This window comes from Ranitomeya variabilis, chromosome 4 (assembly GCF_051348905.1).
Source record: "Ranitomeya variabilis isolate aRanVar5 chromosome 4, aRanVar5.hap1, whole genome shotgun sequence".
In the NCBI taxonomy this organism is placed as follows: domain Eukaryota; kingdom Metazoa; phylum Chordata; class Amphibia; order Anura; family Dendrobatidae; genus Ranitomeya; species Ranitomeya variabilis.
In genome coordinates, this window is record NC_135235.1 from 446,234,765 (window position 1) to 446,306,853 (window position 72,089).

General features: G+C 45.5%; 1 long non-coding RNA gene across 1 annotated transcript; it reads right to left on the reverse strand.

The window, feature by feature from the left end:
* Window positions 1–45,021: 45,021 nt before the first annotated feature.
* LOC143769004 (uncharacterized) lies at window positions 45,022–52,972 on the reverse strand. The gene is made up of 3 exons (XR_013214159.1): window positions 52,897–52,972; window positions 52,726–52,799; window positions 45,022–45,293 (listed from the first exon to the last, which is right to left on the reverse strand). It is a non-coding gene; the product is annotated as an uncharacterized LOC143769004 (long non-coding RNA).
* Window positions 52,973–72,089: the final 19,117 nt, after the last annotated feature.

Consider the following 72,089-nt stretch of genomic DNA (forward strand, 5'->3'; position numbering starts at 1 on the left):
TTGGTAACGCTGCCCGTCTTCTGGCATCATTGTTTGGCTGGCTGCGCCTCTGCGGCCGCCCTGACCCACACAACAGCCCTCGTTGTCTTATTTAATGGGACTGCGAGGGTGTGATTGATGGGCAGGATCAGTGCATCAGTTCGCCTGTCCCTCCTCTCCTTCCGCCTTCTTCGGACTGTGCGGCTTCATGGCCGTGGCATGCGATAAGGGATCAGATGACGCCGCACAGTCTGAAGCGGGTGTAAGGACCCGAGTGTGAGAGGCGAACATATGTGCTGCGCCAGGCCCTGAATCCCAGCCCCGCAGTGTTTTAACAATGTTAAGACACTGCGGGGCTGGGATTCATGGGCATCGCGAACCGCACCGGCCGACATTACATGATGCCAGAAGATGGGCAGCGCTAACGGCGCTAGGCCAGGGGATAACACGACAGCGCAGACTCCTGTACAGCAAATAACAACGCTCGGGAGGCTGCACCCAGCACCAAGGTGGGATTCTTGACACCTGTGCTGCGTCTCATTAGAAAGGGAACTCTCGCCTCCATTACACAGTTTGACTGTATAAAGGGCTAAATGTTATACGTGTTCCATTCAGCGTGTGCAAGGAGAAAAATTACAAGAGCAACCTTTGACTTGCGCAGCACTGCTGCTGCATAAGCTGTGGCTCTTCTACTTTGTAACCCCTGAGGGGGGGTTAAAGGTGACTTTTGAAATCGGTTCAATTAGGCTTCGGCCTACACTCTGCTCCACCTGCAGAGCCCGGGCTCCAACAACGCTAGTTGCTGTCCGGAAGTGCTGGCTGCACAGAGCCAAACACCTCGCCAATGTGTCAGTGGGGTCCAGCACCGCCAGCTGTTCCCCTGCTGTGTAGCCGGCAACGTGTCCTGCAAAAGCCACGCAGACACAACACACCCAAAGCTGCCGCCTGTGCAGGCTTCGGCCTACACTCCCCTCCCCCTGCTCCTCCTCCTCCTGCTCCTCCTCCTGCTGTCCCTGGGCTCTAACACACCGCCAGTTGGGGCCCAGATGTGCTAGCTGCACAGAGAAAAACACCAGCCAATGTGTCAGTGGGGTCCAGCACCGCCAGCTGTTCCCCTGCTGTGCAGCCGGCAACGTGTCCTGCAAAAGCCACGCAGACACAAGAACTGAAATTGAAGGGAACCTGTCCCCCCTCCCCCAGGCGTTTTTACGTTATCCAGCCACCTTGTACAGCGGTAATGCTGCATGTGTGCAAGGTGGCTCAGAAACGTATTCTCCTCGCACATGTGGAACTGAAAACACGTCTGAAATGTGTCCTCTGTGTGACCATTTAACCGTCCCGGTGGTGTGACTTTCCTTTGTAATGACACGCTGCAACCCCCTTGGTAGCGCTGCCCGTCTTCTGGCATCATTGTTTGGCTGGCTGCGCCTCTGCGGCCGCCCTGACCCACACAACGCCCCTCGGTGTCTTATTTATTGGGACTGCGAGGGTGTGATTCATGGGCAGGATCAGTGCATCAGTTCGCCTGTCCCTCCTCTCCTTCCGCCTTCTTCGGACTGTGCGGCTTCATGGCCGTGGCATGCGATAAGGGATCAGATGACGCCGCACAGTCTGAAGCGGGTGTAAGGACCCGAGTGTGAGAGGCGAACATATGTGCTGCGCCAGGCCCTGAATCCCAGCCCCGCAGTGTTTTAACAATGTTAAGACACTGCGGGGCTGGGATTCATGGGCATCGCGAACCGCACCGGCCGACATTACATGATGCCAGAAGATGGGCAGCGCTAACGGCGCTAGGCCAGGGGATAACACGACAGCGCAGACTCCTGTACAGCAAATAACAACGCTCGGGAGGCTGCACCCAGCACCAAGGTGGGATTCTTGACACCTGTGCTGCGTCTCATTAGAAAGGGAACTCTCGCCTCCATTACACAGTTTGACTGTATAAAGGGCTAAATGTTATACGTGTTCCATTCAGCGTGTGCAAGGAGAAAAATTACAAGAGCAACCTTTGACTTGCGCAGCACTGCTGCTGCATAAGCTGTGGCTCTTCTACTTTGTAACCCCTGAGGGGGGGTTAAAGGTGACTTTTGAAATCGGTTCAATTAGGCTTCGGCCTACACTCTGCTCCACCTGCAGAGCCCGGGCTCCAACAACGCTAGTTGCTGTCCGGAAGTGCTGGCTGCACAGAGCCAAACACCTCGCCAATGTGTCAGTGGGGTCCAGCACCGCCAGCTGTTCCCCTGCTGTGTAGCCGGCAACGTGTCCTGCAAAAGCCACGCAGACACAACACACCCAAAGCTGCCGCCTGTGCAGGCTTCGGCCTACACTCCCCTCCCCCTGCTCCTCCTCCTCCTGCTCCTCCTCCTGCTGTCCCTGGGCTCTAACACACCGCCAGTTGGGGCCCAGATGTGCTAGCTGCACAGAGAAAAACACCAGCCAATGTGTCAGTGGGGTCCAGCACCGCCAGCTGTTCCCCTGCTGTGCAGCCGGCAACGTGTCCTGCAAAAGCCACGCAGACACAAGAACTGAAATTGAAGGGAACCTGTCCCCCCTCCCCCAGGCGTTTTTACGTTATCCAGCCACCTTGTACAGCGGTAATGCTGCATGTGTGCAAGGTGGCTCAGAAACGTATTCTCCTCGCACATGTGGAACTGAAAACACGTCTGAAATGTGTCCTCTGTGTGACCATTTAACCGTCCCGGTGGTGTGACTTTCCTTTGTAATGACACGCTGCAACCCCCTTGGTAGCGCTGCCCGTCTTCTGGCATCATTGTTTGGCTGGCTGCGCCTCTGCGGCCGCCCTGACCCACACAACGCCCCTCGGTGTCTTATTTATTGGGACTGCGAGGGTGTGATTCATGGGCAGGATCAGTGCATCAGTTCGCCTGTCCCTCCTCTCCTTCCGCCTTCTTCGGACTGTGCGGCTTCATGGCCGTGGCATGCGATAAGGGATCAGATGACGCCGCACAGTCTGAAGCGGGTGTAAGGACCCGAGTGTGAGAGGCGAACATATGTGCTGCGCCAGGCCCTGAATCCCAGCCCCGCAGTGTTTTAACAATGTTAAGACACTGCGGGGCTGGGATTCATGGGCATCGCGAACCGCACCGGCCGACATTACATGATGCCAGAAGATGGGCAGCGCTAACGGCGCTAGGCCAGGGGATAACACGACAGCGCAGACTCCTGTACAGCAAATAACAACGCTCGGGAGGCTGCACCCAGCACCAAGGTGGGATTCTTGACACCTGTGCTGCGTCTCATTAGAAAGGGAACTCTCGCCTCCATTACACAGTTTGACTGTATAAAGGGCTAAATGTTATACGTGTTCCATTCAGCGTGTGCAAGGAGAAAAATTACAAGAGCAACCTTTGACTTGCGCAGCACTGCTGCTGCATAAGCTGTGGCTCTTCTACTTTGTAACCCCTGAGGGGGGGTTAAAGGTGACTTTTGAAATCGGTTCAATTAGGCTTCGGCCTACACTCTGCTCCACCTGCAGAGCCCGGGCTCCAACAACGCTAGTTGCTGTCCGGAAGTGCTGGCTGCACAGAGCCAAACACCTCGCCAATGTGTCAGTGGGGTCCAGCACCGCCAGCTGTTCCCCTGCTGTGTAGCCGGCAACGTGTCCTGCAAAAGCCACGCAGACACAACACACCCAAAGCTGCCGCCTGTGCAGGCTTCGGCCTACACTCCCCTCCCCCTGCTCCTCCTCCTCCTGCTCCTCCTCCTGCTGTCCCTGGGCTCTAACACACCGCCAGTTGGGGCCCAGATGTGCTAGCTGCACAGAGAAAAACACCAGCCAATGTGTCAGTGGGGTCCAGCACCGCCAGCTGTTCCCCTGCTGTGCAGCCGGCAACGTGTCCTGCAAAAGCCACGCAGACACAAGAACTGAAATTGAAGGGAACCTGTCCCCCCTCCCCCAGGCGTTTTTACGTTATCCAGCCACCTTGTACAGCGGTAATGCTGCATGTGTGCAAGGTGGCTCAGAAACGTATTCTCCTCGCACATGTGGAACTGAAAACACGTCTGAAATGTGTCCTCTGTGTGACCATTTAACCGTCCCGGTGGTGTGACTTTCCTTTGTAATGACACGCTGCAACCCCCTTGGTAGCGCTGCCCGTCTTCTGGCATCATTGTTTGGCTGGCTGCGCCTCTGCGGCCGCCCTGACCCACACAACGCCCCTCGGTGTCTTATTTATTGGGACTGCGAGGGTGTGATTCATGGGCAGGATCAGTGCATCAGTTCGCCTGTCCCTCCTCTCCTTCCGCCTTCTTCGGACTGTGCGGCTTCATGGCCGTGGCATGCGATAAGGGATCAGATGACGCCGCACAGTCTGAAGCGGGTGTAAGGACCCGAGTGTGAGAGGCGAACATATGTGCTGCGCCAGGCCCTGAATCCCAGCCCCGCAGTGTTTTAACAATGTTAAGACACTGCGGGGCTGGGATTCATGGGCATCGCGAACCGCACCGGCCGACATTACATGATGCCAGAAGATGGGCAGCGCTAACGGCGCTAGGCCAGGGGATAACACGACAGCGCAGACTCCTGTACAGCAAATAACAACGCTCGGGAGGCTGCACCCAGCACCAAGGTGGGATTCTTGACACCTGTGCTGCGTCTCATTAGAAAGGGAACTCTCGCCTCCATTACACAGTTTGACTGTATAAAGGGCTAAATGTTATACGTGTTCCATTCAGCGTGTGCAAGGAGAAAAATTACAAGAGCAACCTTTGACTTGCGCAGCACTGCTGCTGCATAAGCTGTGGCTCTTCTACTTTGTAACCCCTGAGGGGGGGTTAAAGGTGACTTTTGAAATCGGTTCAATTAGGCTTCGGCCTACACTCTGCTCCACCTGCAGAGCCCGGGCTCCAACAACGCTAGTTGCTGTCCGGAAGTGCTGGCTGCACAGAGCCAAACACCTCGCCAATGTGTCAGTGGGGTCCAGCACCGCCAGCTGTTCCCCTGCTGTGTAGCCGGCAACGTGTCCTGCAAAAGCCACGCAGACACAACACACCCAAAGCTGCCGCCTGTGCAGGCTTCGGCCTACACTCCCCTCCCCCTGCTCCTCCTCCTCCTGCTCCTCCTCCTGCTGTCCCTGGGCTCTAACACACCGCCAGTTGGGGCCCAGATGTGCTAGCTGCACAGAGAAAAACACCAGCCAATGTGTCAGTGGGGTCCAGCACCGCCAGCTGTTCCCCTGCTGTGCAGCCGGCAACGTGTCCTGCAAAAGCCACGCAGACACAAGAACTGAAATTGAAGGGAACCTGTCCCCCCTCCCCCAGGCGTTTTTACGTTATCCAGCCACCTTGTACAGCGGTAATGCTGCATGTGTGCAAGGTGGCTCAGAAACGTATTCTCCTCGCACATGTGGAACTGAAAACACGTCTGAAATGTGTCCTCTGTGTGACCATTTAACCGTCCCGGTGGTGTGACTTTCCTTTGTAATGACACGCTGCAACCCCCTTGGTAGCGCTGCCCGTCTTCTGGCATCATTGTTTGGCTGGCTGCGCCTCTGCGGCCGCCCTGACCCACACAACGCCCCTCGGTGTCTTATTTATTGGGACTGCGAGGGTGTGATTCATGGGCAGGATCAGTGCATCAGTTCGCCTGTCCCTCCTCTCCTTCCGCCTTCTTCGGACTGTGCGGCTTCATGGCCGTGGCATGCGATAAGGGATCAGATGACGCCGCACAGTCTGAAGCGGGTGTAAGGACCCGAGTGTGAGAGGCGAACATATGTGCTGCGCCAGGCCCTGAATCCCAGCCCCGCAGTGTTTTAACAATGTTAAGACACTGCGGGGCTGGGATTCATGGGCATCGCGAACCGCACCGGCCGACATTACATGATGCCAGAAGATGGGCAGCGCTAACGGCGCTAGGCCAGGGGATAACACGACAGCGCAGACTCCTGTACAGCAAATAACAACGCTCGGGAGGCTGCACCCAGCACCAAGGTGGGATTCTTGACACCTGTGCTGCGTCTCATTAGAAAGGGAACTCTCGCCTCCATTACACAGTTTGACTGTATAAAGGGCTAAATGTTATACGTGTTCCATTCAGCGTGTGCAAGGAGAAAAATTACAAGAGCAACCTTTGACTTGCGCAGCACTGCTGCTGCATAAGCTGTGGCTCTTCTACTTTGTAACCCCTGAGGGGGGGTTAAAGGTGACTTTTGAAATCGGTTCAATTAGGCTTCGGCCTACACTCTGCTCCACCTGCAGAGCCCGGGCTCCAACAACGCTAGTTGCTGTCCGGAAGTGCTGGCTGCACAGAGCCAAACACCTCGCCAATGTGTCAGTGGGGTCCAGCACCGCCAGCTGTTCCCCTGCTGTGTAGCCGGCAACGTGTCCTGCAAAAGCCACGCAGACACAACACACCCAAAGCTGCCGCCTGTGCAGGCTTCGGCCTACACTCCCCTCCCCCTGCTCCTCCTCCTGCTGTCCCTGGGCTCTAACACACCGCCAGTTGGGGCCCTAGGAAGACAAGCTTGAATAGGTCCCCATCCGGGTTCCAGTACCGTCAGCTGGTTCTCGGCAGTGTCTTTTGCTCTTGTACCTTTTGCTCCCCATCCTGGTTCCAGTACCGTCAGCTGGTTCCGGGCAGAGCCTTTGGCTTAGGTGCCTCCCTCTGGGTATCCGAGTTCCACCAACGTCAGGTGGTCCTTGGTAGTGCTTTCAGGCACGGGTACCTCCTGCTTAGTAACCGGGTTCCAGTAACGTCAGCTGGTCCTCGGTAGTTCCATTGGCTCTTGGACCTTCGGCTACCCATCCGGGTTCCAGTACCGTCAGCTGGTTCTCGGCAGTGTCTTTTGCTCTTGTACCTTCTGCTCCCCATCCTGGTTCCAGTACCGTCAGCTGGTTCCGGGCAGAGCCTTTGGCTTAGGTGCCTCCCTCTGGGTATCCGAGTTCCACCAACGTCAGGTGGTCCTTGGTAGTGCTTTCAGGCACGGGTATCTCCTGCTTAGTAACCGGGTTCCAGTAACGTCAGCTGGTCCTCGGTAGTTCCATTGGCTCTTGGACCTTCGGGTAGCCATCCGAGTTCCAGTTCCATCAGCTGTTTCTCGGCATTTTCTCAGCCTTCTTGTACCTTCTGCTACATTTCCAAGTTCAAGACCCGAAAGACGATGACCCGGAAGACCACCCCTAAGATGATGACGACACCAGAGACGACAACCACCGAGATGACGACGACCCTGGAGACGATGACCCTGAAGACGACCCCGATGACGACGACCCCGATGACGACGACCCTGGAGATGACGACCCTGGAGATGACGACGACAACCTGGAAGACCGAGAAGCAGAAGAACAAGAGGCTGCAGAACAAAGAGCAGAAGAACATTAAGCATAAGACTAAATATCAGAGCAAAAGATATTATCTAAATTATAAGCAGAAGAAGACTAAGCAGTGTATGGGGGTGAGTCCGTTCCTCCTCGTGGTGCCCCTGGATAAAGCCTGATGCTGCAGGCCAAACTGAACGCGGACAAATGTAACTGTTTTGTGACAGGCAGAACGGAAGGTGTAATCTTCAAACTTTTATAGATAACAACTACGGGAATGCCTGTCACAAATAAGAATATGATGAAGAAGTTGAATATAAAAAAGATAATAGTTAAATAAAAAGAATATGAACAATGTAAAAAAAAAAATATATATATACGTAGAAAAGAAGAAGATGAATAAGGTGAAGAAGTTGATGTCACAGAAGCTGATGATGAGGATAATGAAGAAGAAAGTGTGGGAGAAGTAAAAAATAGGGTGAAGGGCGTGGAAGTAGTGAAACATCAATATCTGACAAAATAAATAAAAAATTAACATAGTCAAATTCTTTCTAACGCCGAACGTCATAAAAAAATTAAAAATACTGCTATTCTATTTGATTGGGATAAACCCCTGTGCCTTTAATGTCTCCGCCACCTCCCCCAATACATCCTACATTATTCTTAGTTGTTTTCCTTCATGTAGAATTAACCTACAAGGAAAGAAAGGGTTTATTTTAATTCCGATATTTTCGTCCCATTGACTTGCATTGGGATCGGGTATCGGTATCGGATTGGATTCCGATACTGTGACGGTATCGGCCGATACTTTCCGATACCGATACTTTCCGATATCGGAAAGTATCGCTCAACACTAGTCCTAAGTTTGTTTGCATTTTTGTTCCAGTTTACAGTTAAGTCTTTCTCTGTAGCTGGAAGCTCTTGTGGGCTGAAATTGCCACTCCGGTATCATGAGTTGACACATGAGTTTTAAAGTAATTTCAGGATGGTATTTTAAAAGGGTTTTCAGCTGACCGTGCAGTTCCCTTTTGTATCTTTCTACTATCTAGTAAGCGGACCTCGCTTTGCTGAACCTACCTTCATACTGCGTATGTCTTTTCCTCTGAATTCACCGTCAATATATGTGGGGGGCTTCTGTCTCCTTTTTGGGGGAATTTCCCTAGAGGTAAGCCAGGTCTGTTTTTTCCTCTACTAGGGTAAGTTAGTTCTCCGGCTGGCGAGAGACGTCTAGGGATAAAACGTAGGCACGCCCCCCGGCCACTGTTAGTTGTGTGGTAGGTTTAGCTCACGGTCAGCTCGAGATTCCATCACCCAAGAGCTCGTTCGTTATTTATGTGTCCTGACGTTCCCCTGCCATTGGGAACCATGACAGCACCCAAGAGCTCGTTCGTTATTTATGTGTCCTGACGTTCCCCTGCCATTGGGAACCATGACAGTATGGCCGGCCACGTGTTAAAACTGTTGGCAGAAGAAAGGAGAGAAAAAGAAGTCTGCAAATTTATTTTTTTTTTCCCTCTGTGTTTGCTCTATAGTTGAATCAGTTGCATTTCAGCTCTAATTGCAGTCTTTGTCTCCCTCTCCTTCTAACCCTTGAATGGCTCTGATCTCACCTGCCTAAAATGGATCCTCAGAGTTTGGCTACAGGTTTGAATAATCTTGCCACAAAAGTTCAAAATTTACAGGATTTTGTTATACATGCTCCTATATCTGAACCTAGAATTCCTATACCAGAGTTTTTCTCCGGAGATAGATCTCGTTTTCTGAATTTCAAATATAATTGTAAATTATTTCTTTCTCTGAGACCTCGCTCCGCTGGAGATCCCGCACAGCAGGTTAAGATTGTAATTTCCTTGCTGCAAGGTGACCCTCAAGATTGGGCATTTGCATTGGCACCAGGGGATCCTGCGTTGCTCAATGTGGATGCATTTTTTCTGGCTTTGGGGTTGCTTTATGAGGAACCTAATTTAGAGATTCAGGCTTAAAAAGCCTTGATGGCCCTATCTCAAGGGCAAGATGAAGCTGAAATATACTGCCAAAAATTTCGTAAATGGTCTGTGCTTACTCAGTGGAATGAGTGCGCTTTGGCGGCGAATTTCAGAGAGGGTCTCTCTGATGCCATTAAGGATGTTATGGTGGGGTTCCCTGCGCCTACAGGTCTGAATGAGTCCATGACAATGGCTATTCAGATTGATCGGCGTTTGCGGGAGCGTAAACCTGTGCACCATTTGGCGGTGTCTTCTGAGAAGGCGCCAGAGAATATGCAATGTGATAGAATTCTGTCCAGAAGCGAACGGCAGAATTTTAGGCGAAAAAATGGGTTGTGCTTCTATTGTGGTGATTCAACTCATGTTATATCAGCATGCTCTAGACGCACAAAGAAGGTTTATAAGTCTGTTTCAATTGGCACTTTACAGTCTAAGTTTATTCTATCTGTGACCTTGATTTGTTCATTATCGTCAATTACCGCGGACGCCTATGTCGACTCTGGCGCCGCTTTGAGTCTTATGGATTGGTCCTTTGCCAGGCGCTGTGGGTTTAATCTAGAGCCTCTGGAAGTCCCTATACCTCTGAAGGGTATTGATTCTACACCATTGGCTAGTAATAAACCACAATACTGGACACAAGTGACTATGCGTATGACTCCAGACCATCAGGAGGTGATTCGCTTCCTTGTGTTGTACAATCTACATGATGTTTTGGTGCTCGGATTGCCATGGTTACAATCTCATAACCCAGTCCTTGACTGGAAAGCAATGTCTGTGTTAAGCTGGGGATGTCAGGGGGCTCATGGGGATGTACCTTTGGTTTCCATTTCATCATCTATTCCCTCTGAGATTCCGGCATTTTTGTCTGATTATCGTGATGTTTTTGAGGAGCCTAAGCTTGGTTCACTCCCTCCTCACAGAGATTGCGATTGTACCATAGATCTGATTCCAGGCAGTAAATTTCCAAAGGGTCGTTTGTTTAATTTATCCGTACCTGAACATGTTGCTATGCGAGAGTATATTAAGGAGTCTCTGGAAAAGGAACATATTCGTCCTTCTTCATCTCCCTTAGGAGCCGGTATTTTCTTTGTATCTAAGAAAGATGGCTCTTTGAGGCCGTGTATTGATTATCGACTCTTGAATAAAATTACAGTCAAATATCAGTATCCTTTGCCACTGCTGACTTATTTGTTTGCTCGAATAAAGGGGGCTAAGTGGTTCTCTAAGATTGATCTTCGTGGGGCGTATAATTTGGTGCGAATTAAGCAGGGGGATGAGTGGAAAACCGCATTTAATACGCCCGAGGGCCATTTTGAGTATTTGGTAATGCCTTTTGGTCTTTCAAATGCCCCTTCAGTCTTTCAGTCCTTTATGCATAACATTTTCCGTGAATATTTGGATAAATTTATGATTGTGTATCTGGATGATATTTTGATTTTTTCGGATGACTGGGACTCTCATGTCCAACAAGTCAGGAGGGTTTTTCAGGTTTTGCGGGCTAATTCCTTGTGTGTGAAGGGTTCTAAGTGTATTTTTGGGGTTCAAAAGATTTCTTTTTTGGGGTACATTTTTTCCCCTTCTTCCATTGAGATGGATCCTGTCAAGGTTCGGGCTATTTGTGATTGGACGCAACCTACTTCTCTTAAGAGCCTACAGAAATTCTTGGGCTTTGCTAATTTTTATCGTCGATTTATAACTGGTTTTTCGGATGTTGCTAAACCTTTGACTGATTTGACTAAAAAGGGTGCTAATGTTACTGATTGGTCCCCTGCTGCTGTGGAGGCCTTTCGGGAGCTTAAGCGCCGCTTTTTTTCTGCCCCTGTGTTGTGTCAGCCTGATGTTGCTCTTCCTTTTCAGGTTGAGGTCGACGCTTCCGAGATCGGAGCTGGGGCGGTTTTGTCGCAGAAAAGTTCCGACTGCTCCGTGATGAGACCTTATGCGTTCTTTTCTCGAAAATTTTCACCCGCCGAGCGAAACTATGATATTGGTAATCGGGAGCTTTTGGCTATGAAGTGGGCTTTTGAGGAGTGGCGTCATTGGCTTGAGGGGGCTAGACATCAGGTGGTGGTATTGACCGATCACAAGAATCTGATTTATCTTGAGTCTGCCAAGCGCCTGAATCCTAGACAGGCGCGCTGGTCGTTGTTTTTCTCTCGGTTTAATTTTGTGGTCTCATACCTACCAGGTTCTAAAAATGTGAAGGCAGATGCCCTTTCTAGGAGTTTTGAGCCTGATTCCCCTGGTGATTCTGAACCTACAGGTATCCTTAAGGATGGGGTGATATTATCTGCTGTTTCCCCAGACCTGCGACGGGCTTTGCAGGAGTTTCAGGCGGATAGACCTGATCGTTGCCCGCCTGGTAGACTGTTTGTTCCTGATGATTGGACCAGCAGAGTCATCTCGGAGGTTCATTCTTCTGCATTGGCAGGTCATCCTGGAATCTTCGGTACTAGGGATTTGGTGGCTAGGTCCTTCTGGTGGCCTTACCTGTCTCGAGACGTACGAGTTTTTGTGCAGTCTTGTGATGTTTGTGCTCGGGCCAAGCCTTGTTGTTCTCGGGCTAGCGGATTGTTGTTATCCTTGCCTATTCCGAAGAGGCCTTGGACTCACATCTCTATGGATTTTATTTCTGATCTCCCTGCTTCTCAGAAAATGTCTGTCATCTGGGTGGTGTGTGACCGTTTTTCAAAGATGGTTCATTTGGTACCCTTGCCTAAGTTGCCTTCCTCATCCGAATTGGTTCCTCTGTTTTTTCAAAATGTGGTTCGCTTGCATGGTATTCCGGAAAATATCATTTCTGACAGGGGGACCCAGTTCGTGTCTAGATTTTGGCGGGCATTCTGTGCTAGGATGGGCATTGATTTGTCTTTTTCGTCTGCGTTCCATCCTCAGACTAATGGCCAGACTGAGCGAACTAATCAGACCTTGGAGACTTATTTGAGGTGTTTTGTGTCTGCGGATCAGGATGACTGGGTTGCCTTTTTGCCGTTGGCAGAGTTTGCCCTCAATAATCGGGCTAGTTCTGCCACTTTGGTTTCTCCTTTCTTTTGCAATTCGGGGTTTCACCCTCGTTTTTCTTCCGGTCAGGTGGAGTCTTCGGATTGTCCGGGGGTGGATACTATGGTGGATAGGTTGCATCGGATTTGGGGACAGGTGGTGGACAATTTGAAGTTGTCCCAGGAGAAGACTCAGCATTTTGCTAACCGCCGTCGTCGTGTTGGTCCTCGTCTTCGTGTTGGGGACTTGGTGTGGTTGTCTTCCCGTTTTGTCCCTATGAGGGTTTCTTCTCCTAAGTTTAAGCCTCGGTTCATCGGTCCTTATAGGATTTTGGAGATTCTTAACCCTGTATCCTTTCGTTTAGACCTTCCGGCATCTTTCGCTATCCATAATGTCTTCCATCGGTCGTTGTTGCGGAGGTATGAGGTGCCGGTTGTTCCTTCTACCGAGCCTCCTGCTCCTGTGCTGGTTGAGGGTGAGTTGGAGTATGTTGTAGAGAAAATCTTGGACTCCCGTATTTCCAGACGGAGACTACAATATCTGGTTAAGTGGAAGTGCTATGGTCAAGAAGATAATTCTTGGGTAACTGCTTCTGATGTTCACGCCTCTGATTTGGTTCGTGCCTTTCATAGGGCTCATCCGGATCGCCCTGGTGGTTCTTGTGAGGGTTCGGTGCCCCCTCCTTGAGGGGGGGGTACTGTTGTGAATCTGCTTTTGGGCTCCTTCTGGTGGTGGCTAGTGGTACTGGTGACTCGGGTCTGTTTTCTTTCTCAGTTCACCTGTTTTCATCAGTAGTGGGGTGTTCCTATTTAATCCTGCTCTTCAGTCATTGCCTTGCTGGCCATCAATGTAACTAGAGCCTTTCTGTTGCATGTTCCTGCTCCTAGACTACTGATCAGCTAAGTTGGACTCTTAGTCCTAAGTTTGTTTGCATTTTTGTTCCAGTTTACAGTTAAGTCTTTCTCTGTAGCTGGAAGCTCTTGTGGGCTGAAATTGCCACTCCGGTGTCATGAGTTGACACATGAGTTTTAAAGTAATTTCAGGATGGTATTTTAAAAGGGTTTTCAGCTGACCGTGCTGTTCCCTTTTGTATCTTTCTACTATCTAGTAAGCGGACCTCGCTTTGCTGAACCTACCTTCATACTGCGTATGTCTTTTCCTCTGAATTCACCGTCAATATATGTGGGGGGCTTCTGTCTCCTTTTTGGGGGAATTTCCCTAGAGGTAAGCCAGGTCTGTTTTTTCCTCTACTAGGGTAAGTTAGTTCTCCGGCTGGCGAGAGACGTCTAGGGATAAAACGTAGGCACGCCCCCCGGCCACTGTTAGTTGTGTGGTAGGTTTAGCTCACGGTCAGCTCGAGATTCCATCACCCAAGAGCTCGTTCGTTATTTATGTGTCCTGACGTTCCCCTGCCATTGGGAACCATGACAGCACCCAAGAGCTCGTTCGTTATTTATGTGTCCTGACGTTCCCCTGCCATTGGGAACCATGACAGTTATGGTGATTAAGGACTGGCCGAAGCCCAGCAACCTCCATGAAGTCCGGCAGTTCCTCGGGTTGGTAGGCTATTACCGGAGGTTCATCAAGGACTTCACCAAGAAGGCCGCGCCTTTGCAAGATCTGTTGGTGGGCCAATCCAAGAAGACCAAGGGGAAGAGTACCCCATTTGATTGGAACGAAAGACTGGAAGGATCGTTCACTTGCTTGAAGATGGCGCTGAAGGGAGAAGAGGTACTGGCCTACCCTGAATATGACCAACCGTTTGTGCTGTATACGGATGCCAGCAACATGGGACTGGGAGCTGTGTTGTCCCAGGTCCAGAAAGGCAAGGAGAGGGTAATCGCTTATGCCAGCAGGAAACTTCATCCCACGGAAAGGAACCCTGACAACTACAGTTCCTTCTGCAGGGCAAACGGGAGATTGGTGTCGGGAATTGCACGTAGGCACTGATTCTACCCCATCACACCAGAAACAGGGGGCCTACAGAGTGGTTCATGAGTATGAGCGGGTTATTCAGCAAGCACCCCCTAGATTTTGGGCAGGTAAAAGGGATTCAACATCACATCCCCACAGGAGATCATCCACCCATAAAAGAGAGATACCGTCCTGTACCCCCAGCTCATTATCAGTGTGCCAAAGACATGTTGTGAGAGATGAAGGAGGCTGGGGTAGTGAGAGACAGTTGTAGCCCCTGGGCAGCTCCATTAGTCCTCGTTAGAAAGAACGATGGCACAATGAGGATGTGTGTTGATTATAGGCAGCTAAATCACATTACACATAAGGATGCATACCCACTGCCCAGGATAGAGGAGTCCTTGGCTGCTTTAAAATCTGCTAACTACTTCTCCACCTTGGATCTCACCAGTGGGTACTGGCAGGTTCCCGTGGCAGAGGCGTACAAGGAAAAGACGGCTTTCACGACGCCGATGGGTCTCTTCGAGTTCAACTACATGCCCGTCGGACTGGGCAATGCCCCGGGAACGTTCCAGAGGATGGAGTGCTGTCTGGGACACAAGAATTTTGAAACCGTGTTGCTATATCTGGACAATGTCATTGTCTTCTCCAAGACTTATGAGGACCATCTGAAGCACCTGGCCGAGGTGTTCGAAGCCCTGTCCAACTTTGGCTTAAAGGTAAAACCGTCCAAATGCCATCTGCTAAAGCCCAAAGTGCAGTACCTGGACCATGTAGTGAGTGCCGAAGGGGTGGCCCCAGACCCTGAAAAGGTCACTGTGATCAAAGACTGGCCGAAGCCTGGCAACCTCCATGAAGTCCGGCAGTTCCTTGGGTTGGTAGGCTACTACAGGAGGTTTATCAAGGACTTCACCAAGAAAGCCGCGCCACTGCAAGACCTGTTGGTGGGCCAATCAAAGAAAACCAAGGGTAAGAATACCCTATTTGAATGGAACGATGGACTGGAGGGATCCTTCACTTGCTTAAAGTTGGCGCTGATGAGAGAAGAGGTACTGGCCTACCCTGAATATGACCAACCGTTTGTGCTGTATACGGATGCCAGCAACATGGGACTGGGAGCCATGTTGTCCCAGGTCCAGAAAGGCAAGGAGAGGGTAATTGCTTACGCCAGCAGGAAACTTCGTCCCACTGAAAGGAACCCGGATAACTACAGTTCCTTTAAGTTGGAGTTCCTCGCCATCGTTTGGGCAGTGACAGAGAGGTTCAAGCACTACCTGGCCTCAGCAAAATTCACCGTCTTCACGGATAATAATCCACTAACACACTTGGACACAGCAAAACTTGGTGCCTTGGAACAGCGGTGGATGGCCCGGTTGTCCAATTACGACTTCACCATCAAGTACCGGGCAGGGCACAAGAATGCGGATGCAGATGCATTGTCCAGGATGCCCAACTTGCCAGAAATGGGAGAAGACCCGGAAGCACTTGAAGAGATAGAGTTGCCCGCTTTCCATCACCCCAAGGTCACCCAGTGTTCCCATCATGTGGAGAACAGGCGCAAAAACAAGCAGGATGCCACACCGAATCCCCTGCCCCACCACTGATGGGCAGAGACCCAGGATGGTGACCCCGCGGTCCGTCGGGTGAAAGAGCTCCTGATGCAGGCAGGTTCGCATCCCGGTCCGGATGATCCACAAGAGACCCAACAACTGTGGAAGGGGAGAGGCAAACTGTTTATCCACGATGGTAAGCTGTGCCGAAGAAGCATCGACCCACGCACTGATGAGTTGGTATGGCAGATAGTAGTCCCAAGGCAAGATGCGCCAATGGTTCTGGGAGCGTACCACGATGGGGCAGGACACTTCGGATGGAGGAAGTTGGAGAGTCTACTCCGTGTGAGGTTCTACTGGATTGGCATGAAGAAAGCCATCGAAAAGTGGTGTCGAGAGTGTGGCCCATGTAGCCTGCATAGGAAGGACCGTGACAGCCAAAGGGCTTCCCTGCAGCCTATCATCACCAAACGGCCGCTTGAACTGGTCGCGCTAGATCATGTGAAGTTAACACCCAGCCGGTCAGGCTATGTCTACGCGCTCACCATCGTGGACCACTACTCTAGATTTCAGGTAGTTGTGCTTGTCAAAGATCTGACAGCCAGAACGGCCGCCAAAACCTTCGAGCAGTACTTCTGTAGACCACATGGGTACCTGGAGAAGGTGCTGACCGATCAAGGGCCAGCATTTGAAGCGGAGGAGGTCCAGGAATTCTGCAATTTATACCGGTGTAAGAAGATCAGAACAACACCGTATCACCCACAAACTAACGGGATGTGCGAGAAGATGAACAAAGTGGTAATCGACTTACTGAAGACCTTGCCTGTGGAGGAACGGAACTTGTGGCCAACAAAGTTGCCTGACTTGGTATACATGTACAACCACATCCCAGTGAATTCCACCAACTGCACTCCAGCATATCTGATGCGAGGGAGATCTAGTAAGTTACCTGTTGATCTAGACATGGGGGTCCTAACCCCCGAAGATACCTCGCCAGGTGCAGAGTGGGATACAGAAAGGCAGCAAAGGTACCGCAAAATACAGGAATGCGTGGAAAGAAGTCTAGCCCAAGCCAGACAGAAACAAGAAAGGGACTACAAGCAGCATGCTCCTGCAATTCCCTTGTCGCCAGGTGAACAAGTACTCAAACGGAAGAGGAGACTACACAAACTTGACGACCAATGGAAAGCGGAACCCTATACCATCCTGCCATCCGACTTCGACAATACAAAGGTCTGTCTCATCAGCAAAGATGGTGGGGAAAATTCGACAGCAATATCCAGAGACCACCTCAAACTATGCCCTGTGTTGTGAACTCTATTTTTAGGCTCCCTCTAGTGGTCACAAGCGGTACTGTGTAGTGTTGTCTTCTGCAGATTGGCTGTATCAGCTGGTTCGTTATCCTTGGTTTGTTTCCTATTTAACTCACCTGGATACTCAGTTCCTTGCCTGCTATCAATGTATTCAGTGCTCTTCAGATTCCTTGTGATTACCTTGCTCCCAGCCTCTCCAAGACAAGCTAAGTTTTTGTCCGTTCATTTTTTGATTATCAGCATTCATCATGTTTCTTGTCCAGCTTGCTAAGATGTGATCTCCTCACTTGCTGGTTGCTCTAGGGGACTGAGTTTCTCCCCCCGCACCGTTAGTTGGTGCGGGGGTTCTTGAAATCTCAGTGTGGATATTTTGTTAGGGTTTTTTACTGACCGCACAGACCCCTTACTATTTTCTGCTATCTAGTATTAGTGGGCCTCATTTGCTGAATCTGTTTTCACCCCTGTGTATGTGCCTTCCTCTTACCTCACCGTTATTATTTGTTGGGGGCTTCTATATCTTTGGGGATTATTTCTCTGGAGGCAAGAGAGGTCTTTCTTTCTCTCTAGGGGTAGTTAGTTCCTCAGGCTGGCTCGAGACGTCTAGGATTTTTTAGGCACGTTCACCGGCTACTTCTAGTGTGTTTGGAGAGGTTCAGATTTGTGGTTAGTCCAGTTTGCCACCTCCCTAGAGCTTGTCCTATGTTTGTTACTTAGCTGGAGTAATTCGTGATCCTCAACCACTAAGGATCATAACAGCCCTGATAAGTTGAGAGATGGGGAAACAGATCCAGGAACATCTCCACCCGTAGAAGAGGAGAAGATGATACACACTGTTCTTGGCAATTTTCCCCAGTCTTGGACTCAAATAAATCAGGCCATCGTGGTACCTGTCTTAACGTTTCGTCAGCCGAAGCCGCCGGAACTGAATGTGATGTCAGATCATCTGGAGCCAAAAGAGACTCTGCATCAACAGATTCCCATAGCCGACGCGATTCCGGCTGTGACTCAACCACAGCAGATTCCAAAAGAGGATGCCGTGCCAACAGTTGAATCGGCAAGTCCTCCCTCTGCTAACGGTGAATCTGCCATGCCCACAATTAATAGCAGCGGCCCTGAGAGCTCCAGCATACCAGTGCTACCCAGACTCACTAGAAGTGTAGCTAGAAGACAGTGCACTACACCAGCGATAGCGGGCACAGCGGGTCCTGTTAGGTCACTAGGAACCCCGGCACTGCGGAGATCTACACGTAGCACCAAGAATCAAACCCCAATTTGCTACAAAACTTGGAAATATTAACGGGTGCTGCTGTTTGGTTAGAAATTTTTGTATATATATTTTTGTTACAGATTTAAAATGGACAATGGAGTAATGGACAGTGAATTGCTCCAAAAACTTTCAAAATGGATCCCTTTGTTTACCCGGGATCCCTACTGTTTCAAGTTGCACTCACTGAACTGAGAGTCATGAACTGTGCATGACCAAGATTTTCGCAACGTTCAAGTGTTCTCACCTCCCATAAAGGGAAGCACTGTTATATATTTAATTGTTTACAGCTAGTGTTGAGCGATACCTTCCGATACTTGAAAGTATCGGTATCGGATAGTATCGGCCGATACCCGAAAAATATCGGATATCGCCGATACCGATACCCGATACCAATACAAGTCAATGGGACTCAAGTATTGGAAGGTATCCTGGATGGTTCCCAGGGTCTGAAGGAGAGGAAACTCTCCTTCAGGCCCTGGGATCCATATTCATGTAAAAAATAAAGAATTAAAATTAAAAATATGGATGTACTAACCCGTCCGGGGGCCCCTGGACCTTACCGATTGTAACCGGCAGCCTCCGTTCCTAAGAATGAGCAATTTAAGACCTTCGATGACGTCGCGGCTTGTGATTGGTCGCGTGCCGCTCATGTGACCGCTCACGCGACCAATCACAGGCCGCGACGTCATCGCAGGTCCTAAACTCCTGAGGAGTTTAGGGCCTGCGATGACGTCGCGGCCTGTGATTGGTCGCGTGAGCGGTCACATGAGCGGCACGCGACCAATCAGAAGCCGCGACGTCATCGAAGGCCCTTCGCGTGCTCATTCTTAGGAACGGAGGCTGCCGGTTACAGCGGTAAGGTCCAGGGGCCGCCAGAGAGGTGAGTATATCCATATTTTTTATTTTAATTCTTTATTTTTTACATGAATATGGATCCGATTCCGATTTCCGATATCACAAAAGTATCGGAACTCGGTATCGGAATTCCGATAGCGCAAGTATCGGACGATACCCGATACTTGCGGTATCGGAATGCTCAACACTATTTACAGCATTTCAAAAATTTTGTATGTCTTTTGCTAACATGTATTGCTGTTCTTCTTTTCCCAGTCTGGGAGTACTGGATTTAACGGGGGGGAGTGCAGTGCCCCAGAGTCTGGTCATTGCAGTGATGTCGCTCTTCCACCAGGGGGAGTGATGGTACGTCTGATTGTACTAAAGGAATTCACCTTGCCAGGTATCACAGTCACACATTACACTTCACACTCCGGCCACCAGGAGGAGAAAAAGGTCCTATCCACTAGGCCACTCCTCACACACGGGTAAAACTGGGGGTTGGGTAGGAAGGTAGTCAGAAAGCAGCTGGGGAGAGTTCCAGGGAGGACCTGTCAGGTGTGGGATCCCGACAGCGGCCTAGCACAGACAGATCGTTACGGAGCCGTGCCTGCACCTCATTGCGGCGGCATCCTAAGAAAGGACACGAAGCGAAGTGGATTGTGGAGAGGTGAGAAACGAGATCACAGCACAAAGGAGATAGAACCAGAGGGAGCCCTGCCATAAGATCGTTAACCTCCTTCTGAGGCACGTAGCCGGTGGCCGGAACACTGAGGGAGTACTAACTTCACGCATTACTCTAAACTACGGCAGGGCAATTAACTATAGGTTGGCTGTCTCAACTTTATACCTAATGAAGACAACGGAGGCAATTGTGGGAGAGTGGCGTCTCTAGGGTCCCTATAAAATAACTCCAGGCCTACCCCGTCATACGGGTGCGTCCTATCCAAACCATCTGGGGGATGGAGAGAGAGAACAGAAACATACACGACAGTTGTGAGGACTATCCCGTGGTGCTCAGCAGGGAGGTACTACAACACACAGGCGCTAGTAGGAAGGCTACTGATTTCCACCTGCAAAGGGAACTCTGGATGTGCCTTCGGACCGGCCGGTCTCAGCCAGCCCTGTTAGCAGTGCTCTAGACTGTGGGTGCCGAAGCCTTCAGTAAAAAGGTAAAGAGACTGCAACCCTGTGTCCTCGTCATTTACTGCAACCTACACCATCACCATCTACTCATCAAGGGAAGCCCTGGGGACATACTTCACCTGTGAGAAGTTACACCATCTAGCTGCCATTCCATCACCCCAGCGGACCCCTAGAAGCGTCGGTCACCCTGACCGAACACCACAGGTGGCGTCATGAACACTTGACAAACTCTCACCTACACCTTTAATTGGGCGCCCCTTAGCAGGGCCACGGACCGGGTCGGGCCACCGTGACATCCCCAGAACCGAGACCGAGGGACCCGGTACCGAGTGCCCCGCTGACCTGCGTTTGGGGGCCGCTCCATATCCGTTAAACGGATGTGCTAACGCTGATGCCCAAATTCCCTCTTTTCTACGGTTGCATTAACGCATGCCCTAATGCATGGTAGCATTGCGCGGGCATGCGTTAGCAATAGAGGTCTTAGACCGTGTTCGAGGGTGCATCACAAAGTAACGCATCATCGCTAACGCATGCCGATTTTGATATGCATTAGGATGCGTTACGATAATGGATGGCAGTAGGTGCATTAACAGATCCGTTATATTGCGTTAGTGTTGCTTAGTAACGGATCCGTTAAACAGATGGCACCTAACGCGATGTGAACCTAGCCTTATATAGGTGAATATAACCCCCCCTGGCATTTAATTACAGTGGAATCTTATGCTGGACACTACGTGTGTGTGTGTGTACTGTATGGATTCTCTGAGCTCGCTCATCACAATACCTACAACCGGGCTTGCACAGCAAGAGCATTGTATTTCCAGTTTATTGGGTCTGCTTACTGTAACCATGCATTGCAAAGTTATAGGGCACTGAATGAGTTACCAACAGTAAACTGCTGAAAAAAAACCCTTACATAACAGTAGTATAATATAAATAAATATTTAACCATTTTAATTAATCAATTTGTTTAATAATTTATTTAAAGTTGGGATTTTTCCAAGAAAATAGTGAACTTTGCACTCCTGTGTGTGTTGTAACAAAAGGTGAAAAGGTCCACTAAACTACAAAGTGTCTTCAACAACTTCAAGCTCTTGCTTGCTCTAATCATGACTGTTTATTGCTCTTTATTAAGGACTATGCGATGTAGCGTTATCTCTACTACAGTCCATGCTTGTTTTTAAAGGAGTTCAGTGTATAAGACAACCTTTGTAATATAACATAAGGGAATAAAATTGGTCAAGAATCAGAGGCGGTCAAGAAAATCAATGTTATGCACATACATTAGCATTATTACAGGTACAGGTGATGGACCACTTCCTGGTCTCTGAAAGTTACAGTTGCATCAATGGACCATTTGTTCTTCAGCGAAAAACATCTGACTTCTAAGTACAGCAGAATCTTTTCCATCCTGAGTCATACCTGTTGTGAATGGTGCGGTGGTTTCCAATAAATCTACTCCTGGAGAAAATAATAAGGCACAGGTGTAGAGTTTGACGCTCACAGATCTCGGCAAGCGACCACAGGACCTGTATAGGCAGGTCTGGAACTGTTGTGAGATAGCGTGGATAATGCTCAGAGATCTGCATGTACTTTATGACTATCTATGACTGTGTGAGCAGATATACTGCATTATTAGAATTAAACCAAAAATTGTGATCAGATCCAATGTTCAGTCAGTAGAAGATCTGAATACACACTAGTTAGAAATGATAGAGATATATGGTCCCCCTACACGTAAGTAAAAAGAATCCTTAGTGTAACCTGAAGGTATCTAGAAAACTAAGTTCCTGGGGAACTTATTATTTAATCAGGGTTTTTTTGGGGTCAACCCAAAATGCATTAAAAACGCATGCTAAAAAAATGCACACATAAATGCAATAAAAAACTTAATTTAAATCGCAGGTGCAGAAATGATGCAGAAAATCTGAGAAAAAAGAATCTGAAAAAAGAATTCAACAGAAGCTCATCGTGGGAACGTAGCCTTAGAGCAAATGTGTCATACATTACTACTGTTTAAATCAAGTCTTTATGTTAAACAATGTTAAGAATGTTCGGTGCTTTTTTATATTAATTTTGTCACAATCTATTAAAAAAAAATGCTAAAACCTTGCAGTTTTCACTTTGGCCATTGAGCCTAACAACAAGCTGAGGCTGTTCTACAGACATCACTTCATAGTATTATTATTATTATTATTTATTTATTTATATAGCACCATTAATTCCAGGGTGCTGTACACAGTAGTCATCTTATCATCACTAGCAGGACTACAAGACAAAACTTATACATAGTAGTTAGCACAGTATCAACCATTAACATTGATGGAGATCAATAACGGTGAGGGACACAGCAACCCCTTCCCCATCCTCTGCACAGGTCATAGGGCAGGCCTACAACACTTTCCTAGGTGTAACACCTTGCAGCTAGGAAGGCAACTTCCCTTCCATATTAAAACATCTTGAGCCTAGCATCACAGATTTTTCCTGCTCATTTTACACTTGAGCCAAATAATGGAGAATTTGATCAGGCTGTAGGTCAAGGTCTTGGAGATGACATTGGTTTCACTGATACTGACACTTATGTGACACTTTCCAGATTAATCTGGAGTCTTGAGGTCAAATTTGCCTGTTCGAAAGAAATTAAATACTAGTCATTAACAGCATGTTTCTAAATATACCCATTGCCAGTAACGTGTGTAGGCCACTACTGTCTGACACACATCGCACTGTCCCTTTATTCCGGCTTTTTCTGGTTTGAAGCATCGACACAGAGGAATCCAGATGTTTTGTAATAAGGACGTCACGCGGTCACGCTGCGAGCTGTGTCCACCACAAAATCAGCCGGTCAGCAGTTATTTCCTCCTTTGCTGCAGACCCACCCTCCAGCCTGAGCATATTGGCCTCCTGCCCCGATTCACTCTTTATCTGCCTGTCCACATTCCACATAGGAAACACTTGCAATAATCTTGTAATAAACTGAGATTATTGGGTTGTAGTGCTGGGGGAAGACAGGATTTCCAGCTGCAAAGGCTGAAAGACTGGTTCCTTCCAGGCCTACTTCTCTTTTAATTCAGAGTGACTAATTTCACAGTTTTTCTTAACCCGTTGGAGGACAAATTAGGGAGAAATGGTTGTCAGTTTTAGACTTAGTCACTTTGTCCATTGTGTTCTTGTAAATTTTCTACTTAGCACCGAAGCCCCCTGGCAACTTTTATGCTGTAGTATATTCTGACTTTAAGGGAATGTATTGTGAGTAGTGTTGAGCATTCCGATACCGCAAGTATCGGGTATCGGACGATATTTGCTGTATCGGAATTCCGATACCGAGATCCGATACTTTTGTGATATCGGGAATCGGTATCGGGATCGATATTAATGTGTAAAATAAAGAATAAAAATAAAAAATATTGATATACTCACCTCTCCGACGCAGCCTGGACCTTACCGATGTAACCGGCATCTTCCATTCCTAAGAATGAGCGCTTGAAAGACCTTAGATGACGTCTCGGCTTGTGATTGGTCGCGTGGCGGTCACGTGACCGCTCACGCGACCAATCACAAGCCGCGACGTCATCTAAGGTCTTTCAAGCGCTCATTCTTAGGAACGGAAGATGCCGGTTACATCGGTAAGGTCCAGGCTGCGTCGGAGAGGTGAGTATATCAATATTTTTTATTTTTATTCTTTATTTTACACATTAATATGGATCACAGGGCCTGAAGGAGAGTTTCCTCTCCTTCAGACCCTGGGAACCATACAGGATACCTTCCGAACCAGAAACACATGGGCTACTTGCACACTGAACAAGTCTGTAGGAACCTGTTCACACCACCAGAAAACTTGAAGACACAAAAAAGCACAGTGAGGTCAAAAATACTCTGTTGTAAAAAAAATAATCACAGTAATAAGCAAGTGCTAGTCAAAAGATGTAAAGAAAACAGGGTATTTAGTTGATACGTTTTTTTGCAAAAAAATGTATACTAAGCTGCTCCACCAAATCGCCAAGGTATACCCTTATAGAGCAGTCCTAACTAATGTATGCAATCCCTATCTGACTGGGGAGTCCACCACTCCTCTGTGGGTCATTTGCATTTAAGCTGTTCCATCCTGCATGTCCACATGTATATTATTTTTTTTTCTCTCTGAACCCTGCTTATACAGGTACTATACAGATAATCAGGTTTTAAATACATCAGATAGGGATTGCATACATTAGTTAGGACTGCTCTATAAGGGTATACCTTGGCGATTTGGTGGAGCAGCTTAGTATACATTTTTTTGCAAAAAAACGTATCAACTAAATACCCTGTTTTCTTTACATCTTTTGACTAGCACTTGCTTATTACTGTGATTATTTTTTTTACAACAGAGTATTTTTGACCTCACTGTGCTTTTTTGTGTCTTCAAGGATACCTTCCGATACTTGGTGTCCCATTGACTTGTATTGGTATCGGGTATCGGTATCGGCGATATCTGATACTTTTCGGGTATCGGCCGATACTATCCGATACTGATACTTTCAAGTATCGGACGGTATCGCTCAACACTAATTGTGAGAAAAATACCTATTTTTCTATCACATGTATTTCTTAAAACATTTTGGTAAACATTTTTGTTTCACATTATGATCTTTATTAAAAAAACAAAACTTGTTCTTCAGGAAGAATTTTCAGCAGTTTCCTTATCATCAGTGGCGGGATTGCAATGACATCTCTATACACAGCTGATAACACAGGATTCACCATTCACAGCTGACCCTGCTCCCTCTCCTTTCACAATTACCTTTGCTCCTGCTCATTAAATGCTTCAATACAGAAGATACGGTGAAAGCTTGTACTTTGTGGCCAAAAAATGCTCCAGTAGCCGTTGAAAAAATGATAGATTCCTATTTTTAATAAAGATTGTACTAAATTTTAAAAGAAAAACAATATATTTAACAGAAAATAAACAGATTAAAACAGGTTATTTTCTGATAACACATTCCTTTAAAGGTTAAGTTGAGTGTTTGATGAGATATTTACGCTGCATATTTTTGTTGCACAAAAGCGCAGCATCTTACATTTCCAGCAAAGTGGATTGGATAGAAATCTCGTGCCCACTGTGCTTTTATTTTACACTGCATAAACTTACCTGCGATGCGTGTTTGCAATCAGTAATATGACAATTTCTCTTGCAGGTACGCTGAGTTTAATGTGTCGATTTTCCTATAAAATTGCATTAGATGCGTAAAATCCACATGTAAAAAATGTGTGTACATTTTTAGTTTGCTTCTGCTGTGGGCACACACTTAAAAAGTGTCTAAACCACCCATGACTTTATTAATAAAATTTTTTCTCAAGCCAAATGCCAGGAGGTATCAAAAACGGAGCAGCTTTATTTAAAGCATTACATACCAAAAAAGACAAAAGCCACAAAGTGAAAAATGCAATAAGGAATACAGGCAAAAAACTGCACTCAAAAACACAAAAAAATGCAAGTAATCTAATCGGTGCAGAAATGATGCAGACAATCTGTAACATCAATAACTCAGCAAATGTTCATGTGAGATGATACTACAAGAAAGGTGAAAACTTGATCATTACGTGTAGTCTCAGCTATGGGATTCCCATTGATGATGGATCCCATGGCAGATGTGCATCTAGGGTAAAGGTACCATCACATTTAGCGACGCTGCAGCGATCTAGACAACGATGCCGATCGCTGCAGCGTCGCTGTGTGGTCGCTGGAGAGCTGTCACACAGACAGCTCTCCAGCAACCAACGATGCCGAAGTCCCCGGTTAACCAGTGTAAACATCGGGTTACTAAGCGCAGGGCCGCGCTTAGTAACCCGATGTTTACCCTGGTTACCAGTGTAAATGTAAAAAAAACAAACAGTACATACTTACATTCCGATGTCTGTCGCGTCCCCCGGCGTTCTGCTTCCCTGCACTGTGTAAGCGCCGGCCGTAAAAGCAGAGCGGTGACGTCACCGCTGTGCTCTGCTTTACGGCCAGCCGGCGCTGACACAGTGCAGGGAAGCAGAATGCCGGGGGACGCGACAGACACCGGAATGTAAGTATGCTGTGATTGGTTGCGTCCCGGTCACATGGGCGGCACGCAACCAATCACAAGCCGGGACTCACGTAAAGGAAAGAAAAGCGCGAATTTTAAACAAAGAACGCTGCCGCTTCCCTCGGTAAGGTGCAGGCTGCGTCGGAGAGGTGAGTATAGCAATATTTTTTATTTTAATTCTCTCTTTTACACATTTTTACATTAATGTTGTTTCGATACCGATACCCGATATCACAAAAATATCGGATCTCGGTATCGGAATTCCGATACAGCAAGTATCGGCCGATACCCGATACTTGCAGTATCGGAATGCTCAACACTAGTTGTCACGTGACAGTGAGTATGAAAATCGCATAGGGGTGAAGTGGCCATGTGATGATTGCTGGAACCAGCAAGCAGAGCTGAATTCTGACAGTGACTATATTACACGCTGTTAGGATTGGCTACAGTGCTTCAGTTTAGAATCGTCCAGATTTGAGATGAAAGTCTGCAGTCACTCTGTGTGACTGCAGGCTTCTGAATTTTCATAGCACATGCATTGCAAACCTTTAGGATTCCCTCTTACCGGTAACAATAGTGAATAGTAATGTCAACACAAGTATGAGAATTGCATACTTCTGGCCACATTCTGACTAGACGTGTCCGGCCTTGCTCAATTCATTTTCATACTGCGCAGGCGTGGCCGCGCCATCTTAGTGGAAACAATTTTTTTCTCTAGCAAGATGGTGCTGCCAGAGTCTGCGCAGTAGCAGCTATCAGCGATTTGATAGATACTACTGCTCAGGCACTGACGGCGCCATCTTGGAAGAGGCAATTTTTTTCTCTAAGATGGCGCAGCCTGCACAGTAGCAACTATTGGATCACCGATAGCTGCTACTGCGCAGGAGGAGCTGGCGCCATTTTCAACCTGATTTTTTTAATGAATTTATGAATACCATCAAAACCCATAATTAAATGCACATTATGGATGCTATCATGGTGCAGCGCAGGTGCCTGCCTGTAGAAGGGGATTTAAAAAAAAATAAAAAATTATAAAATATTCATTATGTAAACTAGGGTGCAGGTCACTGAGTGATCAGTGAACTATCAGAAGCCATACTGGTAAATACCTAATTAGAGCACCACATAAGGATCCCCCACCACAGGCCGCCCCGAAGCACAAGCGTATCATTAACTCAAAACTGAAAATAAAGATTAAATAACAACCACAAGATGGATGTCATCAGCCAAGGTATCATTTTAACCCCTTCCCGACCCATGACGCCACGTAGGCGTCATGAAAACCTGTGCCAATCCGACCCATGACGCCTATGTGGCGTCATGGAATGATCGCGTCCCTGCAGATCGGGTGAAAGGGTTAACTCCAATTTCACCCGATCTGCAGGGACAGGGGGAGTGGTACTTCAGCCCAGGGGGGGTGGCTTCACCCCCCCGTGGCTAAGAACGCTCTGATTGGCTGTTGAAAGTGAAACTGCCAATCAGAGCGATTTGTAATATTTCACCTAAAAAACTGGTGAAATATTACAATCCAGCCATGGCCGATGCTGCAATATCATCGGCCATGGCTGGAAACACTGATGTGACCCCCCCACCCCACCGATCGCCCCCCCCAAGCCACCGATCTGTGGTCCGCTCCCCTCCGTCTTGTGCTCTGCTCCCCCGTCCTCCTGTCCGCTCCCCCCATGCTCCTATGCCACCCCCGTGCTCCGACGCCCCCCCATGCCCCAATCTCCACCCCCTTATACTTACCGAGGCTCCCGGTGACCATCCGTCTTCTCCATGGGCGCCGCCATCTTCCAAAATGGCGGGCGCATGCGCAGTGCGCCCGCCGAATCTGCCGGCCGGCAGATTCGTTCCAGGTATATTTTGATCACTGAGATATAACCTATCACAGTGATCAAAATAAAAAAAATAGTAAATGACCCCCCCCCTTTATCACCCCCATAGGTACGGACAATAATAAAAAAAAGAAAATATTTTTTTTTCTTTTTCCACTAGGGTTAGGGTTAGAACTAGGGTTAGAACTAGGGGTAGGGTTAGGGTTAGGGGTAGGGTTAGGGGTAGGGTTAGGGCATGTGCACACAGTGCGGATTTGGCCGTGGATCCGCAGCGGATTGGCCGCGGATCCGCAGAGGATTGGCCGCTGCGAATTCGTAGCAGTTTTCCATCAGGTTTACAGTACCATGTACAGCTATGGAAAAACCAAATCCGCTGTGCCCATGGTGCGGAAAATTCCATGCGGAAACGCTGCGTTGTATTTTCCGCAGCATGTCAATTCTTTGTGCGGATTCCGCAGCGTTTTACACCTGTTCCTCAATAGGAATCCGCAGGTGAAATCCGCACAAAAAAACACTGAAAATCTGCTGTAAATCTGCAGGTAAAACGCAGTGCCTTTTACAGGCAGATTTTTCAAAAATCGTGCTGGGAAAAACTCACACGAATCCGCAACGTGGGCACATAGCCTTAGGGTTAGGGTTGGAATTAGAGTTAGGGTTGGAATTAGGGCTAGGGTTGGAAATAGGGTTAAGATTAGGCTTGTGGTTAGGGTTACGGATAGGGTTAGGAGTGTGTTGGGGTTACAGTTGTGGTTAGGGTTGGGATTAGGGTTAGGGTTGGGATTAGGGTTAGGATTAGGGTTAGGGTTGGGATTAGGGTTACGGGTGTGTTGGGGTTAGGGTTGTGATTAGGGTTAGGGCTACAGTTGGGATTAGGGTTAGGGGTGTGTTGGGGTTAGTGTTGAAGTTAGAATTGAGGGGTTTCCACTGTTTGGGCACATCAGGGGTCTCCAAACGCAACATGGCACCACCATTGATTCCAGCCAATCTTGCGTTCAAAAAGTCAAATGGTGCTCCCTCCCTTCCAAGCCCCGACGTGCGCCCAAACAGTGGATTACCCCCACATATGGGGTACCAGCGTACTCAGGACAAACTGGGCAACAACTGTTGGGGTCCAATTTCCCCTGTTACCCTTGCAAAAATAAAAAATTACTTGCTAAAACATAATTTTTGAGGAAAGAACAATTATTTTTTATTTTCACGGCTCTGCGTTATAAACTTCTGTGAAGCACTTGGGGGTTCAAAGTGCTCACCACACATCTAGATAAGTTCCTTGGGGGGTCTAGTTTCCAAAATGGGGTCACTTGTGGGGGGTTTCTACTGTTTAGGCACATCAGGGGCTCTGCAAATGCAACGTGATGCCCGCAGACCATTCCATCAAAGTCTGCATTTCAAATGTCACTACTTCCCTTCTGAGCCCTGACGTGCACCCAAACAGTGATTTACCCCCACATATGGGGTATCAGTGTACTCACAAGAAACTGGGCAACAAATATTTGGGTCCAATTTCTCCTGTTACCCTTGTGAAAATAAAAAATTGCTTGCTAAAACATCTTTTTTGAGTAAAGAAAAATGATTTTTTTATTTTCACGGCTCTGCGTTGTAAACTTCTGTGAAGCACTTGGGGGTTGAACGTGCTCACCACACATCTACATATGTTCCTTGGGGGGTCTAGTTTCCAAAATGTGGTCACTTGTGGGGTGTTTCTACTGTTTAGGCACATCAGGGGCTCTGCAAATGCAACGTGACGCCCGCAGACCATTCCATCAAAGTCTGCATTCCAAAACGTCACTACTTCCCTTCCGAGCCCCGGCATCTACCCAAACAGTGGTTTACCCCCACATATGGGGTATCAGCATACTCAGGAGAAACTGGTCAACAACTTTTGGGGTCAAATTTCTCCTGTTACCCTTGGGAAAATTAAAAAATTCTGGGCTAAAAAAATATTTTTGAGGAAAGGAAACACATTTATTATTTTCACGGCTCTGCGTTATAAACTTCTGTGAAGCACTTGGGGGTTCAAAGTGCTCACCACACATCTAGATAAGTTCCCTTGGGGGTCTAGTTTCCAAAATGGGGTCACTTGTGGGGAGTTCCTACTGTTTAGGCACATGAGGGGCTCTGCAAATGCAACCTGACGCCCGCAGAGCATTCCATCAAAGTCTGCATTTCAAAACGTCACTACTTCCCTTCCGAACCCCGACGTGTGCCAAAACAGTGGTTCACCCCCACATATCTGGTATCAGCGTACTCAGGAGAAACTGGACAACAACTTTTGGGGTCCAATTTCTCCTGTTACCCTTGGGAAAATAAAACATTGTGGGCTAAAATATCATTTTTGATAAAAGAAAAATTATTTTTTATTTTCATGGCTCTGCGTTATAAACTTCTGTGAAGCACTTGGGGGTTCAAAGTGCTCACCACACATCTAGATTAGTTCCTTGGGAGGTCTAGTTTCCAAAATGGGGTCACTTGTGGGGGAACTCCAATGTTTAGGCACACAGGGGCTCTCCAAACGCGACATGGTGTCTGCTAATGATTGGAGCTAATTTTCCATTCAAAAAGCCAAATGGCATGCCTTCCCTTCCGAGCCCTGCCGTGCGCCCAAACCGTGGTTTACCCCCACATATGGGGTATGATCGTACTCAGGACAAACTGGAAAACAACAATTGGGGTCCAATTTCTCCTATTACCCTTGGGAAAATAAAAAATTCTGGGCCAAAAATCATTTTTGAGGAAAGAAAAATTATTTTTTATTTTCACGGCTCTGCGTTGTAAACTTATGTGAAGCACCTGGGGGTTTTAAGTGCTCACTATGCATCTAGATAAGTTCCTTGGGGGGTCTAGTTTCCAAAATGGGGTCACTTGCAGGGGAGCTCCAATGTTTAGGCACACAGGGGCTCTCCAAACGCGACATGGTGTCCGCTAACGATTGGAGCTAATTTTCAATTCAAAAAGTCAAATGGCACGCCTCCCCTTCCGAGCCTTGCCGTGCACCCAAACAGTGGTTTACCCCCACATATGAGGTATCGGCGTACTCAGGAGAAATTGCCCAACAAATTGTACAATCCATTTTATCCTGTTGCCCATGTGAAAATGAAAAAATTGAGGCTAAAGGAAATTTTGTGTGAAAAAAAAGTACTTTTTCATTTTTACGGATCAATTTGTGAAGCACCTGAGGGTTTAAAGTGCTCACTATGCTTCTAGATAAGTTCCTTGGGGGGTCTAGTTTCCAAAATGGGGTCACTTGTGGGGGAGCTCCAATGTTTAGGCACACAGGGGCTCTCCAAACGTGACATGGTTTCCGCTAGCGATGGAGATAATTTTTCATTCAAAAAGTCAAATGGCGCTCCTTCCCTTCCGAGCCTTACCATGTGCCCAAACAGTGGTTTACCCCCACATGTGAGGTATCGGTATACTCAGGAGAAATTGTCCAACAAATTTTAGGATCCATTTTATCCTGTTGCCCATGTGAAAATGAAAAAATTGAGGCTAAAATAATTTTTTTGTGAAAAAAAAGTACTTTTTCATTTTTACGGATCAATTTGTGAAGCACCTGGGGGTTTAAAGTGCTCACTATGCATCTAGATAAGTTCATTGGGGGGTCTAGTTTCCAAAATGGGGTCACTTGTGGGGGAGCTCCAATGTTTAGGCACACGGGGGCTCTCCAAACGCGACATGGTGTCCGCTAAAGATTGGAGCCAATTTTTCATTCAAAAAGTCAAAAAAAATTGTTGCTAAAAGATCATTTTTGTGACTAAAAAGTTAAATGTTCATTTTTTACTTCCATGTTGCTTCTGCTGCTGTGAAACACCTGAAGGGTTAATAAACTTCTTGAATGTGGTTTTAAGCACCTTGAGGGGTGCAGTTTTTAGAATGGTGTCACTTTTGGGTATTTTCAGCCATATAGAACCCTCAAAATGACTTCAAATGTGAGGTGGTCCCTAAAAAAAATGGTTTTGTAAATTTTGTTGTAAAAATGAGAAATCACTGGTCAAATTTTAACCCTTATAACTTCCTAGCAAAAAAAAAAATTGTTTCCAAAATTGTGCTGATGTAAAGTAGACATGTGGGAAATGTTATTTATTAACTATTTTATGTCACATAACTCTCTGGTTTAACAGAATAAAAATTCAAAATGTGAAAATTGCGAAATGTTCAAAATTTTCGCCAAATTTCCATTTTTTTCACAAATAAACTCAGAAATTATCGACCTAAATTTACCTCTAACATGAAGCCCAATATGTCACGAAAAAACAGTCGCAGAATCGCTAGGATCCATTGAAGCGTTCCTGAGTTATTACCTCATAAACGGACACTGGTCAGAATTGCAAAAAACGGCCAGGTCATTAAGGCCAAAATAGGCTGGGTCATGAAGGGGTTAATTCGTATAACTGCGCTGACCTGACACTGTCTGTAGGATACTGTGCATAATTCTGCTGACAGGTTCCCTTAAAGGTACTTGGATGTAAAAGTTTATTTGTGATACTGACTCGGTCTCATTAGCTTTGTGGTTCCTTTATTGTCTGCAGTCTGATGATTGCTGGTAACAAAAACTTGCAGCATCTCCTTACCATTGTTGAGGACAATTCCAAATACTGGGAATTGTAGGTTCATACGATTCAATTGCATGTGAATGTGGGGGCTGAAAGGACATTACAATTGAATGCTGTAATATTTTGGTGTTGTATTTCTGTATTGATGATGGCACTGAGTCTGTAGTTCTGTACTGATGAATGGTTCTGGTGCAGTTTTCATGTACTGATGATAGTTCTGGTGCAGTATTTCTGTACTGATGGTGGTTGGGATGCTGTATTTCTGTATTGATGGTGGTTCTGGTGATATATTCATGTATGATGTATCGCCATTGCCACTGTAGAGGCATTGGACGGATCGAGTAGCAGTGGCGGCGGGACCAGGAGTCAAAGCAGCCTACACGGAGCTGGGAGGAGATGCAACAGGAAGACAACTTGACAGGAAGGAGAGACCCCTGGAAATTGGCAGTACCTGGAGCAATGGGACCTGTGCTGCTGGTGTCGGTGGACATGCTGGGGTGGCGCCGCCCAAAGTGCAGGCCGTTCCAATGCGATGAGAAAGTGAAGTACCGCTTCCTCGGACAGCAGAACCACTTTGTCCGGAGGTTGTTTCTACCGGACATCAGGAGCTGGAGCACCCGTCTACTCTGGAAGAATTCAAGATCAACGTACCTGTACAGCCGGGATCCAATCAGCAGGAGGGGGAGATCAAAACTATGCCTGTGGATGAAATAAACAGCACACATAATTAATTAGCTATAATTAAATAGAAACATCAAAGTTATGACATTGAAACTCAAATCACCTTGCATGGAGTCAAGTCTGCTGTAGACATCCAAAGTCATCTCCTATAGTTGTGACTCACCTGCGTTAGGTTCTGTGCTTTTTGTTTTTTGTTACCTCTTGATGAATAGAGTAATGTAGTCTATTGCACTTAATTGAATCCATTAACTTATATTGATCTTTTATGGAGCTGGAAAAATGGAAATCATTATGCCAGTTGAAAGGGAGTCTGTCACCCCAAAAATTGCATGTAAACTGCCTAAACGCTTACATAGTCCCTATGTGTATCATACTAGGCAAGCATAGCTTAACTTGATAGTTAATTAAAAATCAGCTTTTATTTAACATGCAAATGTGAGTGAATTGATTCACCCTTGCTGTGGCTTATGCCTTGGTGTACCCTCACAAACTCCTATTTACATAATAAAGCCAGCACCTCACATTGAATGACCTTAGGCTCAGAGTGAATGTTACCTTTCCTGTTTGTGTCTTCCAACTTACACTAGATGATCAGGCTGGCATGCTCATAGTGTCTTTGTAAGTGTAAGGAGGAAGGCCAGGCTGCAAGTACCTGTATTGAGCCAGGTCCGGAACTGCTGAGGCTGTGTCCCTTGTTTGCTGGGGGAAGGCAAAAAGGACTGGACCGGGGCTCTGACCCAGAAGCTGGGGGCGCGAATATAAGAAAAAACGCGTGCAGCTTTGGGCAGTTTCCCACCAGCCGTGAGAGAGGCGAGGTACATGCGCAGCAGGCTCTGAGAGGTGCACAGCTAGGCCTAGATGAAACAGGGCCGGCCATATGCCAGGACACTGCCAGAGGCCACCACAGTGACAGGGAGAGAGCTGGGATCCCTGTTCGGCAGAGCGCCGCGCGTAACCTTAAGAGCCAGGGCAAAGTTGAGGACTGTTCGCTGCTGCCCTTGTTGTCGGACCGTGGTCTGCAGGACCTCGCTGGAGAACCAGTGCACCAGTGGTTGTCACTTCAGTCTTGGCGGACAACAGGTATGGGTTCACAAGGACTTCTGTCTTCTGCCTGTCTGTGGCCTCCTCTTTCTACATTCAGAAGTGAGTACAACAGTAGCCCTTTGTACATGCACTAATGTAAGAAGAGGCACTGGTACCCCATCTTGATGTGTGATCTTGATGTGTCATTAATGCGGAAAGGCTGCCACCTGGTTAGACTGGGCCATGCGGAACCAACTGGCACCAGAAGAGTTACAAGGGAAACAAGTTCAAGTGTGGAACTGGGTCAGATGCCTTTGATGACGAAGTTCCCGGATATATAGGTCCTAGGCACCAAACTGATAGAAATGATGCTGAAATCAGAGTGAGAGACCTCAGCGGAAAGTGTGTACCAGCAGGGTGCTTCCCTCTGTCAAAAAGAGCCTGAGATTCGAAGTCCGGTAACACAGGTTAAGACCCAAAAAACAGATCTATGCTGGTCAAGACCCAAGAACCAGACTACGATGGTCGAGGTCTGAATCCCCAATCTGCATCTGTCAAGGTTCAGAGACCAGACGACTCTAGCTGGGAGCGAGGGCCCAGCTCTCTTTCCCCTAGGCCCAGGAGAAACCCGCCGTCAGTCAAGCACCGAAGAACCAAATGGAGACTTCGACCAGGGGAGGACGCGTCGCCTGCTGTGATAGGAGGGAGACATGAGTGAGACGGGCCATCACTTCCGACACCAACGCACTGTACAGGGGTTGGCATGAGCAAGGACAACAGGTGGGGTGGGGGTCGGCTGGGGTAAAGGAGACTCAGCATTCCTTGAAAGACTTTGTGAGGAGGACTTGAGACTTAGCAGGAATACCCAGTGACCCACCCTAGGTCCATTATGTCAAAGAGGAGTTAGCATAGCAGCACTCCCAGGAATGGCTGTACCACCGCTGTCAAAGAGACACCAATTTAAACTTTTAAGAGACTTTACCGACTATTCTGAATGAACTTAAGACTTATTGTATGTTCTACATTGTATAACCCACTTGTTTGTCTGCTGTTTTCTATTATTAAACTGCTTTTGTTCCATAAAGTCCCACTATTATGGAATTAATAAATAGTTTTGTTATCTGTTCCCACCTTGTGCTCCTCTGTGGGTTGTATCCGATCATCTGCTTACACTTGCACTGACACTTTGAGCTAACCTCTGAGATTATCCAGTGTCAGTGTTCAGGTGCAGACAGGAGAGGCAGCTAGGTCCCCTATATAAATATTTAGGTTGTTTAAATGCCATTTCGAGGACTCTTTTGAAGCCAAAATCGGACAACAGGACCCTCTTTTTGGGATAAGTGGTGGGATCAGAGGTGTCACTTTGAAAGAAAGATGTAAAATAGCGATGTGATTTTTTTCATGAGATTAGACATGGTTAGAAAAACTCTAATGTATTGTATCTCTCTACAAATCTCACTTGTATACTATCAGTAAGACAGGCCTACATTTCTGTCCAACTTTGCTCATGTAAGGAGGTGGTGGAGACCCTCACGTGCCTTCTCTCTCCTGAACACTGAACACGTGTCACACTCGGCACCCTGATGTTTTATTAATGTGTGTCATGTATTGTAATGTGGTGTACTTGATATGTTTAGGATTAGGGATTGAAGCTAGCATAGAGTAACGGCGGGGTTAGAATAGAGGGGGACACATTAGAGAATGGATAGGAGAGTTGGATGGATAAAGGCCGCATAGCGGTTAAGCAAATAGGAGGTGCCATAAAGCAGGGAGGTATAGGACTGGCACTTCCTGATTAGAGGCAGAAGCCCAGGCAACCTTGCCCAGGGCAAGATGCAGCAGCGAGAGTGAAAAGTTGAACAGCCATGGGGATAGATCTTCTATGGCAGGAAGGGGCCACAGGCTGGAGATTGTGCAGGTGGACATCAGCTTAGGAAGGACCGACCCAAAGAGGATCCGGGGTCTACGACCGGTGCAGGAGTAACTGTAATGGCGTTCCTGGCACCTTTCCCTATTAGAACTGGACAAGAGGACGGCAGAGAGCTAGTGATGAGGAAAGCATGGACAGAATAGAGTTTCTCTAGAAGTACGTCAGAGAATAGCAGGAGGATGGAGACAGAGACTACAGAAAGAATAGAGTCTGCCCAGAAGGCAGGGAAAGTGCAGAATACGTGGCTCTGTTTGAATTGTGCTGACCGTGTGATGAATATACTGCTGTCTAGTAAAGTTAAGCTGTTGGAAAAAGAGCACATCTCTGAAGTGATTTGCGGAGCTCATGAATGTGGAGCCATCATGACAGCAGCCGAGAGGCCTCTAACAATAACCATGAGTGTATTGCTGCGCATGCTGCATATGCAGCACAAAGGACTTTACATTTCGTCTGTGGGGCGTCAGGGTATGGGAACCGTACAGCCCATTGCCACGATTACCACCCTGGCCGCCTTAGACTCACATGAATAATTGTTGATGATCCCAACAATCATCTGGATAGACTAGGGTTAGGATTCGCTCACACTACTGTATACAAATCGGTCCCATTCTAATCCAGGAGAGTGGGACGATTTTTTCTCACTTGAAAGTAGAAAGTTAACTGCATAATTCTATAAGGACTTATAGGGAACCAGGTCATCATACCCACACAGATGCAGCACACAATTTCAAAGGAGCTCACTTGGATAAATTAATCATCAGTAGAATAGAAGGACAGCATCCAAACTTTATAAAGACAGGTATTGTCGAAACGTTGCACTGTATTTGGCAGAATAAAAAGAACATTTTTTACTTCACTCAAGTTTGGATGTGGTACTTCAATTCTACTGATGATTTTTTTCTCACTTGTCATCCGTGTGCTGTCTGTTTGTGTTGTCTGTGTGCAATCCGTATTTTTACTCAGCAGCATCATTTACAAGACTGTTTAAAGTTTCCTATGTTACAGAATTTTAATGTATCTGTAAAAGTCGGATTCCCTCCTTATGCTCATCAAATCACACCCATTAGATTTCGGAGTGAAATCGCAATATGCGGCGATTTGTTTCTCATGCCGAATACAGATGAGAAAAAAATATGCAGATCTGCACTGCCTCATTGAATTGGTCCTAGTGGAATCTGATTTTTTTTTTTATAGAAGTGCACTCATCTGATTTATTCGCTCGTGTGAGCGAACCCTTAGGTATGGCACTCGGACCAAAGTTATTTAATGTGGTAGTGCAGAGTTGCATATATTTTCTCAGCTGTGTTCGGCCAGGAGTGGGTGAAAAATACAGAAGCGGTGATGTGTTTCTTTTCCTCTGATTGTTCCCCTTCTAGTTTTGGCTTACAAATATTGATATAAAATACTGACCAAATACTGAATGAGTGAATGTGGCATAAGTGGAGATATCCCCAAAACTTCCAACCATCTAGTTCCCACATGTAAACCAATCCTGACCTGACCAAAGCATTCATGTTCTGACAAGACCATGTTCTTTTAAGAGTTTTTACTTCAGTTAGTAATTGGCAAGATGTACTATACTAATAATGGAATATCTGAGAATAATTAACATCCTCCCAACTTACAATAAAACTGATTACTCAGCTTCATTGGCACAACTGCCTGGTACCTACATCTTCAAGTTATGGGTGACGCCCCAATACTTGAAAGAAGAATTGTGGTTTACACGAGCTACATATTGTTCCTCCTCATAGTCAACCCTGATACTGTATTTAAAAAAGATTTTTCAGCTATTTTATCTTTATTTTTGGTCATAATTAGTGATAAGTGAGTATACTCGTTGCCCGGGTTTTCCCGAGCACGCTCTGGTGGTCTCCGAGTATTTGTAAGTGCTCGGAGATTTACTTTTCATTGCCGCAGCTGAATGATTTACAGCTGCTAGCCAGCTTGATTACATGTGAGGATTCCCTATCAACCATGCAACCCCCACATGTACTCAGGCTGGCTAGTAGCTGTAAATTATTCAGCTGCGGCAATGAAAACTAAATCTCCAAGCAGTTACAAATACTCCGAGGACACCCGAGCGTGCTCGGGAAAACCCGAGCAATGAGTATACGCGCTCATCACTAGTCATAATTAAAAATATTAATTAAACAAATTGTACTAATTTTGTAAGTGTATAGCTAAAATATAGCTTCCGCTTAGAGTGATTTACTACAAATCTGTTAGGTTCAGGGTTGCTGTAGTAAATGCAGTGGCTTTGGGCTGTTCGGAAAGAGTATTCCGCTTTTCAAGCTTGGTGTTCAATCAGTGTTCTTAAAGCACTTAATATAGAGCACAAGGTTCAAGGTAAAGAATAGGGATGTCCTCTGATGACTTACGTCTTGTGAACTACCTTTCAGTTCAATCAAGCCAGACTTCCATAATCTGGCAGGTCAACCACCACTGATCTAGAGTGAATGGTGAAGTTATGGGAGGAAGAGACATGTTGTGGCTTTTTTATGTTGCAGAGGAGACGTTGGATCCACTTATGCACGGAATTGCCAACTTGTGTTTTTATTTTTTCTGGACAGCTTATCAAAAATCACAGACAGACAATATTTCTTTACAGACACATTGTAAAACCATGATATGATGACATCAGTTGCATTCACTGCAAACTGTAAAATGATAATTACAGTTCAAATTATTTGCATTACTTTCTCCAGCCTCAAAAAAACCATCTCATATTTTTTTATGGACAGGTAAAAAAAGTGCCATATTTTTCGGATTGTCCAAGAATTTCTAGCTGGTTGGCAACCTTGCTCAAGCATCAGAGCCTGGATCTAGGGTGTACATATTATTAATGTCCAAGAAGTAGGAAGCTTCTCTCATAGACAGAACTATTGCCCTGCAAAGGGCCCATATAGTGCTCTTGCACAAGGGCCCTTTTCTATCTGTGTCCGCCACTGGCCCAAGATACTGCAACTACATCTGGTTGTGGATCAAAATCTCATCATAATTTCTTTTTAAAGCTGTACAATTACATTCTAGCTTTTTTTTTTTTTATCTAGGCATCATTTCTTTCAGTGTCAGGGTTAACATCTCTGACCTATCTATTGCCCCCTCCTCCTTCAATATTACCTAGGAAGGCTGAAGATAATGCACTAATGTCCTCGCCTGCCCACTTCTCATCCACTTGTTATATTCCACACTGAAGTGTGAAAGTCCTCACTTCTTCCAGCAGCCAAACCCTAATGTACTCCAGAAGCCTGGCAGCTGTGTATTGTGTTACTGACTCAGAGACTGTTTATGGCCTGTGAGGTTACCTGATCTGCCGGAATCTGGCTACTTAGCAAATGGGCTCTGGACAGAAGCTGCTCAGTAATACCTGCTGTATATTCCACTGACTGCATTAACCCATCCTTTTATGGAAAATGTGTTACTGATTAAACCCTCTAAAAGGTTACCAGTGGATCCCTATTTACCTTAATGAGAGAACTTTTCCTTGAAGGGGTAGTCCAGTCCACTGCTGGCTGTGGTTCAACAGCAGCGATCAGCTAAAAGGTTCCCTTTAAAGAGTTGCCCACCCCTGAAGCCTGCAGCTTGTTGAATCCTAACAGTGTTTAGTGTACAGATGTGATTGACTCTAGACCGCAAGTATGCGATTTGCATAGTTCTGTTCCTATGGCGATGAGAGTCTCAGACACTTCTCACTGGGATCTATGGTATGAGAGTCTAGATGGCACGTGACTACAATTAAGCAAATCGCACACTTACGGTCATGTGACAACCGCTGGAATCAGAAAGAGGTTTCCTAGCACCTCCCCAGGGGAGGACAACCCCTTAAAGGGTTTTTTTGCCGTATCCGTCCAAAATTTATTTTCCGGCGGACGGAGAAAATGTCCAGAGGAACGTTTTTTCAGTCCGGCGGAAAACTGCACAACGACTGAACCGGCAAGAACGCAAGAAGAAATTCTCTTTCTCTCTCTCTCGTACCCGGAACAGGAAGTCCAAATTGTACACCCGATAAACAAAAGCGGTCCAGCTAAAAAACGGATCCCTCAGTTTTTCACAATTTGCACTGAATGCGGTTTTTTTTCAAAAATAGACAGATTATGCCTGATGGAAAAAAACTGATGTGTGAAAGTAGCCTACACAAAGACTGCTGAAATAGTGCAGCCACTGTCTGATTCTTGCTGCCTATGGTTCGGGCAGCAAAAATCAGCTCATAGGTTCCCTTTAAGCCATATTTACATAGGTCGATATGTGTTCGTATAAGTCTTTAACAATGGTTGATGAAAACTGTATATGGATATTTTTGTTGTTATGGTTGTACATTTGTCGGCAGCGCATCCTGTGTTACATGTAGAGGTGTGCTGCCAAGAACAATGATTTTTAGGACTGCAAAAATGATGCTATCAGCAAAAAACATGTTTCCTGGGTTCAGGACCATTTTCTTTAGGCCATCTATATTCTTACTAAGCTGCTACAAAATTAAACTTGTAGAACAAACGCCAGGAGCGTCAAGGGGGGTCAGAAATCTGACCCAAGTTAAGGCTGGGGCAACACGATGACTTTTATACAGGTAATACAGGTGAATGGGATAGCATTGCAATCCCTAGGATACCGCGACCCTCTGGGTCGGACCAGCATGACCTGTGACAGTTTGGTGCAGGCATGATGTTATTATAGCCCACTCATTTTAAAAGAGGAAATGTGTTGGCATCGGAGAACCTCAGATATTGAAGAATCAAGGACACAGCGGTATCCAATAGGATCACTATCTGAATACGACAGGCTGGGGTGACCAATTCCTTACTTCATATATGGGTGAGATTGTTTCAGTTTGTCTTATGGTCATTTATTGATGGTTCTCACGACATAGTAAGGTTTTCCTCGTCATGCATATCTACCTTACAGGGCATTAATATCTCAGAGACAGGATCATTGATGTTGGTCACTAATTGTTGCCACAGTAGGTTACTGTATGCCTCAGGCTGTGAGACATCATATCCTAGCTCTCTGTGACATCCCTTATAGGGATTTGCCTTTTTTGTGTTTTTTTGATGTCTACTGTCTTTGTACTTTATGTCCGGAGGGACACTGTTTTTTTTTTAAGTTATGTTTTAACTATATATCACCTAGTGCTACTTTACCTTTGATTTAGAGTGGTGTTTACAATTTACCCTATTGCTTATTTAGCATGTATTAGCATGGCAGTGATTGGCTGATGCAGCATGTAAATACATTAAAAAAATACTAATAAATAAATTAAAAAAGCGATGCGGGATCCCCCTATTTTAATAACCAGCCAAGGGAAAGCAGACAGCTGTGAGCTGGTCTTATTATGCTGTGAAGGGGCCAATATCCATGGACCTTACCAGTCTAATAGTATCAGCCCCCAGTGGTATGCTTTGTCTTTGCTGGTTATTAAAAATGGGGGAATCCGAAAAAAAATTACATGGGGTCCCCCTTATTTTTCTAACCCGCTAAGTCAAAGCAGACAGCTGGGGACTGAGATTAATAGACTGAGTAGGCCCATGGATATTGCCCTCTTCCCAGCCCTCAGCTACTCCAGAAATGGCTTTGTGCCTGATGTCCCAACGTTTCATCTGTTTTTTGCGGGATCTGTCCAAAATTTCTATTCCGACGGACGAAGAAAACGTACAGAGGAACGTTTTTTCAGTCCGGCGGAAAACCGCACAGCGACTGAACCGGCCAAAAACGTATGAAACGCAAGAAGAAATTCTTTATAATCTGGGCTCTGTTATAAATCCTTGTCACAGCAAGCATTTGCTGCACGGCTAATGGAGGGAGAGGAGTTCATATGAGGAGAGTTGAAGGAGTTATCTGTGACTGTTGCTTGGTTTGTATGTGTGGTAATTCCCTATCCTTCTCTATTTTGGTTTATTTCCCTACCTCCATGCCCTGTTACATTCCTCTGTTGTATGTGAGTGAATATTTTGTATGCCTGGGGTTTTCTGTTAACCCTTGTTTGTGTTGCCTTGTTTGTCAGGTTGGTGCACTACGGTGCACAGTAGCGCCTCTCTTCCCTGGGCGGGGTAAGAGAACAGACGGAGGACTAACTCAGGAGATAAAGCAAGAGTGGAGGCCCCGACATCTTCACCTTCAGAAGTATCTTGGGGAGTAGGGCGAGCTAGAGCGCCCCCTAGTAATAGGGTCACCCGACAGCTGTGTCATGACGCCACCACCTGATATAATTAGTTTAACACAAGAAGAAGTATGCCTGCATCTGAGCAAATCAAACATTGACAAATCCCCTGGCCCAGATGGCATTCATCCACTGATATTGAGGGAATTGAGCTCAGTAAATGACAGGCCACTGTATCTCATATTCTTAGATTCCCTTGTAACGTGGTTGGTGGCACAATAAATAGAAAGAAAGAACACGCTATAATGTAGATCACCAAGAAAATTTATAATAGATTAATAGATACTTTATTAAAATTTGCAAAAAAAAATTACTTTAAAAACACTTAAAAACAGAAAATATCCATAAATGAGGGGTTCTGCTCCATGGACCCACAGTATTATAACAATTATATATCGCTCAGAAATACACTGGTCAAAAGAGAAATACCACAATAAAAATATTTGTTTGTTTTGACACCTGGTAGGGAATGTCACATATTGAACATGATATTATAAAGTTATCAATAAATAATCCAATAAAGATAAACCCTCGTCCTGTTGATGACTGTTTTGGAGATTACCAAGCTGGAAATACTAAAAAATAAGTGCACCAGTTATTAGGAACGTCCCAAGTGGGGAAGCTGCATTCCCAATCCCAAAAATAATACTATCAGGTGCATGGATAAATGCCCAGTGACTTGCAAGAATTAAATGTCACATATCCTCAAGTAAACTGCCCAACATGGTAACAGTCATGGATATACAGTATAGTTGAATATCAGCAAATGGATATCAAAAATAAATGTCACAGATTAATAATAAATATGACACATAAGAAAATAATTGAACAATTAACCTGCCTTCACAATGGAAATGAGTGTAGGCAATACCTATTGAGCACAACCAGTTTAGATGTGGGTGGATATGGAAAAAAGTTTGTCAGGCAGCAAAGTCCTGCTAAACCTTCCTTCACAGTGGAGTGAGCACAGGCGCAGCTATTGAGCTCAAAAAAGATTGCCAGTGGAGTGAAAGAGGGTCTATAGGGCAGCAAAGCACAACGCGTGTCGCCACACACGGTTGCTTCGTCAGGGGCGGACATGACGGTTCTAGTGCACTAACGTGATTAAATACCGAAACCAAAGGATCCATAACAGCTGTGCGAGACGCCGGATTGTCAGGAAATGAGGTAAGCAATTCTGCCGCAGTCAAGGTTGCTAGTGCGCAGGCATCTAAGCTCATAGTAAGATGACACACAAAAATGAAGCCGCGCATGCGTTAAGATGGTATCCAGGTAAAAATAGAGCTGGTGTTGGTGGTCCCCTATTGGTCTGGATGCGATGGCATTCTCTGCGAACCATGATCGTTATGCCCCTTGTCTCTACTATAGAGTTGCAAAAAAATCACACTGCTGTTAATTATTCAGTTCCTACCATCAGTGATTTTAACTGAAAAAAAAGGAAAAATTACAAAGCTTTTCATACATGGTACAATGTTAATCACGGACAGTACACAGATTGTGCACTAATGCCAACCTTGTGCTGTCCATAATTTTCATGAACCCATAGACTTCTATGGCTAATTTTGATCTGTGGAGCTGATACATTAAAGTGTTTATGCCAGTTTAAAGTGGAGAACACTTGGAGAAGTCACAAAATTTTTGCACAACACGAGTCCCGGCCAGCTTAGCCAAAATGCAGCAGAGATGAGGTTGAAAGAGTGCATGGCAATGTCCACCTTTCTAATTCATGACCAGATTCCCTGACTGGAGTAATATTTCTCCACAATTGTAAAATGCGCCTACTTAATTAAGTGGCATGCACCTATTAAAGCGAACCTGTCATGTCCCAAATGCTATTAGCTTGCAGATATGGAGTTAATATGCAAGTTAATAGCGTTCTAAAGCTGCCAGGGTGCCTAACTGAAAGCCTGGCTCCCAGGAGGAAATTAACTTTATTTATCCTGGCAGCTTCCGAGTTTCAGTCATGGAGGTGTGGCTGGTCACCAATTAGCATAGAGTGAGCGGTGGCTATAACCACGATCCAGCACTGACTGACAGCCAGCTCAGCAGTGCATCAATACAGAGCCGGATATCAGTCAGTGTCAGGGTGTGCTTACAGCTGACTCTCACTATGTTCTGAGTGGTGACTGATGACGTCCTGGCCATGCCTCCATGACTGAAATCTAGAGGCTGCTGGGAGGAATAAAGTTGATTTTCTCCCAGTAGCCATGCTATTAGTGCAGTGGTCAAACAGCTTTAGAACACTATTAACTTATAGATTAACCCCATGTCTGCAGGTTAATATAATGAATCAGGCATCTGTTACTCTGTCATGCACCTTCATTAAGAAGGCGTGCATAACGACAATCCTAATGAATCAAACCTCAAAGTGTCTTTGAATTTTGCATATCTTTATACAGCTGTTGAGCATTTCAAGTATACATCTATCGGTATCCACATATAGATTTATCAATATATTTATCAAAAAAGGCCAATAATGGAGCTTCATTTTTAAAAGTAAGTGTTTACTTCTTTGAGTGATTGGTTGAACAATGTCAAAAACTGTACAAAAAAAACCACAAGGAGAAGCATCGTCACTCCTGTGGAGAAAAGCACACAGCTGGATCCAAGGGATAGACCCAGGAGATGTTAGCAGCCACTGCCTGACAGTGGGTGGCAGTGTCCCTGGTGGGTTTGTTAGCACAGGCCATGCTATCAGCAGAGTACTTGCCAGGGAGCAGAGTATGGAAGAAATGCAGAATAGGTACAGGGTGTGAGAAGAGAATGGTAGGGTTCTTTCATTGCTTGTAACCCTTTCATGATATCTGTTGGAGAGAACAAAGCAGTGCAGACGTCAATTACACTTAGTGGGTTAACACAAGGCTTAAGGCTTTAATATATGTTCTTTCATTTTATCTCACCATGCAATTCACAGTGGGGTGTGTTTTAAGCTGCAGAAATGTATTTTCCCTGCCTTAAACAGAAATTGGGTCACAATCTTCTAGTGACAGTCACACACTTGCGGAACTCTCTTTCCAAGATAACACCATGTTCTGCAGAGCTAGCACGTTAGCTGCAAGATGCCCCTAGTCAACCCAGGGAGCATGAGATATTGTGATGGACTGAAAAGTGGCTGATATCAGCTTCGCATGTGCCAGATGTAATAATATCGTATCATGTCACCTTCTGAATATTTAAGATTTCACAATTCATATTAAAACAAGAATGTAAAATCTGCAACATCCCCCCAATGATACACTTGGGCAGGAATATGAACAGTCTACTCACCCCTGTTAAAATGCCACTTTTTTGTCAAAAAATAAAAAATTATCTGAGAACTTTTTTTCACCTTTAATGTCACTCATAATCTATATAAATCCATTGATAAAGAGATTACAATTATTTTGAAGGGGAAAATAAAAATAACAAGACTAAAATAATGTGGTTGCACAAGTCTGAGCACCCCTTATTATTGGGGATGCGGTGGGTGTTCAAAATTAGTGAATCACATGTAAGCTCATGGTACATAGTACAGTAGTCAGTACATAGCTGCCATCATTTACAGTAATTCTGATTAACCCCATATAAAGTTAAGCTTTCCAGTGATATTTTCCAGAAATTTTTATTTGCATTTTCCAGCAAAGGCTATGGTCTATAACCAATTTAAAACACAGCAAAGGGATTTCATTGTTTAAAGTTATCAGTGAGGTGAAAGGTACACATTTTTTTCCAAGGCATTATTAGATATACCATGCAACACTGTAAAGATGGTCATCGAGAAAAGGCTTACATTTTGCATAACAGTGATATTATCTAGAACTGAACGACACTCATAAATTGTTGAAAATACAATAGAAAAATGCTTCTGGGAGGCTGCCAAGAGGCCTACAGTAACATTAAAGGAGCTGTAGGAATTTCTGGCAAGTTTTGGCTGTGTACTGCATGTGACAACGAAGAGAAAGTCTTTTCTTACAAAAAAAAACAAACATCCAAGCCTGCCTATATTTTGCCAAAACCTACATAAAGTAGGAAAATGTGTTATTGTCTGATGAGACCAAGGTTGAACTTTTTAGGATATAATTCCAAAAGGTATGTTTGGTACAAAGCCAACACTGTGCAGCTTCAAAAGAACACTATACCCATAGTGAATCATGGTGGAGGCATCATTGTATTTTGGGCCTATTTTTGGCCAACTGGAACTAACGTTTTAATCAAGCTGGAGGGAACTATGAACAGTTCCAAATATCAGTCAATCTTGTAACAAAACTTTAAGGCCTCTGTTAAACAGTTGAAGATGAAAAGGAATTTCCCCTTTCAATACGTTAATGACCTTAAGCTTACCTTAGAATCAAGAAAATAATTACTTTGTCAGAAGAAAAACAAAATTTGGGAATTTCTTAGCCAGAACCCAGACCTGAATCCAATTTTTTTTCTTTTTGCACCTGAAAAGATTTCCGTTTAATTTCAATGGATTTGTACAGATTATGGGTGATATTATAGGTAGGAAAAGTTCTGAAATAATTTTTCTTGGTATGATTTTTTTTTACATGACAAAAACTTGCCACTGTAATAGGGCTTTATAATCACTGTATTTATGTTTCTGCATCAAAAGAAATAATGTAAAATGGAAATAAATATTCTCCTTACATTTATAACTACGCAATTTGTACATACATTTACAGCTAAAAATAATTTTTGCCATTGGATTTTTATAAAAAATGTGCATTGTTTTCCCCTTTATAACTTTTGCTTATTGCTGGGAAAGTTAACTGAGAATCTATCAGTGAGCTGTTCTAATGATTATATTCCTTCTTCTAAGCTCTTTTGTTCTGATAGGTGTTCATAGGAACAAAGATAAGAGTTATAATCTCTCCTGACAGAATAAGTTTACTGACAGAGTCTCAGTTATCTCATTCTGCATCCTGGCAGTATAAAATGCTATTATCAGTGTCTAGCATAGGCAAGAACTACTCATGCCGGTAAAAGAAGTGGATAGGAAACATTTGTAAGAGGGGAACTTCATATTGGTCTTTTAAGAAATCACTATGTACACAGTACAAGAGTAATTTACAATGTAAAGTTATAGAGCTAATAAAGTATAGCTTTTGTCTATATGTAATGAAGGATGGTCATTGGAGGGGAAAAGGTAGCAACTGCAGTCAGGCTCCTAGGCAATTTTAAGAGTTGTAGGGCAGAATTAATAACATACCATATCAATTAGACAATGTCGTACTGGCAGTAGACAGTGCTCACTACACAAATAAATAATGTCTTTATATGACATCATCATATACAAAGAGGCATGATGTTATTTGTGGTTAGGACGTTGGCCAAGGCAAAGCTTCCACAGGAATTAACGAGATTTAGGCTGTACCTCTGATGAAAGCAAATACATTAAGGAAAAATTGAGTGCATGGGCCTTATAGGCTGGCACACACTATATATCTGCATAGTAACTCGTGGGCACTCTAAATGCCAAGGTATGGTAGCGACATAAGGCACGGCTACTTTTGTTGTAGCCTGCTATCTTTTTTTATCCTTCTTTTCCAGATTTAAAGGGCTTCCATGTAAAGACAATTACCCTTCTCTTTACGAAACAGGAGGTACACGGAAGAACAGTATCGGCCCAGAGCAGAACATGGAAGTATTGGATCAACACAATATAGACTATAGGCATTGGACTTCTTAATCTTGACAGCCAATCAATGCTCATGACAAAAAACGAAAACCTAAATGTCATCTATAATGACGCCACCTAGCTACTTCTGCAGTCATGGATGAAATATCATTGTTTTATGACCACAACAAAATGGGTGGTAGGTCCATGCATTAGTGGAAATGGTGCCAAATTACAAAATATAGGTCACTACAGTGGTACTTGAACGTTTCTGAATACTTCAGAACTTTTCATATTTTCCATGAATTTTCCATATTTCTACATAAATTTTACCTAAAACTACATCTGATTTTCATACAAATCCTTAAAATACATGAAGAGACCCAAATCAAACAAATCAAATATATTAGACTTTGATGACATTTTTTTTTTAAATAAGAAAAGTGATCCAATACCACATGTCTGTGAGTGGCAAAAGCATGTCAACCTTTGCTTTTAGTACATGGCGTGAGATCCTTGTGCTCCTATAACTGCATCTAAACATTTCCAGCAATTGTTGATTAGTCCTGCCTATCATCTTGGTGGAAATTTAGCCTACTGCTCGATACAAAACAGCTTCAACTCGTTTATGTAGGGGGGGGGGGGTTTCTCCCATGAATTACTCCCTTCAGGTCCTTCCATAACATTTCTATAGGATCAACGTCAGGACTTTGACTTGGCCATGCCTTAACGTTATTCTTCTTTAACCATTCTTTTGTAGAACGACTTGTGTGTTTGGGGTCATTGTCTTGTTGCATGACCTTCACGTTCTTGACAATCAGCTCATGGACAGATATCCTGACACTTTCCTTTAGAACTTAAAAGCACCACAATATATTATATTTTTTGACACACATTTTGGACCTGAAAGTCATATTTTTGAGAGTCAGAAACTCCTTTAATAATTATGCCAAGAGATTGGTCCATATGCAAACTATTCTTCATTGTGAAAAGTAGGACTTCACTTGTTCTGACACTTAAGTTCCCAATTTGTTTTACACCCCAACTATTTTTGCAGATTAAACTTTTTCTAAAGAAGCCCAAACGTACTAAATTTCTAAACTCCAACTATCAAAAACTCAGAATGTGGTTCTTCTCTCTCCGCTCCAAATGCCTTGTTTGCTGCTGAGCACTTTTTTTGGTCTCCCTTTGATTCTCACTTATCAAGTTTTGCAAGTTGTCTGCATTTTTTTTTTTTAGTGATATTGGGTATGTGTTTTCATGAAGAATTTTCCCAAAAGGCCCAATTCCGAGCACTCAAATCTTTTCAAAGTACACTTTAATTAATAGATTTATCTTTTGATATAGCCACGGGCAATTAGTTCCAACAAGAAAATGGATATATTGACATACCTTGTAGGCTCTAAATGTCTATGCACATGAATATTGATAGGCCTCTCATTAATTAGGCAGGACTTAGAAAAAAAATGAAGCCTTCTGATGTAATAAGTGCTTCAGAAGCTCGCAATCACCTGAGACTCGCTCGGTGCCTGGAGCAGAGATTCAAAGTTAACACCTTGGCTGCGGGAGGGGTTAGCAGTCAGTCAAGAAACCAGAATGACTAGCTGTGGGACAACAGCCTTGGCTTTGATCATGAATTAAGCTCTGAACTTGCAAACCGTGCTGGCCTGCTCTCCACACACTTAGCAGTCAACCTCTCCAGTGAACAGTTCCTGCTTTTCCATAAATCACTGAGGCTAAGCTATATCTCATTGATGCAGGTGTTTAAGTCCATCTTGGCAAGGAACACAGATTCAGGATAAACCCTTTGGTAAAAAAATGGTTTCTTCCTTCACACCTTCAATGGGACCTAAGCATCAGCATGGGTATACGTAGCATTAAGTTTACAGGTTGTTCTTTGCGTTATTTCTATATTGACTATATTGATTGTAGCTATTAAATTATAATCTAAATTACAGTAATTCAATTTACTACTGAAATTAAAGAGCAGCACCCTGTGAACTTTAGAGTAACCCAGTAATGTTCTATACTGTAACACAACTCCATTGTTTTCCTTCAGAATTAAAGTTGCAAGCTAGTGATGATCCGGTACTAAGAGCTGTGAACGTTGGGAATTGGCATCTCAGTGAGAGCCACTAAAAGTGTCTCACTAGGCTTAAATTGACGGTGTTCGTTAGCGTAAACACGACCCACCTTGGTTGCTATTAGGAGGGCCTTCGTCAGTGAGTAGGCTCCATTTAATTTAAAAGTGTGTTCATCTGGTCTTATTGGTGAGCGGAGCCAAATGATCCAGATCAGCAAAAAGAGTCAGACTGCCCATCACTATTGCAAGCAACCAATTTGGATTGTGGATGACTACGGAAATCAGGCTGCAGGTTGTCCCTACAGAAAAGAGTGGGATCGTAAAAGAGAAACTGTCAGTCAACTTGTGCTGCCCAAACCATGGGCAGCATGTATCAGATCCTACCTGTACAATTTTAGCCAGGTATATTGCGCCTTGAAATGCTCAAGCGTTTCAGAAAAAATATCGTTTGAAGAGCCAGTCATGGACCATATGGAGAGATGAGACTCTTCTGGCTCTATGATTTCTTTCAGCTCCGATCTCTTACATGTATGTACTCAGCGAAAAACCTGTTAGTCATCTCTAGCAATTTTCGGAAAAGTTGGACTAGTCAGATCTCTACCTATAGACCTTGGCTGGTTCGTCAAAATCTCTTTTCTCTGAAACACCAGAGTGTTTCAAAGAAAAAATTATTGCAATTGAATATCAAGGCTCTGATTCATGTTGCCAGGATTATGGAGGAATTTGGAGGTGTTTGGACGGTTTGGGCGGCATATGACAGGTTTCCTTTATGAAAAATCCAATATGGCCTCTTTCCACTTTCCCCGAACAAAGCATTAAGCATTTTTCTTCTTAGGACCAATTAACATCATGTACACTTGCTACTTTTTTATAAGATGTAATATCATGTGATGTTGCACTGCTACTTAATGTGGCCATAAAGTGTGATACATATTAGATAACAACATATGCCCAGTATGCTGTGACCTCAGACATATGAGTCTTTTACAGCAGCTCTTAGTGAATCTAAATACATTATAAAATCCATGCTAAAATTATGTAACAAAACAGTAGCCTGAGCGGAAGGGCTTAGTGTTTGATGTGTGAATGATCTGTTCATCAATGGCCACCACTGGTCGTGCAGCTCCCCCGATGCATAGTAATAATATGTTCTGCTCTATTAGTAATAATAGCTTTTCCTCCCATCGTTTTTCTCTATTTTTACCTACAGTACAAAAACATACTGGTAGGTTAATGAGCCCCTCTGTGTTTGATGTAGACATGTCTACTGAACTATCTCATGAAGTCAAACTAAACAGTAATTTGCCAGTAATGAAGACATTGCGCTAAGCAAGAATTTGGCTAAAAACCTCTAAATGTTTAGCGGTCTGTCCTTTTGTCTTCAGCTACTGTATGTTCCCTCTGTGATTTCATTTTCTTGTGGTTAGGCAAGGGCTTCATGAAATGTGTTGTACAACATAAAAACTGCAGGGTTGCTGATGATTGGGGTTGTGTTGCAACTTGTGACCTACCGTGAAGTGACACTGGGATTATTTGGTCACTAGTTCCAGATTTTTTTCCCCCATTGTCTTTATTGTAAGTCTCAAGTGTTGACAATTTAGCAGTTTTTTTTGCAGCCAAATTACAACTTTATAATATACATACGACACCTTACTCCATTAAAATATTGACCTTAACCCATTTTAAGAATGCTCAAAACAAGTTGAAGGACAAATAAAGCCAAAGGCAACTGGAGGAGGCAACTTTTGCTAAAGAACCTTAGTCACTTAATTCTATTGATTTAGAGCAGTGTTTCCTAAACTCCAGTCCTCACTTACCCCACGGGTCATGTTTTCAGGATTTCCATAGTATTGCACAGGTGAGACAATTCCTGATGCCTTGATGATACTTCCACTACTTGAGCAATACTTGAGCAAGGAAATCCTGAAAACATGACCCATGGGGTCCGTGATTACTGGAGTTTGGGAAACACTGATTTAGATGGTCTCGGCTTATAGAACAACATTTGTTTGTCATATATTTTATTGACATGGTAGAATTTAAAGGGGACATCAGGGACTTTGTAAAAAAATGTGTCTAAGCACTAACAGACAGGTAGTTGCCACCTACAAACTGCTCGTGCCAGCGATTCAGCTGCCTCTGCTGACGTCACGTTGACATTGTGGCAGCTTCTTTCTGCTCTGCTATTAACAGGGACTGACTGCCAATGTCATGCTAATTGGCAGCCAGATCTCTGCTGCCTAAGCGGGGGAGCTGACTGTCAATCATGATATCCACAGCCACGCCCCATAATCAGAGCAGTACAAAAAAAAAAAAGCCACCACACTGTCAAAGTGACATCCGCAGCTGAATCACTGACAGGAGCGGTCTATGACAGCTCTGTGCCAGCAAAGAATGGAGTCGGGCACAGCAGGCAAGTAGGTAGCAACTACCTGCCTGTTAGTGCATTTTTTTTTCCAAAAGTCCTAGATATCCCTTTTAAATTGGATTTTTCTTGTAATAAAGTTATTGTCAATGGGCACAGGATGGGTCATAAAAACCTAAAACCTTTATTCACCTCTTGACCAGCAACACTCTTCCACACTCCACTGATCTCCTCGTCAGGCTGCAGCCCTCACATTTTGTGTATTCCTAATAAGGAGAATTATAGAACTTAGTAAAGTACTTCAAATTATCAAAGGTGCTATGGTCTTACATATCAATGCAAAGTCCCAGCACCTCCACTTACGATGTTGTGCTCATCCAGCAGAGAGTTTCCTTTTTTTGGCAGGCCCTAAAGCATGTGCATAAAGGGGCTGGTTGACTGGCTTTTTTTTCAGTAGTTAAAAAAGGAAATGTACTTTCAATGGACTTTGCACAAATCAATAGCACAGGTGAATAAAATAAACTTTGTAACATTTCTTATCAGAGAAATCAGCTACCTTTCCTACTTATCAGACACTTCTTAATCTTCACCATTACTCATGAACTTGCCATTCACTGTGAAAAAAAACAGCTGAAACGTCTCTTGCTCAGACAAGATGGACTGCAGATTCACTGTTTTCTTATGTGACACAGCCCATTATACACTATATAGCGGGAAAGGGGTAAGAGGAGTGAGGGGCAATTGAGGAAACATGCAGGGACACAGAAAGATTATGTTGATTTTCTACACTGACTAGGCTACTTGTCCTTATCAGTATGATTACGGAAAAACCAAACCTATCCAGTTTCTTTATTATTTTAGTGTTGAATTTAATAAAAATTTGTAAAAATAAAATAAATTGTCTATCATCATTTTTTGAGACCCATCATTTTTTTTCACTCCACGGAGCTGGGTGAGGGCTTGTCTTTTGTGCACTGAGCTAACATTTATATTGATGCAATTGTGGGTATATATAATGTTTTGATCGCTTTTTATTGTATTTTTTGTGGCAACGGCAGTGAACAAAAAGCAATTGTTTTGGCATTTTGATTTTTCTTGGCATTTCGCTTATTGACCTATGATGAAAATGTACATCATAGATTGTTAAGGAGTTAACGCTTGTCTCTCTATTTTCTGGTCATTACAGTGAAGGAGGTTGGCATGGCTATTTTTAAAGTAAGTCAGCCCCCTTTACACACAACAATGGTCATCTTTCCTGTGTTACCACTTAGGAATGAGCGAACCCGAACTGTGAAGTTCTGAGTTCATTCCAATAACTCCGAGCATGGACGTTTTTCCGGAAGTCCGTTTTACTTTTCGGGTACTGTGCCAAAAACAGTTTGTTGAAAGACTGGTCCATCAATCCCTAACAGCCTGGTGCAGAGTGACATAACAGACTGGTGTAAAGTACTATAATAGCCTGCTGTAAAGTGCTCTAACAGCCTGGTGCAGTGCATATTAGCAGCCTGGTGTAGAGTGCTCTAGTAGAGTGCTCTAACAGCCTGGGGCAGCATGCCCTAACTGTCTGGCGCAGCATGCCCTAGCAATCTGGTGCCATAACAGCCTAGTGCACAGTGTCATAAAAGCCTGTTGTGAAGTGTGCTTAAACATCCGGGTGCAGTGTGCCCTAACAGTCTGGTGTAGAGTGCTCTAACAGCTTGGTGCAGTGTGCCCTAACAGCCTGGTGTAGAGTGCAATAAAAGCCTGGTGCATAGTGCCATACCAGTCTAGTGCAGTGTGCTTTTACAGCCTGGTGCAGAGTGCTCTAACAACCTGGAACAGCGTGCCCCAACAGCCTAGGGAAAGTGCTTTAACAGCGTGGTGCATCATGCCCTAACAGCCTGGTGCAGAGTGCCATAATAGCCTGGTGCAGCATGCCATAGCAGTCTGGTGCAGCGTACAATAACAGCCTGGTGCAAAGTGCCATAATAGATTTGGTGCAGCATGCCCTAACAGCCTGGTGCAAGGTGACATAACAACCTGGTGTAAAGTACTATAACAGACTGCTGTATAGTGCCCCAGCAGCCGGGTGCATAGTGCCATAACAGCCTAGTGCAGTGTGCTTTAACAGCCTGGTGCAGTGTGCCCTAACAGCTTGGTGCCAAGTGCCATAAAAGCCTGTTGCAAAGTGCCCAAACAGCCTTGTGCAAGGGCCATAACAGCCTAGTGCATTATGCTTTAACAACCTGGTGCAGTGTGCCCTAACAGCCTGGTGTAGAGTGCTATAAAAGCCTGGTGCAGAGTACCCCAGCCTGGTGCACACGGCGTAGCTCTCGTGCCTCTTCCCCTCCCGCGAGTCGGACTGACCTGCCACTCAACACTGGCATATATGTTCCCAGTATACTCACTACTTTTTTTATGCAAATTAACTAATTTCTACTGGGTTTCTACCATTTGTACCATTACATTTATCACACTGATGAAGGTCCATTGCAGACCGAAACGTTTGTGACTACTGTATGTATATTAAACCCCTTTTGCATCACATCTATTGGAGTGTGCTAGTTGTAAATATTCCACGTACTAAGGTTTGGGAACCTATATCTATGCACCTCCCCCTTTAGGCTGTGCTGAACATCTTCTATACCATACTAGAATCCTGATTCCTGACTGGTAGAAGTGATGGCAGTCTGCGCTGGATGAAGAAGAAAAGCGAAATTGAAGGACTTCAACTAGAGTTCTCACTGGTGAGTCAGTGTGCTAGCTCTACACTTTCACTATACACTGTACATTATATACAGAGCTCCTGTGTATAATGTCACCAGTGATCTCTGTATTATCTATACACTATACAATTTACACAGAGCTCCTGTGTTTAATGTCACTGGTAACCACTGTTTTACTTGTACACTGACACTATATATAGAACTCTTATGTATAATGTCAGCTCAGCGATGATGAATGTATTACATGTACACTATATCCTATATACAGAGCCCCTGTGAATAATGTCACTGGTGATCAATGTATTACCTGTACACTAACACGATATATAGAGCTCTTGTGCATAATGTCACTTGTGATCAATGTATTACCTGTACCCTATATACTATATTCAGAGCTCATGTGTATAATGTCACTGGTAATCCCTGTATTACCTGTACACAGACACTATATATAGAGCTCCTCTGTATAATGTCACTGGTCATCCCTGTACTACCTTTCCACTGTATACTATATACAGAGCTCCTGTGTATAATGTCACTGGTGATCCCAGTATACACTATACACTGAGGCTACCTTGTGTTGGCAGGCTTAAAAAAATCTTACACCACCAGGCCTGATTTGAGGTTCAGTGGCACCAACCACTCATCGATCTGTTCTTTGATCCCTGTCCACAGCTCTTGCGTGGTATGGGATTTTTCCCTTAAACAGGTGAGTTTCTGAATAACCTGCTGTCATTTGCCCCAGGCTGCACTGAAGTTCATGGTGGAGGTGTTACGCTGACCAGATAAGGAGGTGGTGGAGGAAGCGGAGTAGGAGAAGGGGCAACAAGGACAGAAATACATTTAAAAAAATCCATTAATCCTTGGTGGTTGTAGGACATGCGCCAAAATGCTTTTTGCCACAGCCCCAGCAGCCACCACATTTACCCAGTGAGCAGTTAGGGAGAAATAACGTCCCTGCCCATGCTGACTAGACCACGTATATGTGATTAAGTGGACCTTGACACTGATTTTGTCGACAACAAGTTTGAGCAGGGCAGGGATGGTTCACCTGGAAAAGTAGTTGCAGTGATTCCAACATATTGTTACCCCTTTACAAATCACTTGTAAACAGTAGAATGAGGCCAAAACCACAGCAGAAGGAAAAGGAGGAGGCTCAGATCTTTCCTGGTTTTTCAGGCGTGTACTCACTGCAGCTTGTGTTTTGCATTCAGATGCCTCGTCATGCAGGTGGTGCTCAGGTTAAGAACATTTATACCTCACTTGAGTCTTTGATGGGACAGCGTGAAAACCACCCGTGTCCTGTCAGGGAGCTCTTTGAGCTGGCCTTGGTGTGTTCAATTCGTCAGCGTGGTGGAAAGTATCAGCCTGACATACTGGCTTGAGGCTGGCTGCTGCACTTTTGAACCCTGCTCCCTCTTTCACTGTGCAGCAGGGACAGCTTGACCACCACCTCTTCCCCCGAACTGACCACATCACGTGAATGGCCTTGACTTCATAGGGCGTCTAGGACCTCATCATTGCACCATTGCATCATCACACCTCTCCAGTCTGTCTGTAACTCTGTTGCCTGACTAATCCACCTCTCTCCTCGCTACTCCTCTGCTTATCCCCTCATTGGCTCCCGATTCCACAACATATCCACTTCAATCTACTAAAACTGATCTACAAAGCCGTCCATAACCTGTGTGCCCCATATATATCTGAACTAATGTCCTGATATCTCCCACCAGGTAATCGTAGATCCTCCCAAGACCTCCTTCTCTCTTCCACAATCTTATGTTTTTAATCCAATTACCTGGAAGACTTTTCCCGAGTATCACCCACCTTCTGGAATTCTGTGCCCAAACTCTTCTGATTATCCCGTTCATTCAGAACTTTCATAGGGTACTTGAACATGTAACTCTTCAGAACAACTTAAAGCCTGCAATGTAAGGCTGCAAGGGCAGGGTCCTCTTTCCTCTGTACCTGTCTGCAGGGCTGCCACTAGGAATTTCGGGGCCCCATACTCTCAAAATTTTCGGGGCCCCCTTGAGACTCTGCCCAGGCTCCACCTCAGCCCCACCTCCACCCCTCGTACCATCCACAGTCCCACTGCCCTCTCTTGGAAAAACTCCACTTCTGCACCACATCCTCACCAATCACAGATTTAGGCTATGTGCACAAGTTGTGGAATTGCCGCGGAAATTTCCACTGCAATTCTGGAAATCCCTGCTGTGGGTAAAAAGCATGCGGAATTGGCATGCATATTACCGCTAAACACTAGTATTTTGCAAGTGTAATTAGCTTGCAGAATGCTAGCGTTTTCCAAGCGATCTGTAGCATCGCTTGGATAACTGATTGACAGGTTGGTCACACTTGTCAAACATAGTGTTTGACAAGTGTGACCAACTTTTTACTATTGATGCTGCCTATGCAGCATCAATAGCAAAAGATAGAATGTTAAAAATAATTTAAAAAATGGTTATTCTCACCTTCTGACGGCCCCTGATCTCCTCAGCAGCGCTTCCTGCGACTTCCGTTCCCAGGGATACTTTGCGCGAAGGACCTTTGAGACGTCACAGTCACGTGACCGCAACATCATCCCAGGTCCTTCACGCAATGCATCCCTGGGTACGAAAGCCACTTCGTGCACCGCTGAGAGGCAGGGGCTATCGGAAGGTAAGTATATCACTATTTTTTATTTTAATTCTTTTTTTTTCTACACAGGATATTGTGCCCAGTCCCTGGAGGAGAGTCTCCTCTCCTCCAGACACTGGGTACCATCCGCACATGATCAGCTTACTTTGCGCATGGTGGGCATAGCCTCATGCGGAAAGTAAGCAGATCAATGCATTCCTATGTGTGCGGAATCGCCGCGATTCCGCACAAAGAATGAGTATGCTACGTATTTTTCCGTAATGCGATTCCCCCGCGGAAAAATGCGCAGCATTAGCACAGCATTGCAGAATCTCATTGAATTCAATGGGTTGTTTTGTGTATGCATTTTCGCAGTGAAAAAATGCAGCAAAAACGCATACAATCCGCAACTTGTGCACATAGCCTTACAGTTCCCATCACCACATACATAGCCAGCAGCTTTTGTTTTCATCAAAAGATTTTTTAATCTACCATCAAGACAAGGTAGACTCTTCTGGCCGGATTCTACTCTACTGTAACTTACTAAACATTTCTTAAAATATCCAATACAATTTAGCTTTATTTTTATTTATTTTTCAATTTTTAAAATGACCAATAATATCATAAACAAGGAAAAATACCGCCACACCATGATTAGGCACCATATTACTTGCACATAGTGACCTATAATACCACATACAAGGAACAAATACCACCACACCATGTCCAGATCACATATTACCACCACAATGACCGAATAATAGCACATACAAGGAACAAATACCACCGCACCATGTCCAGATCACATTACCACCACCACATGGTGACCAATAATACCACATACAGGGAGCAAATACCGCCACACCATGACCAGACCACATGTTACCACCACATAGTGACTGAATACTGCAATACTGATCATTAATAAAAAAAACACAATACTATCACCATAAGTGCCATTATACACAGGAGATCTGTACTTAGTATGCAGTGTTTTCATTCCTGCCCCCGTGTTTTCATTCTTGCCCCTTGTTTTCATTCCTGCCCCCTGTGTTTTCATTCTTGCCCCGTGTTTTCATTCCTGCCCCCGTGTTTTCTTTCCTGCCCCCTGTGTTTTCATTCTTGCCCCCTGTTTTCATTCCTGCCCCCCGTGTTTTCATTCCTGCCAGTGTTTTCATTCCTGCCCCATGTGTTTCATTCTTGCCCCGTTTTCATTCCTGCCCCCTGTATTTTCATTCCTGCCCCCAGTGTTTTCATTCCTGCCCCCCATGCTTTCATTCCTGCCCCGTGTTTTCATTCCTGCCCCCTATGTTTTCATTCTTGCCCCGTGTTTTCATTCCTGCCCCCTGTGTTTTCATTCCTGCCCTGTGTCTTCATCATGCCCCGGGCTTGCCTCATTCAGTAAAAAAAAAAACAAAAAAAACACCATCCCAGGCATTTTAGCGCGGACTCGCCGGCGAATGACAATGACATCATACGCCGGCGACGTGCACGCTGATGTCAGCTGCCAGCCTCTGATTGGCTGGCGGCTTTAACTGTTGCCTTACGAGCCCGGACTGGCCCGCAAGGCAATAGAGGACACTGAACCTGCGTCTCAGACGCAGGTTTAGTGTACTGCCAGAATGCCCTGATGGCGGCCCTGCCTGTCTGTCACTATTAGTTTGTTCATTGTAATTTGTATTTGTGTTTTTTGTATGTAAAACCTTCTTATGTACAGCACAATGGAATCAATGGTATTCTAAAAATAAACAAAAATAATATTAATCCCTTTCATGCTCTTCCACCCAGTCCTCAACCCTATCCTCCTTGCAGGTCTGCACACAGCAGGAAGCCACAGGAGTTGGCACCTCTGCTTTGTCATCATCATCAAAGATGGCTGCAGTGGTCCCCTGACAGTTTGCACTACCCCTCCCACATACTCATCCTAAAACAGAGCAAGTGGTTGGGCATCAGTGCACACAGTCTCTTCCAATTATGGGGTGGAACTACAGCCAGTGGAGTCATCAAAAAGGAGAAGTGACTGCTGCATGACTTGGGGCTCAGATTGCTTGCCTGATTTGAAAAGGGGTGAGGTGAAAGACAGATTCTCATGGACCGCAGGTGCAAACTCTGTGCTTTCAGCGGGGGACTGGGTGGAAGACAAAGTGAAGGAACTGGATGGTTCAGGGTCAAGTATGAGTCGAGTCCTGATGCTTGAACCTAACTTTAGACTGCTAACTTTGGACCGAACCCGACAAACCCAAACATCCATGGTTCCTCTTATCTCTAGTTACCATGAATCACAGGACCAGAAGTGAAGCTGCTGCTGATAGGTGAACATTTTTTCAACTGGTCAACTCCTTTAAACTTCTAGCAGAAGACACCTTCTTAATTGAAATTTCCCTTTAATTACTGGATATTTTGGAAGCATCAGAACAACATAAAGCATTTTTGAAATGTCCATATAGTGCAAGTATGCAAACCATTTTGTATCATTTTTACACAAAGGCAGCACAGATACATTTTATTCATATATGTCCATTGTCCTCCATCGTCCTTCATGGCGTCCTCCAAGATACTGATTTGTCATATTAGGCTCACGGGAATCTTTGTGAACAGTGATGTAAAGTATGTGTAAACTTGACATCATAACTTTGCTCATAGCCTGTAATTAATAACACGCAGAATCAGTCGCCTTATCTCCAGGTATGTACATTGCACAATTGCTATTCCATCATCCTTTTGTTGCCTCTGAGACATGTGTAACAAGAATTGCTGTTTGTGTCTCTGCCAAAACCACCTGTAAATGAGATATTTATCTCCAGGATTTCCCAGTAAAACACACTGAATCAATTAAACTTGTGTTTTTACTTTCTACTGCCATCAATTCAGACATTCTCCTTTGACAAAGATATATTATGTAGTTGAAGCTATTTCATGACCTTCCATTTGTCTGAGAAAGTTGAGGGGACAAGTATTATGCTGTCACCATTCTCACAGTAATAGTCTGTAATTTAAAGTTGATTTGTCACCGGTCTTTATAATACACTATTAGACAGATCTCATAGACCTGATGGCGCTGGTGTACTTGCCTTGGTAATCCATGTCAGAATGAGTGTGTAAACATTTTTAAAAATTAAAACTCGTTCTCTGCACACTTAGCCTGATTGATAGTGTTCCTCCTCCTTGCTGCTGCTGAGATATCTTACTCCTCAATAAAAGCTGCAGCTGTCAGTCAGCATGGGACTCAAATGTCCTCAGAAATGTTGGCATCTAAGTAATACTGTTAAGTGCCACGTGGAGATGATGATCCCTGGGACACCATTTTCCAGATGTGAATGCTAGTGTTGCTCCTCTCCATTTCCGAAACTTCTACAAGAAACCTGCAGCTTATGTAAGTGCACCCTTATTGGCTGTTCATTCATGGTGTCTATGCATTGAGTGACCTTTTTAGTCAGTGAGGGACATTTATTAAAATGAAGAGATAATAAAAAACATGGGCATAAATTCTTCAGCCAATGCAAAACTAAGAAGTTTTCCTTGTAGGTCTGTCCATAGATTAATAGCTTGCCACATGAGCTTGAGAAAATCATGTGTTCCCAATACGTCTTCTTGGAAAGGAACAAGGAGCAATGATGCACATTTACATGGATACCAGATAGTAATGATCTTATCAGTCACTTATTTCTATTAAAGTTTAACCTGTTTACTCATTCTGCCAGTTCTATCTCCTTTCAGTTCTAGAAAACATAGCTATCTTATGGAATAAGCAATTATTTAATATAAAAAGGAGCCAATAAAACTCAGTAGCAATCTAATTCTAATGTGCCATTTCTACCTCAAAGGCCACAATTTGTACAAAAAACACTTTTAGGCTCGATTCATTAAGACGGCTTTGCTGTCTTAATGAAGGGTTCCTTGGACCACCATGCCCCTAATTCATTAAGATGCACATACAGTACAGACAAAAGTTTGGACACTCATTTAAAGTTTTTCTGTATTTTCATGACTATGAAAATTGTACATTCACACTGAAGGCATCAAAACTATGAATTAACACATGTGGAATTATATACTTAACAAAAAAGTGCGAAACAACTGAAATTATGTCTTATATTGTATGTTCTTCAAAGTAGCCACCTTTTGCTTTGATGACTGCTTTGCACACTCTTGGCATTCTCTTGATGAGCTTCAAGAGCTAGTCACCGGGAATGGTTTTCACTTCACAGGTGTGCCCTGTCAGGTTTAATAAGTGGGATTTCTTGTCTTATAAATGGGGTTGGGACCATCAGTTGTGTGGTGCAGAAGTCTGGTGGATACACAGCTGATAGTCCTACTGAATAGACTGTTAGAATGTGTATTATGGTAAGAAAAAAGCAGCTAAGTAAAGAAAATCGAGTGGCCATCATTACTTTAAAAAATGAAGGTCAGTCAGTCCGAAAAATTGGGAAAACTTTGAAAGTGTCCCCAAGTGCAGTGGCAAAAACCATCAAGCGCTACAAAGAAACTGGCTCACATGAGGACCGCTCCAGGAAAGGAAGACCAAGAGTCACCTCTGCTTCTGAGGATAAGTTTATCCGAGTCACCAGCCTCAGAAATCGCAGGTTAACAGCAGCTCAGATTAAAGACCAGGTTAAGGTGGTTCTTTTGGTTCGGGTCCCTGCAAACGCTGAAATAATCGCTTTTATAATGTGCCCCTCATACCTGAATTTGTCAGGGGGGCATGTCTTTTCCCCCCTGACAAAACACCTCCCAGCCGTCTCTCAGGGCCTTCATGCGCCGGGCACCACCTCCATTTCCTTCATGAACATCAGAGACTAAATGCCAAGAGCCAGTATATATAGAGGGAATAAATGATAAGCAGTTGAAGCTGAGAACAACCAGACTGTATGGTCTCAGCCAGCATGGAAAGAGTCCTCTCAGCACTGAAGGAAAAGAAATTCATTTAAAATAGTACATGAGTAACACCATCTCTACAGAAGACCTACGATTCATTACTTGACGTGACCATCAAACTGTCTCACTGCAAGTTTTCCATGGGGTCGTGACACCCTCCTGATAGTCCCCCCTTCTATGAAGGACAACTGGACCCTCGGGACTGGGTTTATCTGAATGGGCAGCATGGAAGGGCCAAATTAGTTAACTGGCATTAATCCTAGATGCGGGTACCCACATCCTCTCCTCAGGACCATACATCTTCCAGTGCACCAAGTATTGTAAAGAGCGGCGAACCATACAAAAATCCACAATTCTTGCCACCTGGAGCTCTAAATTATCATCAACAATACTCGTGGCAAGGGTGACGACCAGGGGCGTAACTACCGCGGTCGCAGCGGTCGCCATTGCGACCGGGCCCGCTAGGTCAGGGGCCCGGGGCCGGCAGGTCAGACGCCCCTGGTCACCGCACTATGTCCGCCTCCTGCTCCCGCACACTTCCGTCACTTACTTCTATCTATAGATAAGCAGCAGTGCGCAGGCTCAGTGACGCTGCAGAGCGGCTCCTCCCATCCATAGCAGGGGGTGGCTCTCTGTATCCGCCGCCACGCCCCTGACACGCCCACTACACAGACTGGTGAGGCGTCCGGTACTTCCAGCTCTCGCGTGCGGATGCTTTCTTCAGTTCCCATGTTTCCGGCGGTGCCCGGAAGCGGCAGCACCTGTTTCCATAGTGACCCGCGGCCGTCCTAGCCATGTCCTGTCACGCACTGCGGCTCCGACTCTGCCGCCTGTCCCCGGCCCTCAGGGGCCCCCGCAGGAGCCTTCATTATGTCCAGGGCCAGAACCCCGACCCCCAAACCAAGGAGTACTTCTACTACATCGACCACTAGGGACAGGTACGGGGGCACAGTGCGGCAGGAGCTCGAGCCCCTGGGGCCCATAGCTGTGTGTTGTGAATTTGCTTTTTGCTCCCTCTAGTGGTTGCTAGTTTTTTGACTCTGGTTTTTCTGTCATTCCTTTTATCCGCACCTGGGTCGTTAGTTAGGGGTGTTGCTATATAAGCTCCCTGGACCTTCAGTTCAATGCCTGGCAACGTAGTTATCAGAGCTAGTCTGCTGTGCTCTTGTCTACTGATCCTGGTTCCAGTTATATCAGCTAAGTCTGCCTTTTGCTTTTTGCTATTTGTTTTGGTTTTGTATTTTTGTCCAGCTTGTTCCAAATCTATATCCTGACCTTTGCTGGAAGCTCTAGGGGGGCTGGTGTTCTCCCCCCGGACCGTTAGACGGTTCGGGGGTTCTTGAATTTCCAGTGTGGATTTTGATAGGGTTTTTGTTGACCATATAAGTTACCTTTCTTTATTCTGCTATCAGTAAGCGGGCCTCTCTGTGCTAAACCTGGTTCATTTCTGTGTTTGTCATTTCCTCTTACCTAACCGTCATTATTTGTGGGGGGCTTCTATCCAGCTTTGGGGTCTCCTTCTCTGGAGGCAAGAAAGGTCTTTGTTTTCCTCTACTAGGGGTAGCTAGATTCTCCGGCTGGCGCGTGTCATCTAGAATCAACGTAGGAATGATCCCCGGCTACTTCTAGTGTTGGCGTTAGGAGTAGATATATGGTCAACCCAGTTACCACTGCCCTATGAGCTGGATTTTTGTACTCTGCAGACTACCACGTTCCTCTGAGACCCTCGCCATTGGGGTCATAACAGTTTGCCAGGCCAGTATTAAATGTTTAATGCATTGCAGAAGAGGGATTATAAGAAAGAAGATTCTGAGTTTTTTTTTTTTTTTTCTTCTTCCCCTTTACCTCAGAGTGGCTATGCTTGCTTCAGACATGAATGTCCAGACCTTGATTACAAGTGTGGACCAGCTGGCTACTCGTGTGCAGGGCATACAAGACTATGTTATCAGAAATCCTAGGTCAGAACCTAAAATACCGATTCCTGAACTGTTTTCCGGAGACAGGTTTAAGTTTAGGAATTTCGTGAATAATTGTAAATTGTTTTTGTCCCTGAGACCCTGTTCATCTGGAGATTCTGCTCAGCAAGTAAAAATTGTTATTTCGTTCTTACGGGGCGACCCTCAGGATTGGGCTTTTTCGCTGGCGCCAGGAGATCCGGCATTGGCTGATCTTGATGCGTTTTTTCTGGCGCTCGGTTTACTTTATGAGGAACCCAATCTTGAGATTCAGGCAGAAAAAGCCTTGCTGGCTATGTCTCAGGGGCAGGACGAGGCTGAAGTGTATTGCCAAAAATTTCGGAAATGGTCCGTTCTGACACATTGGAACGAGTGTGCACTGGCCGCTAATTTTAGAAATGGCCTTTCTGAAGCCATTAAGAATGTTATGGTGGGTTTTCCCATTCCCACAGGTCTGAATGATACTATGGCACTGGCTATTCAAATTGACCGGCGGTTGCGGGAGCGCAAAACCGCAAATTCCCTCATGGTGTTGTCTGAACAGACACCTAATTCGGTGCAATGTGATAGAAAAACCGCAAATTCCCTCATGGTGTTGTCTGAACAGACACCTGATTTAATGCAATGTGATAGAATCCTGACTAGAAATGAGCGGAAAATTCATAGACGCCGGAATGGCTTGTGCTACTACTGTGGTGATTCTACACATGTTATCTCAGCATGCTCTAAACGTATAGCTAAGGTTGTTAGTCCTGTCACCGTTGGTAATTTGCAACCTAAATTTATTCTGTCTGTAACTTTGATTTGCTCACTGTCATCTTATCCTGTCATGGCGTTTGTAGATTCAGGTGCTGCCCTGAGTCTCATGGATCTCTCATTTGCTAAGCGCTGTGGTTTTACTCTTGAACCATTAGAAAATCCTATTCCTCTTAGGGGTATTGATGCTACACCATTGGCAGCAAATAAACCGCAGTATTGGACACAGGTTACCATGTGCATGACTCCTGAACACCGCGAGGTGATACGTTTCCTGGTTTTACATAAAATGCATGATTTGGTTGTTTTAGGGCTGCCATGGTTACAGACCCATAATCCAGTCCTGGACTGGAAGGCTATGTCAGTCTCAAGTTGGGGCTGTCGTGGTATTCATGGGGATTCCCTGCCTGTGTCTATTGCTTCTTCTACGCCTTCGGAAGTTCCGGAGTATTTGTCTGATTATCAGGATGTCTTCAGTGAGTCTGAGTCCAGTGCACTGCCTCCTCATAGGGACTGTGACTGTGCTATAGATTTGATCCCAGGCAGTAAATTTCCTAAGGGAAGACTGTTTAATCTGTCGGTACCTGAACATACCGCTATGCGTTCATATATCAAGGAGTCTCTGGAGAAAGGACATATTCGTCCGTCTTCTTCCCCTCTTGGTGCGGGATTCTTTTTTGTGGCAAAAAAGGACGGATCTTTGAGACCTTGTATTGATTATCGGCTTTTAAATAAGATCACTGTCAAATTTCAGTATCCTTTACCGCTGTTGTCTGACATGTTTGCCCGGATTAAGGGTGCCAAGTGGTTCACCAAGATAGACCTTCGTGGTGCATACAACCTTGTGCGCATTAAGCAAGGTGATGAATGGAAAACCGCATTCAATACGCCCGAAGGTCATTTTGAGTACTTGGTGATGCCTTTTGGGCTCTCCAATGCGCCTTCAGTTTTTCAGTCCTTTATGCATGACATTTTCCGGAAGTATCTGGATAAATTTTTGATTGTTTATCTGGATGATATTTTGGTTTTTTCTGATAATTGGGATTCGCATGTGGAGCAGGTCAGGTTGGTCTTTAAAATTTTGCGTGAAAATTCTTTGTTTGTCAAGGGCTCAAAGTGTCTCTTTGGTGTACAGAAGGTTCCCTTTTTGGGGTTCATTTTTTCCCCTTCTGCTGTGGAGATGGACCCAGTCAAGGTCCGAGCTATTCTTGATTGGACTCAGCCCTCGTCAGTTAAGAGTCTTCAGAAGTTCTAGGGCTTCGCTAACTTCTACCGTCGTTTTATCGCTAATTTTTCTAGCATTGTGAAACCTTTGACGGATATGACCAAGAAGGGCTCCGATGTAGCTAACTGGGCTCCTGCTGCCGTGGAGGCTTTCCAGGAGTTGAAACGCCGGTTTACTTCGGCGCCTGTTTTGTGCCAGCCTGACGTCTCACTTCCCTTTCAGGTTGAGGTGGATGCTTCGGAGATTGGGGCAGGGGCCGTTTTGTCGCAGAGAGGCCCTGGTTGCTCTGTTATGAAACCTTGTGCCTTTTTCTCTAGGAAGTTTTCGCCTGCCGAGCGAAATTATGATGTGGGCAATCGGGAGTTGTTGGCCATGAAATGGGCATTTGAGGAGTGGCGTCATTGGCTCGAGGGTGCTAAGCATCGTGTGGTGGTCTTGACTGATCACAAAAATCTGATGTATCTCGAGTCTGCTAAACGCCTTAATCCGAGACAGGCCCGCTGGTCATTGTTTTTCTCCCGCTTTGATTTTGTTGTCTCGTATTTACCAGGTTCAAAGAATGTGAAGGCCGATGCTCTTTCTAGGAGCTTTGTGCCTGATGCTCCTGGAGTCGCTGATCCTGTTGGTATTCTTAAAGATGGAGTTATCTTGTCAGCTATTTCTCCGGATCTGCGACGTGTGTTGCAGAGATTTCAGGCTGATAGGCCTGAGTCTTGTCCACCTGACAGACTGTTTGTCCCGGATAAGTGGACCAGCAGAGTCATTTCCGAGGTTCATTCCTCGGTGTTGGCAGGTCACCCGGGAATTTTTGGCACCAGAGATCTGGTGGCCAGGTCCTTTTGGTGGCCTTCCTTGTCAAGGGATGTGCGGTCATTTGTGCAGTCCTGTGGGACTTGTGCTCGAGCTAAGCCTTGCTGTTCTCGTGCCAGCGGTTTGCTCTTGCCCTTGCCTGTCCCGAAGAGACCTTGGACACATATCTCCATGGATTTCATTTCTGATCTTCCGCTATCTCAGGGCATGTCCGTTATCTGGGTGATATGTGATCGCTTCTCCAAGATGGTCCATTTGGTTCCTTTGCCTAAGCTGCCTTCCTCTTCCGATCTGGTTCCTGTGTTTTTCCAGAACGTGGTTCGTTTGCACGGCATCCCTGAGAATATTGTGTCAGACAGAGGATCCCAGTTCGTTTCCAGGTTCTGGCGATCCTTTTGTAGTAGGATGGGCATTGATTTGTCGTTTTCGTCTGCTTTCCATCCTCAGACTAATGGACAGACGGAGCGAACCAATCAGACTTTGGAGGCTTATTTGAGGTGTTTTGTCTCTGCTGATCAGGACGATTGGGTGACATTCTTGCCGTTGGCTGAGTTTGCCCTTAATAATCGGGCTAGTTCCGCCACCTTGGTTTCACCTTTTTTCTGCAACTCTGGTTTCCATCCTCGCTTTTCTTCGGGTCATGTGGAGCCTTCTGACTGTCCTGGGGTGGATTCTGTGGTGGATAGGTTGCAGCAGATCTGGAATCATGTGGTGGACAACTTGAAGTTGTCACAGGAGAAGGCTCAGCGCTTTGCCAACCGCCGCCGCGGTGTGGGTCCCCGACTACGCGTTGGGGATTTGGTATGGCTTTCTTCCCGCTTTGTTCCTATGAAGGTCTCCTCTCCCAAATTTAAACCTCGTTTTATTGGGCCTTACAAGATATTGGAAATCCTTAATCCTGTATCTTTTCGTCTGGATCTTCCTGTGTCGTTTGCTATTCACAATGTATTTCATAGGTCCTTGTTGCGGCGGTACATTGTGCCTGTAGTTCCTTCTGTTGAGCCTCCTGCTCCGGTGTTGGTTGAGGGCGAGTTGGAGTACGTGGTGGAGAAGATCTTGGATTCTCGCCTCTCCAGGCGGAGGCTTCAGTACCTGGTCAAGTGGAAGGGCTATGGTCAGGAGGATAATTCCTGGGTGGTCGCCTCTGATGTTCATGCGGCCGATTTAGTTCGTGCCTTTCATGCCGCTCATCCTGATCGCCCTGGTGGTCGTGGTGAGGGTTCGGTGACCCCTCACTAAGGGGGGGGTACTGTTGTGAATTTGCTTTTTGCTCCCTCTAGTGGTTGCTAGTTTTTTGACTCTGGTTTTTCTGTCATTCCTTTTATCCGCACCTGGGTCGTTAGTTAGGGGTGTTGCTATATAAGCTCCCTGGACCTTCAGTTCAATGCCTGGCAACGTAGTTATCAGAGCTAGTCTGCTGTGCTCTTGTCTACTGATCCTGGTTCCAGTTATATCAGCTAAGTCTGCCTTTTGCTTTTTGCTATTTGTTTTGGTTTTGTATTTTTGTCCAGCTTGTTCCAAATCTATATCCTGACCTTTGCTGGAAGCTCTAGGGGGGCTGGTGTTCTCCCCCCGGACCGTTAGACGGTTCGGGGGTTCTTGAATTTCCAGTGTGGATTTTGATAGGGTTTTTGTTGACCATATAAGTTACCTTTCTTTATTCTGCTATCAGTAAGCGGGCCTCTCTGTGCTAAACCTGGTTCATTTCTGTGTTTGTCATTTCCTCTTACCTAACCGTCATTATTTGTGGGGGGCTTCTATCCAGCTTTGGGGTCTCCTTCTCTGGAGGCAAGAAAGGTCTTTGTTTTCCTCTACTAGGGGTAGCTAGATTCTCCGGCTGGCGCGTGTCATCTAGAATCAACGTAGGAATGATCCCCGGCTACTTCTAGTGTTGGCGTTAGGAGTAGATATATGGTCAACCCAGTTACCACTGCCCTATGAGCTGGATTTTTGTACTCTGCAGACTACCACGTTCCTCTGAGACCCTCGCCATTGGGGTCATAACAGCTGTGGTCGGCTGCAGCGTGATTTCTCCTCTTTATTTTACAGCCCGCACAGTGGTATGTATATACCGCACAGCCCGCACAGTGGTGCTGGATAGACCACTGTGCGGGCTGTGCTGGATAGACCACTGTGCGGGCTGTGCTGGATAGACCACTGTGCGGGCTGTGCTGGATAGACCACTGTGCGGGCTGTGCTGGATAGACCACTGTGCGGGCTGTGCTGGATAGACCACTGTGCGGGCTGTGCTGGATAGACCACTGTGCGGGCTGTGCTGGATAGACCACTGTGCGGGCTGTGCTGGATAGACCACTGTGCGGGCTGTGCTGGATAGACTACTGTGCGGGCTGTGCTGGCACCCAACACCATGTTGCAGTGCAGGAGATTCCTCCTGCACGGCAACAGTCCGAGGCGTATCTAGGGGAAGGGGGCAGCCGGGGCACGTGGGAGACAGGAAGCAGCTCCAGTCATCACGGTGAGACAGCTTCTCAGTCTGTATTTTTCCCCCCTCATACATCTCATGTACGTCTGAATGAGATCGTATTTAAGAGAAAGCCAAAATAACCCCGGGATAGAAGGCGAGAGCAGGGGGCATGTGCGGGACAGAGCCGCTTTAGTCAGGAGAAGCTGAGGAGCTGCAGCCGGTTTACATCAGCCACCCCTGTACCAGAGAGGAGATTGTGAGTTGTGTATATGAGCTGGTATCTGGTGTGTGTGTGTGATATCTGTAGTATGTGTGTGTGTGTGTGTGTGTTATCTGTAGTGTGTGTGTGATAACTGTAGTATGTGTGTGTGTAATATCTGTAGTATGATGTGTGTGTGTGTGATATCTGTAGTATGATGTGTGTGTGATATCTGTAGTGTGTGTGAGGCAGGGGCGTAACTACTACGGTCGCAGCTGCAAGCGGCTCTGGCAGGTCAGGGGGCCGTGTGTCCCCTTGAGCCTGTCTCCGTTATGCTTGTGTCCCTTGTCCCCATGTGCCAGTCTCCCTTGCCCACTAGTCCCTGTGTCCCCTTGTGCCAGTCTCCCTTGTCCACTAGTCCCCGTGTGCCCCTTGTGTCAGTCTCCCTTGCTCACTTGTCCCCGTGTGCCCCTTGTGTCAGGCTCCCTTGCCCACTAGTCCCCTTGTGTCAGTCTCCCTTGCCCACTAGTCCCCTTGTAACCTTCTCCCCTGCCTCCTAGCCCCCATGTGTCCCCTTGTGCCTGTCTTCCTTGCCCTCTCCCCTGCCCCCTCGTCACCATTTGCTCGTGTCTTTCTCACTGCCCCTGTATGGAGGGGCTGCATTATACTATGAGGGGGGCTGCATTGTATTCTATGGGGGTTACATTGAATTGTATGGTGGGGCGGGGGGGGGCCCCATTTGGAAGTTCGCACCGGGGCCCATAACTTTGTAGTTACGCCACTGGTGACGACTAGTGTTGAGCGATACCGTCCGATACTTGAAAGTATCGGTATCGGAAAGTATCGGCCGATACCGGCAAAGTATCGGATCTAATCCGATACCGATACCCGATACCAATACAAGTCAATGGGACTCATGTATCGGACGGTATTCCTGATGGTTCCCAGGGTCTGAAGGAGAGGAAACTTAAAATGCGCGCGTCTCCTGCCTCCCGTGATGTCACGGCTTGTGATTGGTCGCGTCGCCCATGTGACTGCGACGCGACCAATCACAACGCCGGAACGTAATTTTAAAATCCTGAAGGACCTGAAATTACGTCACGGCTTGCTGTCATTGGTTGCGTCGCGGTCACATGGGCGGCGCGCGACCAATCACAAGCCGGGACTTCGCGTAAGGAAGTTAAAGCGCGAATTTTAAGCAAACAACGCTGCCGGTTCCCTCAGTAAGGTGCAGGCTGCGTCGGAGAGGTGAGTATAGCAATATTTTTTATTTTAATTCTTTATTTTACACATTAATGTTGTTTCGATACCGATACCCGATACCACAAAAGTATCGGATCTCGGTATCGGAATTCCGATACCCGCAAGTATCGGCCGATACCCGATACTTGCGGTATCGGAATGCTCAACACTAGTGACGACTAGTGTTGAGCATTCCGATACTGCAAGTATCGGGTATCGGCCGATACTTGCTGTATCGGAATTTCCGATACCGAGATCCGATACTTTTGTGGTATCGGGTATCGGGTATCGCAACAACATTAATGTAATAATGTGTAAAAAAGAGAATTAAAATAAAAAATATCGCTATACTCACCTGTCCGACGCAGCCGGGACCTCAGCGAGGGAACCGGCAGCGTTGTTTGTTTAAATTTCGCGCTTTTACTTGGTTACGTGAAGTCCCGGCTTGTGATTGGTCAGGGCGGCCATGTTGCCGGGACGCGGACCAATCACAGCAAGCCGTGACGAAATTACGTCACGGCTTGCTGTGATTGGTCCGCGTCCCGGCAACATGGCCGCCATTAACCAATCACAAGCCGTGACGTCACGGGAGGCTGGACATGCGCGTATTTTGAAAAGCGCGCGTGTCCAGCCTCCAGTGACGTCCCGGCAACATGACCGCCATTAACCAATCACAAGCCGGGACGTCACGGGAGGCTGGACATGCGCGTATTTTGAAAAGCGCGCGTGTCCAGCCTCCAGTGAC